The sequence below is a fragment of the Podarcis liolepis genome (assembly GCF_965112155.1).
Source record: "Podarcis liolepis genome assembly, chromosome: Z".
Taxonomy (NCBI): Eukaryota; Metazoa; Chordata; class Lepidosauria; order Squamata; family Lacertidae; genus Podarcis; species Podarcis liolepis.
The window spans coordinates 31370316-31442404 of NC_139570.1; the positions used below are offsets into that span (position 1 = coordinate 31370316).

The 72089-nt window shown below is 44.8% G+C and overlaps 1 protein-coding gene and 1 long non-coding RNA gene across 2 annotated transcripts; one reads left to right on the forward strand and one right to left on the reverse strand.

Moving 5' to 3' along the window:
* Nucleotides 1-2305: 2305 nt before the first annotated feature.
* Nucleotides 2306-3708, forward strand: LOC310697936 (ATP synthase F(0) complex subunit C3, mitochondrial-like; the record flags this gene model as incomplete). Its single annotated transcript, XM_083484534.1, has 3 exons — nucleotides 2306-2373; nucleotides 2900-3132; nucleotides 3506-3708. The coding sequence occupies 3 exons, from the start codon at nucleotides 2306-2308 to the stop codon at nucleotides 3646-3648; spliced, it is 444 nt and encodes a 147-aa protein (XP_083340660.1). The 3' UTR covers nucleotides 3649-3708.
* Nucleotides 3709-25516: 21808 nt separating this feature from the next.
* On the reverse strand, nucleotides 25517-33791 carry LOC310698406. The gene is made up of 3 exons (XR_014521507.1): nucleotides 30764-33791; nucleotides 28038-28253; nucleotides 25517-25620 (listed from the first exon to the last, which is right to left on the reverse strand). It is a non-coding gene; the product is annotated as an uncharacterized lncRNA (long non-coding RNA).
* Between the last annotated feature and the right edge of the window lie 38298 nt (nucleotides 33792-72089).

The following is a 72089-nucleotide window of genomic DNA, read 5'->3' on the forward strand; positions in this document are numbered from 1 at the left end:
TTTTGGATCCTGATTTCCACTGAAGTCTTAAAGAACCAAAAGGTATTTGCTCATCCCTAGTTAATGTCTGCAGAGCTGCACCACCTCCCCTTATAAATGAGAAATATCCGTTTCTGTGTCTCTGGAAAAACTATTAGGAGAGGCGTGGTTCAGATGCTTCCTTGGGATGTTTGGAGCCCTGGGTACATCATCAGTACCAGTTGCTGGGAACTGCAGCAGGGGAGGGTGATCTTGTGTTCCTGTTTGCGTTTTTCCCATTGAGGCATCTGGTGTGGATAGGATGCTGGGTAGGATGTGCCACTGGTCTCACCCAGCAGGGTTCTGCTTATGTTATGTTGTTCTGCTTGAATGCTTCCTGCTGGTTTCCTGCACGCATCTAGTGAATGCTGGTGTAGATGGGCCATTGACCTGATTCAGCAGGCTCTTCTTATGTTCTTACAGGTAGTGGCCAGGAGTCGTTCTATGGGTTCCTCTTCCCAGGAAGAATGTGAGAACAGACACCCTCCTCTTCTGCATTTAACAAGCTTAAAGGGGGTGGGGGGTGGGAAATGATATTTAAATATGCAATTCCACGTGCTAGGTTTGGGGGGTGGGCAATATGGTTGCTCATCACTTTGCAGTGGTATAGGAAAGATAAGAACATAAAATTTGCAGATGACACCAAACTGGGAGGGATAGCCAGTGCCACTGAAGACAGAATCAGGATTCAAGATGACCTTAAAGGATTGGAGAGCTGTGAGAAAACTGACAATGAATTTCAATAGGGACAAATGTCAGGTTCAACACTTCGGCAGGAAGAACCAGCTGCACAAATGCAAGATGGGGGACAGCTGGCTTGCCATTAGTAATTGTGAAAAGAATCTAAGGGTCCAAGTAGACCACAAGCTTCACATGAGTCAACAGTGTGATGCAGCAGCAAAAAAAGCTAATGCTGTTCTAAGTGCATCAACAGTAATTAGTGTCCTGATTAAGGAAAACAATAGTACCACTCTATTCTGCTTTGGTCAGACCCTACCTAGAGTCCTGACTCCAGTTCTGGGTGCTACAATTTAGGAAGCATATTGACAAGATGGAATGTGTGCAGATGAGGGCAACCAAGATGACCACAGGTCTGGAAACCAAGCCTTATGAGGGATAGTTGAGGGAGGTGGGGACATTTAGCCTGGAAAAGGAGAGGATATATGAAAGCCATCTTCAGATATGAAAAGGGCTGTGGCATGGAGGATGGAGCAAGTTTGTTTCTCCCTGCTCCAGAGGCTAGGACCTGAACCTATGGATTCAAATTTCAAGAAAAGAGGTTCTAACTAAACTTTTTTGGGGGGGGTAAGAGCTGTTCAACAATGGAACATCTCCCTAGGGAGGTGGTGGACTCTCCTTCCTTGGAGGTTTTAAAGAAGAGGTTGGATGACCACCTGTCATGGATGCTTTAGTGAAGATTCCTGCATTGCAAAGGGTTGGGGTATATGACTATCAGGGTCCTTTCAACTGCACAAAATTCTATGATTCTATATGTTAACTTCCTTCTCTCTCTCCCTGCTCCCCCCCCCCAAGAAGGTGACAGCTCTTGAAGCTTCTGAGTTTCTGCCAAGACCAAATACTTTTTCATAAGCTGGCATGTCTTGAGGAGGCTGAGCCAGTGGTTTCCAGAGTAAAGATGCCAAAAAGTCGAAGGGGTTCCGATTCTACTTAGCACAAAGCTAAGTTCAGATGAGGCAACATGAGAGCTCAGAGTCTAAATGTCATTGAAATGCAGACAGCAAGTGCATGAGCCAGTGCAAAGTGGCCTTCTGTGCCATCCAAGCATGTTTCACTGGAGGAGAAATTGCCCGCTATTCATCTAACTTCAGCTTGATTCCTTTACATTGTGCTGACAGGTGGGCAGAGATTCCCCAGTGAATCTCCTCCTGAAGAGAATCGCAGAATTGTAGAGTTGGAGGATACTCCAAAGGTCATCATGCCCAACACTCTGCAATGCAGCAACCACAGCTAAAGAAACTTTTTGCAAATGGCCATCTGAGCACTGCTTGAAAACTTCCAATGAAGGAGGGTCCGCCGCCTTCTGAGGGAGTTTGTTACACTGTCAAATGGCTTACCTCAGAAGTCCTTCTGAGGTAGATCCATCCACCCCCACCACTCCCACTGGCATCCATCTCCATTGGGCATCTCAGCCCTCCCACTCTGAGAGCACAGCTGGCCAGACTCCTAAAACTTTCCTTTCTCCTCCCCTGCTGCAAGTGAGATGGTGCAGCCCTGGGTCCTCCCAGACTATGCAGCCCCCTGTTGCTCTGCCCGCTTGCCCGAATTTATGTTTGCCTGTGTCAAGCTTGCCACTGGGTCCTTCTCTTTGATGTGTACTGGATCAAGAATTCTATTGTGTTGAACCAAAGGTGAACTGTTCCGGAAGCTTTGCTAACGCCATCTTGGTACTCAAGATAACCCCACAATTAATTGGTAGTTGTTATAGCAATGAGCTCATATATGTTTATACTCACTTGCTTTGATATACCCAGTAAGTTAATTGGCTTGCTTTGATGTTATCCTTATCTGCGGGGTTTGGGGTGCTGGGCTCCGAGCCCAGAAAGGGGAGCTATCTCTAAGCTTTGAGTATTTGCCACCTATGCTGTCATCTGGCCAGATGAAGTGATGGGAACTCATAGATAAAGTGATGTATGCAGCTTTGTGTATAAATAATGTATCCACATTAGCTTGGGCATCAACAAGCCTTGCTGCGGTGTCCATCGTACATGTGTAATGGCTAGGAGACCTGGCAGGCTATACTGTAAGTCTACACCTTTCTGTAGTAAAGCACTAGAACTGATCACTGGTGTTTGGGACATCCATCTTTGGTATACCTGCACTCAGTGACTCCCACAAGTCCTCCGTTGCGCCTATGGTTCAGAACATCTATACATCTATACAGACCGATTTCTTCAACGGTGTTGTCTAGGCCAGAAGCCAGGACTGAAGAGGGCAGCACAACTTTCCTTACTGGTGCAGACAGTCAACTAACACTAAGGGAGTTTCAAGCTAGTGCTTTCAGCAGAGACATTGACACGGCTGCCAAATTTATTGGTGCTGCCACAGTTGGAGTGATCGGTTCCAGTGCTGGTGTTGGAACAGTCTTCAGGACTGGCAAAACTAAAATACAAGCTATGGGACAAGGATAACTGTGACTTTAAAGATGAATGGGAACCCTTTACAAAGTATTTGAAGATGCAACAAAGCGAACTGGACTCCCTGGCTGGTTTTGAATAAACATTCACAAACTTTTTATTGATAATTATTACTTAAATAGTTTGAGGATCTATACAACTGTGTAACATGCAGAAAACAGCATTTTTAGAGAAATCAAAGACTGGAACTGAGGGAAGTCGGGGGTGGGGGTGGGTGGGTTTTGTGGGGGGAGAGAGGAAAAAAGGGGGAAAATAAGGATGATATGTTTCTGGATAATATGTTTTGTTTTAATTTTGAATAAAAAAGTAATTAAAAAAGGAACAATCTTCAGGAGTGTTAATTATTGGCTATGTCAGAAATGCTTTTCCGAAGCAGCAGCTATTTTCATATGCTATTGTGGGATTTGCCCTGTCTGAAACCATGGGTCTCTTCTGGATGATGATGATTGCTTTCTTGATTCTTTTTGGCATCTAAAGAGATCTGTTTCTAAGGCTGGCATTAATGCAATCTGATTCTGTGAATCTGGGTTTGGAAAATGTTTATTTTGGAATGTAAACTACTTCCAAAGCAATTTAATTAAAGATGTTAGCAAGTTTGAACTCGGGGTGGGGAGGTGGGAGAGTCCTTCCTTTCTGGCCATTTGAATCCATCAGTTCGGATCCTCCCCTCTTGAGCAGCCGACCATCTTCCATGCAATGGCTCTTCAGACATTTGGAAATAGCCAGCAGATCACCTCTCAGTCTCCTCTTCTCCATGCTAAACACCCCAAACTCCCTCAACCATTCCTCCTAAGGTTTGGTTTCCAGACCATCATCTTGGTCACTCTCCTCTGCACACCTCCCAGCTTGTCAATATCATTCTTAAATTGTGGTACCCAGAACTGGACACAGGACTCCAGGCAGGGTGTCACCAAAGCAGAACAGAGTGGTGCTATTCCTTCCCTTGATTTGGAGACTAGATTTCTGTTGATGCAGCCTAAAATTTCATTAGCTTTCCTCCTGATGCTTCACAGTGTTAATTCATGTTAAGCCTGTGGTCTCCTAAGATCCCTGGATCCTTTTCACATGTACAGCTGTCAAGCCAGGTGTCCCCCATCCTATATTTGTGCCACTGGCTATTCCTGCCTTACATATATCCCTGAAATTCATTTCCTTAGCTGCTTAACCGTTTCATCTCAGCCCTCAGTTATTTATTTAGTTAAACATGTGTATCCTCATGTCTCCCCTACTTTCTGAAGCAGTGAGTTGAGGCCAAAATATGGAAAAGAACTAAGAAGAAGAATCTCCCCCCAGGTGAATTATATAAAGCACATCCCACTTGGATCCAGACCAGCTGATTTGTTCCCACCTGCCATGGAGGGCGCGTGGTTAAGTCAATTAATGAAAAGTTTGATCTTGATCTGCTTTGTAGTTAATGGCAAACACCACCGGGGAGCTTTAATATTCATCCCTGGCTTTGAAGATGAAGAGCATCCTCTGTAATGAGAAAGTCTCATTACAAGATGTTCCACCTTGGATATGAGGCCCTTAGTTGTGATTATTGCATTGCATGGGGTTGGGCTAGATGACATTTTAGCGTCCCTTCCAACTCTACAGTTCTATGATTCCTCCCAGCTTCAAGACTCGCCATCCTTCTACTGCCTTCCTAAGGTGTGTCCTCAACCTGTCCCCTTTATTTATTTGAATTTATTCAACAAGATGGTGACACAATAGTTACCCCCCTTTGCCTCCTTTTGGAAATGAAGGCAGTCCAGGAAATGAAGGCATTAGCTGGAGAGCTTTTTAATTAAAATCATCTTGTTTCCTGATCAAGATTAAAGGAAGGAGGAGATTCTGCACAGCAGGAGTAAACATATTCCCTTCTTGTGATGAGCATTGTCCTTTTGAAAGCATGCTTTTATTGTTCTCTTACTGCTTCAGCACCTCACAATCTGCTCTTGGGCAGCCTCTAGGCCCTAGAGTCTGGTGGGGAGAGTCCCTGTAGGCAGCATGGAGACAGCTCTGTAGGATGACCCTGAGTCCTAGCTCCCATCTGATGCATTGTTGGAGGTTGAGCTAGATGATCCATAGGGACACACTTCCAACTCTACAATCCTGTGAGTCTATGATGCTGGAAGGCAGTGGCCTTTCCTTCACTGGGCCAGTGGCCCACCTAGTCCAACACCCTGTTCTCACAATGGTCAACCAGATACCGGTGGGAAACCCAAAAGCAGGATTAGAGTACCAGAGCACTCAGCCCTCCTGTTGTTTCCAGAAACTGATATTCAGAAGCATGGCTAGCTCCAGATATGGAGGGTAGAACATAACCATTGTGGCTTGTAGCCATCAATAGTCCTCTCCTCCATGAATTACCGGTAGTCTATCCTTTTTTTAAAGCTGTTCAGGCTGGTGGCTGTCACTGCCTCTTTCAGGAGCAAGTTCCAGAGCTGAACTATGAGCTGTGTGAAGGACTTAACTTTTCCCTGTCCTGAATCTTTCAACTTTCAGATTTCTAGGATGTCCATGAGTCTATCTTATGACAGAGGGAGAAAAGTGTTTCTTTATCTACCTTCTGCATGCCATTCATGATTTTATAAACTTCTACCATGTCACCTCTTCCCCACCTTTTCTCCAGACTAAAAGGTCCCAAATGTTGCAACCTTTCCTCCCAAAGGGAATTACTCCATCCCTTTCATCATTTTGGTTGCCCTTTTCTGAACCTTTTCCAACTCTACAATATCCTTTTTGAGGTGATGTGACCAGAATTGTACACAGTATTCCAAATGCATCCTAGGTTTGTATAACAGCATTATGACACTGGCAGTTATATTTTCAGTTTCTTTCCTCTTAATCCCTAGCACTGAACCAGCCTCTTTCATGGCAGTCACACACACTGGATCAACGTCTTCAGTGAACAGTCCACTATCCCCCTCAAGGTCTCGTTCCTGGCCAGTCACTGGCAGTTCAGACCCCATCAGTGTATACGTGAAATCAATAATTCTTTTTTCAGAATCCTGCCTTTTTTGAGTGGTCCTGTTTTGTGAATGAATGATTTTGCTGCTGCAGAACAACTTGCTTTTTTTAAAAAAAAAGTTTTGTTATTTGATTTTATAATGTACATTTATAAAACAGACGAGACAGTTATAACAATGCATACAAATTAAAAGATAAAAAACCAGAACTATAAAATACATATTATGAAGTGCAAGTACAAAACCATAGAATCATAGAGATGGAAAGAACGCAAAGGGTCATCTAGCCCAACTCCTTGCTATACAGGAAGGAGATTTCCAGATTTGTCAGGATTGTGATGAGGCTTGTCTTGGAAATGATGCGTGCACTGTGTATGTAATAAAGGAATGCCAAATCCTATAGAAAGCATCTGAAGGTTCTAGTAGTCCTTGTTGAAACCTGAAATTATGCATACGGTATATATTATCATAATCATTATCAATATCCTGCCTTTCCCCAAGAACTGGGACTCAAGACAGCTTGCAAAAGTTAAAAGAAACACAAATAAAACACATACAGTCTTACTTTAGTTTTGGAAGAGCTTACTTCCCGAACATTTTGGCTCCCGAATGCCACAACCCCAGAAGTGACTGTTCTGGTTTGCAAACTATTTTTGGAAGCTGAACATCCGATGGGGCTTCCGCGGCTTCCAATTGGCTGCAGGAGGTTCCTGCAGCCAATCGGAAGCCGCGCTTTGGCTTCTGAATGTTTTGGAAGTCAAACAGACTTCTGGAACAGATTCCATTCGACTTCCAAGGTATGACTGTAAAGCTAAAAACACATAACACTAATAGTTCAAATCTAATTGAGTTCTAATATAATTTAACAATAAATATATTAAAATACTGATAATAAAAACAGAACAGCACTATTTTAAAGCCTTCCCCTTAAAATAAATAAATAAAGTGAGTTCCCAAAGGCCTGTCAGAACAAAATGATCTTCACCTGCCAGCAGAAGGACAGCAAGGAGGGAACCAGTGTAGCTTCTCTGTGGAGTTCTAAAGGTTGGAAGCAGCCACCAGTGACATGGCTCTCTCCAAGAACCCCATCTAGTGTGCCTGTGAAGGTGCTATGAAAAAGAGGAGAGTCTCCCTTGAAGATCTCAGAGCCTGGTTCATATAGGAGGATATGGTCCTTGAGATAGTCATCCAGGGCTTTAAAACTGGGAATTTGAATTGTGCATGGAAACAGACTGATGGCCAGTGAGTGGAGCAGTTGTAACACAGGAGAGTTGGCATCTGAAAGCCTCTACTTCTCATGTTCAACAAAGGGGGCAGCTGCTGTCATTTTTTGCCTAACTGCAGGAGGGGAGAGTGCTCTTGTGCTCAAATCCTGCTTGTGGGTTTCCCATTGGGCCATCCAGTTGGCCACTGTAAGAACAGGATGCTGAACCCAATGCCCCATTGGCCTGATCCAGCAGGCTCTTCTTGTGTTCTTATGAAGGAAAGCTTTCACAGCTTCACAGAACGGCTTGCAGGTGACTAATACTCAAAGCAATGTCCAAGCGTTTGAAGGAAAGGAGGAAAGAAGGGAGGGGAAAAAAACCTGACCTTGATGCATTTCTCTGGCTCTCGTCCATGATGTGATGATGCCAAAAGAGCTCAAAGTCCCTTCTGGCTGCATTGAGCTCCTTGTCTTTGGCAGATCACATCTAAATTTCTGGAACGTTACATGTTCACAGTTGCAAAGCTAACAGTAATTAGGGAAAAAACCACTCTGTGACCAGAATAAGGCAATGGGGGGAGATATAATGAATCACACATGAAAGGGGCATCACTCCGCTGGAAGAAAGTCAAGCACTGCAGATTTCCAAAGGTAAAAGCTGGAATTCCTGCCACTTTTCTTGCTTGAGGGGCCTGCATTGTTCTGTTTCAAAGGAAGGACTGAGGATGTCTTCCTGCATGAAAGGAACAGAGGATGCCGAATGACACAGGGCAGTCCCAGCAGCATGGATGCCCACTTAGCTGTAGCCTTAGACGGCCAGTACAGGAAGTGCCATAGCTGATTGGTAGAGCATCTGCTTTGCATGCAGAAGGGACCAGGTACACTCTCTGCTAATGTCATCTCTAAGCAAGGTTTGAAGGCACTCCTGCTGGAAACCCTGGGAAGCTGGCTACCAGAGCTAGATGAACCAAAGGCCTGACTCAGTAGAAGGCAGCTTCCTTTGTTCCTAAGTGACATTTAACCCAGTGGGTGGGTGTCGCTAAGAGTGTCTAAGTTCCGGGATAATGAACGTGAAGAGATTTGAATCAGGCAAGGTTTTAGGGAGTTGAGGAATACATTTCATCAAGTGCCTGAGGGCAGAATACTGGGGCAAGCAGGGTGAAAACCTCAAATAGGTCCCAGGAGCTTTTCTTTTTGCTTTGCAGCTGTGCCTTGTGAAAATCCAACCTTGTCTGCAAAACCAGATAAGGACACTTGGGTCTCTAACAATGAATATGTGTTTAGGAGTACCTCCAAGCTAGGCACCTCAGAGGAAGGGCAGCCCCACCCAGAACAGGCAATTCGCCAATTTCCTAAACATGCTTAGTTTATTCAAGTTGCAGTTAGCTTATTTTTTAGTTCCTATCTTGCTAATATTGTTTTATAGATTGTAAACATACGATGTGACGTGCTTTTAGTTTCTGATTTGTTATAAGTGCTATATAGGTCTTATTGATTAATTGTTAATTATATTATATGATTAACTGTGGACAGTTCTGGTGGCCTCACCTCAAAAAATAATTTTGCAGAGTTGGAAAAGTTTCAGAAAAGGACAGTCAAAATGATCAAGTGGGTGGAGCAACTCCCCTATGAGGAATAGTTGCTGCCTTTGGGACTTGTACGCCTAAGGGCCAAGGTCCTTTTAGACCCCCCCTAAAATATTTGGGGGACACAGGTGGCACTGTGGGTTAAACCACAGAGCCTAGGACTTGCCAATCAGAAGGTCGGCGGTTCAAATCCCCGCGACGGGGTGAGCTCCCGTTGCTCGGTCCCTGCTCCTGCCAACCTAGCAGTTTGAAAGCATGTCAAAGTGCAAGTAGATAAATAGGTACTGCTCCGGCGGGAAGGTAAACAGCGTTTCCGTGAGCTGCTCTGGTTTTCCAGAAGTGGCTTAGTCATGCTGGCCACATGACCCAGAAGCTGTATGCCAGCTCCCTCAGCCAGTAAAGCGAGATGAGCGCCACAACCCCAGAGTCGGCCACGACTGGACCTAACGGTCACCTTTACCTTATAAAATATTTGAAGGGGCTGGGGGGCCCTAATGTTGATGGACATTGCCATCCAAATGGTGTGTGGGTGCCACATCTTGTGATCAGTTATGTGGGGTGAGGCTTACCTGAGCCCCCCAATATTTAATTCAAGTTGGCACCCCTGTACTTTCTACTTTAGGGAAAAGGCAATTAAGAGGCAACATGATAGAAAGCTGTTTGAGAACTTTTTTTCTCCCTCTCTCATAACAACAGAACTCATGGACATCCAATGAAGTTTCAGGACAAATAAAAGGATGCCTTTCTTCATGCACTGTGTAGTTAACCTATGAAACTTGCTCCCACAGGAGGCTGTGGTGGCTACAAACCTGGATGGCTTTACAAGATGATTAAACAAATTCAGGGAGAAGGCTGCTGATGGTTATTTACTAGTATGATTGTGCTCTGCCTCCACGGTTAGAAGCAGCAATGCTTTGGAATACTAGTTGCTGCAAACCATGGGGGATGCGGGTGGCGCTGTGGCCTAAACCACTGAGCCTCTTGGGCTTGCTGATTGGAAGGTTGGCAGTTCGAATGCCCGTGGCAGAGTGAGCCCCCATTGCTCTGTCCCAGCTCCTGCCAACCTAGCAGTTTGAAAGTATGCCAGTGGAAGTAGATCCCCCCCCTCTTTATTTATACTTCTGCACCAACAAAATACACAAAAAGAAAGTATTTACGCCATTTGTTACAAATTACAGCATTGACCAAAAAGGATAAATTTCTATAATTGACAATAAATCTTCTTGTAGTTCATTGGCCTCCCCTCTTTTCCATACTTCATTTCTACTTTACTAACTTTTTGCATAAACCTATCTATTCATTTTACATTTCTCCTGTATCTTTATTTCTTACTTGGTACAACTACAGAGGTTATTCAAAAGCCAGTGGAAGTAGATAAATAGGTACCACTATGGCGGGAAAGTAAATGACATTTCCATGTGCTCTGGCTTCCTTCACAGTGTTCTGTTGCACCAGAAGCGATTTAGTCATGCTGGCCACATGACCTGCAAAGCTGTCTGTGGACAAATGCCGGCTCCCTCGGCCTAAAGTGAGATGAGTGCCGGAACCCCATGGCTGCCTTTGACTGGACCTAACCATCCAGGGGTCCTTTCCTTTTACCTTTTTATGTGCTAGAAACCACATGAGGGTAGAGGGCTCTTGTGCTCAAATCCTGTTTGTGATTTTCCCAATAAATGCATCTGGTTGGCCACTGTGAGAAGAGGATGCTGGACTAGATGGGCCATTGGCCTGATCCTGCAGGCTCTTTAAATGTTCCTATGCTGTACTTGTGATGCTCTGTTCTGTTATTGTTATTAAGTGTTTGTAAGCCGCTTTGAGATTCATTTGAATGGAAAGAGGAATTAGAAATCAAATCAATGTTAACGTGGGGAAATGATGGCATTGCAGCCAATGGAGCTTTGAGATTTGCATTGAGCCTCCTGTGTGGTTTCAGCATCCCTAAACCTCCGTAGCTATTTATGGTTTTCTTAACATCACTGCCATGGCAATTTCCACCTGGAGTGAATGAGACCCTGTGCTGGTAGACACAGCTTGCTGAGTCAATGCCCGCCCCCATCCCCACCCCCTACACTTCTTGAATATTCAGGGGACCTGGGAGCAGATGTCAGCTTAGCTCTCCCCTTGTGACAAGTCCAAATGCTGCAATTCCTGCACTGGACTGTATGACCTTTTGGGTCCCCTCCAACCCTCCAGTTCTATGATTCTAGTATTCTATGACTTGCATAGAGACAGAGCCCATTGCTGGATTACAATGGTCATCGCCCTGCCTGATCCTCCTGAAAGGAACTAAAATGAACCATTAACAAATGACGGATCTGTGTTCCTCTTAGCCAGCAGACACTGTTATGTCTAATGCTAACCTGGAACAGCTGATAACATGAGCAGCTTTTGCTGCTGTGTGCATAGAGGGGGCGGGTCCTAGGACCAATCACACAATAACTTCCCTATCTGAACATTTCTGGGTCATGCCTTGATTGGCATTAATTTCTCCTACCTGTGATGTGGGGTGAATATTCTTTGGTTGGTTGGTTTTGCTCCCAGGATGGGGGAGGAGGAGGCGGCATCTACAAGCCTCACTTTCTGATTCCAGCAAAATTTGGCTGAATGATCCCTCCTTTCCTCAGAGAATCATAGGACTGTAGAATTGGAAGGGATCCCCAAGGTCCCTATGGGCCAGCCCCCTCCAATGCAGGAATCACAACTAACACATCCTTCAAAGATGGCCAACCCCCCTCTGTTGAAAAATCTCCAAGGAGGTCCACTACCTTCTGAGGTCATCTGTTCCACTGTTGCTAAGCTCCAGTTCACTAGAGTGCTCTGGAAGACCAAAGCTGCCTGTGGCCTCTTTCTTGATAATTTCACTGCCCACTCCTTCCAAATTGGTGCAGCTACAATGGTCTCAGATTGTGATCTCCCACCTAACATGGATAAGTCTTTGGGCACATGGTGCTCCACCACCTATAAAAACTATGTGTGCATAGTGGCCTCTGAATTCACAACATCTTATTGATTGGTGCGAGGTATGGTGCCAGGAGAATCTGGATTTGTGGCCACAGCATCAATCACTGAGCATGTGCACATGCAAATTCAACATCATGGAGCAAGACGCTGGGCCTTGGTCTGGGAATCCAGAGGGATGCACTGGCATGAGCTCATGCCATGGTATCTGCCAGGATAGTGGCCACTGGCCCTCCTGTTGCCTTAATTGTCCAGTTGGGAGAGAATGATTTAGGATCAAGAAAGGACATTGAACTGATCTGGGCTATACATGCTAACCTGGGTTTTCTCCATGTCAGGGGAAAAAGGCAGGGAATAAATAAATAAACAAATAAAACATGCCAGAGGACCACAGGAATGCTTTTATTGGAATTCTAACTTAATTTGTCCAAGAGTCCCTTGCACAGAGACACAACGAGAGATTTTTCCCGCTGCCAAAAAATCCCAAGAAGCTGGGTTGCCTCTCCCAAATTATTCTGGGAATGGGAGCATCTTGAGAGCAGATGCCTGAGCATGGGGCTGTGGAAGGTTCTAGAAGCCTAGGACCTAGCCTGATCCAAACGTGGTGCAGTCAAAGCCTGCAGTGGGTGGCCTTTCCTGGAACTACATCCTTCTGTGTGTTCAGCTGGTGAAACAAACATTAGGAGGTCTTCCTTTGAACTCCTGGGTCTTGGCCAAGAGGACACATGCGAGGTCACACCCATTTTAAAGAAAAATCAACCCACCCTTCTGCTAGCTCTTGCCTCTGCATTTAAGAAAGCTGGTGACTGAAGGGAATACTGGTGAAGCGCTAAGGTTGCCATCTGACCATCACTAACTCCCCTACCCTGTGGTCTGGAAGACATGCTGTCTAGTGTTGGATGTGGGAGTGGGACAGGAGATGGAAGCAGAACAGATAGTCTCAGCTGGTTCTGACTTTATCCCTGGGTATCAAGCTGTGCTCCAGCTTACAAAACTATGGAATTGTAGAGCTGGAAGGGAGCCCATCATCTAGTTCAACCTGCTGCAGTGCAAGAACAGCATCTAAGGCTCAATGCCTTTCTTCTCTCTAAAACTTGTCCCAGAGCTGCATCAACAGAGGTCCAGAGTCCTGATCAAGTCATAGTCCCATTCTATTATGCCTTGGTCAGACCCCACCTGGAGTCCTGTGTTCATTTTTGGGCATCCTAGTTAATGGAGGGTAGTCACAAGCTGGAAGGTGTGTAGAGAAGAGTGGCAAAGATTATCAAGAACCTGGAAACCAAACCTTATGAAGAATGGTTGAGGGAGTTGGGCATGTTTCACCAGGAGAAGACTGAAAGGTGATTAAAAGGCCACCTTCTAATATCTGAAGGGATGTCCCATGGAAGATGGAGCAAGATTGTTTTCTGCTGTTCCAGAGGGCAGGACTCAAACCAATGGCTACATTATCTCCCAAGAGAGATGGATGCTAACCAACCAAACTGCTGCTTTTGTGATGCACATTGTGTGGTGAGACCAAAGTAAGCACTCTATGGTTTTCTCCTTGCACACTTTGCAAAGACTTTGCCCCTGCAAGTTGTGCAGGCTAGTAGGTAGAGACGAGTTCAATCATCTGCATTACTGATGGAAGGCAAATATTAGGCCTGTACTTCTTACATGCCTTTTGGAAAAGTGCACATTAAAATTTAGATTCCAGTATAATTCATTCAAGTCATTCAGCATTAGTGAGCTGATTCAACCACAGTTGCTGTAAACCAGGGGTTGGCAACCTAAGGTCCATGGGCCAAAAGCGGCCCATGGGGGTCCTTTAACCGACCCATGGACCCCCACCGCCTGCTTGGTCGGCTCCTGTGTGCCACGCTAAACTAGCGCAGAGCAGAGTGGGGACTGCCTTCCACAACGCTGGCCGGTTTCCCATTGGCTGCAGGAAGCTCCTACAGCCAATGGGAAGCTGCGCACACCTCCTCCATGCCGGAAGGAGCGTTGGAAATAGCGTTCGCACATGTGTGCTTGCACATGCACACACACACTCCCGCCTACTGCGGCATCTGCAGGACCGTGAACCGGCCCAAGCCACAAAAACTTTGCCAACCCCTGCTGTAAACTGTAGAATGGAAGACAGCTCTTGTGCTCTGGTTCCGTTTGTTGGACAAAATGGGTCATTGGCCTGATCATGTTCTTGTGCATGGATTGGCCATTGTGAGAACAGGATGCTGGACTAGATGAGCCTGATTCAGCAGGCTCTTCTTATATTCCTATGCATGATGAACCAGTGCCGCCATGCACCCTCTGCAACTGGGCATACCACAAACTGAGCATTTCAAAAACCAGCCACCTGGAGTTCAGCAATATTTCAAAAGTGTTATCGGATCCCAGAGAAATCCTAGATAATCCCGAAGTCCCAGTTGACTTTGTTGATTAAATTATTCTTGGCCCATCTCTCGACGCCTCCTCTCCGTGCCAAATTACACACAGCTGGGTGTCCGCCAGAACCTCTTTGCTGTCCTTTGCTGAAATCAACAAGCCTGGAGTGTGTAATAGTGCATTTATCTCCCAGTGATTGCAACAGGACTTTGGCACAACTCAATTTCCCTTGGATTGCAGTTGTTGGGCAGTGGCGATCATAGATGATCATGGGGATTCACTTGGCTAACCATTTATTTCTCTGTTCTGTACTGCATGATTTGTGAATGAATCCTGGGAATACAGGGGCTTTTTGGGTGGGGGGTTCCTACATCCAAGAGATAGGCAAGTCATGTGGAATTACAAATATATGAACATAAAATCAGCCCAATGGCATCCTATTCTCACAGTGGCCATCCAGATGCCTTTGTCTGGAAACCTGCAAGCATGATTTGTATTAGAGCACTCTGGTCTCTTGTGGTTTCCAGCAACTAGTGTTCAGGAGCATAACCGCCTCTGACTGTGGAGGCAGAACATAACCATCCTGGCTAGTAGCCTTTGATAGCCCTCTCCTCTATGAATTTGTATAATTCTATTTTAAAGCCATTTAAATTGGTGGCCATCACTCCTTCCTGTGGCAGAGAGTTCCATAGCTTAACTATGCACTGCCTGAAGAAGTGCTATATTTATCTGCTCTGAATCTTCCCACATTCAGCTTCATTTGATGTCCCCAATGTCTAGTGTTATAACTCCACCCCTGCACTTTTTCCATGCCAGGCACCATTTTATAAACTTCCATCATGCCATCTCTTACTTGCTTTTTCTCTAAACAAGAAAAGCTTCAAACTCTGAAACCTTAGTTCATAGGGAAATCATGCCTTCATCATTTTCCAGCTCTACAATGTCCTGTGTTCTCTTTCAATGTGTGGGTTGCTTCCTCTAAATCTTGCACTGTGCAGAAAGAGAAAACCTCCCCAAATTCTGCCTAAATGCTTTATCTCTGAGATCACAAATCAGGGTAGAGATTACAGCAGTACCCAAATCTTTGCTTTCCAGTCATTGAGCAAATCCCACCAAACCTCCCTGATCAAATTAAGTCATGAATGATTTCACCACCACCAATAATGATGTACCGTATTTTTCGCTCTATAACACGCAGATTTTTTCTCCTAAAAAGGAAGGGGAAATGTCTGTGCGTGTTATGCAGCGAATGTGTGGTCCCTGTAGCCGAAAAATAAGGCAAAAATCAAACCGCGCTTCAGGGAGAAGGGAAGCCTGAAGAGAGGAAGTGGCAGCTTCCCTGCATTCTGCCTCAGGGTCTTACTGCCCACCCTGCTCTGTTTCGTTGCTGTGTTTGCTCAAACGGAACAAAGAGCAGGGAAAGCCCCTCCCCTCCAGGCAAGAAGAGAGGAGAGCAGAGCGTCTTTCTAATTCCTCTCCCTGCTCCGGAGGGAACAATGTTTGTGAAGGGAAGAGAGATTACAGGTTCGGCTTAAAATTCTGATTTGACTTCCTGCTTTTTGTTTTTGGAGACACACAGCATTCAAATATGCTTTCTTCCATTTAAAAGGATGAAATCCTTAAACAGTGGCTGGCTTGTGTGGGTGGGTGGGGGAAAACTTTTGCCTTCCTTTCCTCACGTTATAGCCCTCTCCTGCATTCTTAGCCTTCTGTGTTTTTCCTTCCCTCCCCACTTAAAATGTGGTTACAAAGCATGGATCCACATGGATCCTCAGGATCTTTGCATTGGGTCACCCCAAATTCACCATCAGAGCACACAGCATGTCCATGGCTACAGCCTGTCCCCCCCAAAAAAAATCACGCACCCACTGTTGCCTGGGGCTGCAATGGTGCAAAAACGTGGTTACAAAGCATGGATCCACAGGGATTCTCAGGATTTTTGCATTGGGTCACCCCAAATTCACCATCAGATCACATGTCTGTGGCCACAGCATGAATCACAAAAATGATACGTCCACTGTTTCATTCAGAATATTTTTTCCCTTGTTTTCCTCCTCTAAAAACGATGTGCGTGTTATGGTCAGGTGCGTGTTATAGAGCGAAAAATACGGTAGTATGGATGGGGACTTGGAAAGGAGCAAGCCAGAATGTGGAGAGGAAAAGGCTTTCAGAGCACCATACGCAACATATTCAAAGCTTTGATGTACAGTGGTACTTCAGGTTAAGAATTTAATTCGTTCCGTTGGTCCATTCTTAACCTGAAACTGTTCTTAACCTGAAGCACTGCTTTAGCTAATGGGGCTTCCTGCTGCCGCCACGCCGCCAGAACACGATTTCTGTTCTCACCCTGAAGCAAAGTTCTTAACCCGAGGTACTATTTCTGGGTTAGCGGAGTCTGTAACCTGAAGCATATGTAACCTGAAGTGTCTGTAACCTGAGGTACCACTGTACTTCAGGGGCGGATTCACAACATCTCAATTGCTTCGTTCTCAGAGGCTCACTGTCACAAGGGCCAGAGGAAAAACAGGAGAAGAACCTGTCTGCTGGATCAGGCCAAAGACTCATACAATCCAACATCCTGTTCTGGAATCATAGAATCATAGAACTGTAGAGTTAGAAGGTACCCCAGGGGTCGTCCAGTCCAGTCCCCAGCAATGAAGGAATCACATTCCTAATGATCCCTCAGATGTAACTATTCCAAATGCGGTTGCACCACAGATTCTAATTTGATCATTACCTTCAAACTACAAGAAAAGCAAACTGATCTGCAGAAAACGTAACTTGAAAAAAGAAACATTGAACATATTTTTGTAAACAAAGAAATCTTTAATAAAAATATATTTTTTAAAAAACTAGAAGAAAAGCGATTCCGACTAAACTTTAGGACAAACTTAGAGAGGGTAAGAGATGTTAGACAGTGGAACAGAATCCCACGAGAGGTTTTTAAGCAGAGGTTGGATGGCCATCTGTCATGCATGCTTTAGTGGAGATTCCTGCATTGCAGGGGATTGGACTAGATGCCCACTGTTGTCCCTTCCATCTCTACAATTCTATGATTCCATGATTCAAGATCTTTGTGGGGAGAGAGCGGGACATAACCAAAAAGATATTGTTGCTGTATAATGAAAATGTTCTATATTTTTAAATCGGCTGATAGTCAAGTTAAATGTCACATGTGGTTTGTTTTGATTATCAGATTGCAAGTCAGGGAGCTCTCAGCCGTGAACTTTCACCATGGGCTAACCATGGCAGGCATGATTCATCACCTGACGGCAAACAATGCTATCAGCCTAAGATGCTTGAGTGATGCCTGTGAGCTTCTGTTCAACTTCCTTCCTCATCTTCCTCTTCAACAAAGCTGCTATCGCATCACAGATCTTTCCTCTTGGCACAGAGCAAGGGTCTGCCTGCCTTGACCCTCTGATGCTCCATCCTAGCATGCACAAACTCTTAGCGGCACAAAAGGTTTTGTCCTTTACTTTAAATAGCTTATCTGCAAGATGAGAAGATGCCACTAGGTTGCATTCTTGGAACATTTTTTGGTGTGGGTGGGGAAAGAAGGTGGACTCCTGTTCCTTGGAGGTTTTTAAGCAGAAGTTGGATGGTCATCTGTTCAAGATTGTTGATCTGTGATTCTTGCATTGCAGGGTTTGGACTAGATCAGGGGTCAGCAAACTTACTGCGCCTCGGGTCAGTGTCTCCAGCGCCGATTGTGCAGTGGGCCGGAGGGCGGGGGAGCTCGTGCCCATACGCGTGCAGACACGCTATTTCTGGCGCACATCCGGGTCAGAGCAGCACCAGAAATAGCTTGTGGGCATGTGCACGGGCCTCCTCCAACCCGGATGTGCACTGGAAATAATGCTTGCGCATGCGCAAATAACGTTTGTGCATGTGCACAAGCTATTTCCAGTGCTCCTCCAACCCGGAAGTGGGCAGCCATGCAGCGCAGTGCCAGTGAGAGCGGGTGGCGGCAGTGGGGGTCGCTGCGGCAGGGGTTGCCGCAGGCTGGATAAACAAGTCCCTCAGGCCTTATCCAGCCCACGGCCTTAGTCTGGGGACCCCTGGACTAGATGACCCTTGAGATTCCTTTACAAACCTACAATTTGATGAGTCCCTGATTCCATTTAAGGACCTTAAATTAAATGTATTGGTTTCGATAACAATCCATTTACCAATTGTACTATTTGGATATGGAAAACCCGACAACCTAAACCTGCACCAGTTATTTCTCCAGTAATCCCCACATCACATCTCCCAGATTTTTCCCAGCAAGGGAAACAAACTACAGTGGTGCCTCGCAAGATGAAATTAATTCGTTCTGCGAGTTTTTTCGTCTTGCGAATTTTTCATCTTACGAAGCACGGTCAAGTCGCAACTGCACCTCTTCAAGCGGTTTTAAGAAAAAGGAAACAAACTTGCAAGACATTTTCATCTTGCGAAGCAAGCCCATAGGGAAATTCGTCTTGCGAAGCAACTCAAAAAACGAAAAACTCTTTCGTCTTGCGAGTTTTTCGTCTTCCGAGGCATTCGTCATGTGAGGTACCACTGTAGTTTGAACACTGGGAATACAAAGCCTATATACATACAGTATGAGATTTCTATACTAAAAATTGACCAATATATATTAACCAAATAAAAGTAGTTTTGTGAAACCTTAACACAAACTGGATATTTTTTAATCCAATTAATAGTTTTATTATAAAATAACATGTAAAAACACAAGCATAATTTGAGATTTCAACAAGAACTAGAACTCCCAGGTGCTTTTTAGATGATTTGGAATTCCTTTATCACATATGTAACGGAAGCAACATTTTCAAGACAACCCTCCTCAGAATCCTGGCAAATTCAGCACTAGTCATCAGACAACTCTGATTTTCCAGCATTGCAGGGGGTTGGACTAGATGCCCCTTTAGGTTACCTTCCAATTCTACAATTCTGTGATTCATTACTTGTACTTTCATCTTTTAACCCTTGTGCAACTGTACTCATGACATGTCCCTCTTCATAATTTTCTTTTTCACCTTTTGATTTCCATCAGTTGTTATAACCATTCTCTCTGGTTTTATAGGCATTGTAAAATGATTTTAAAAACAAAAACAAACCTTCAACAATATAAAGAAATAAATGCAATAATAATAAGTAAATATTCAACCCACTAACCCTTTCTACCTGTAGCGAGTTGCTTGTGGTCTGAGTCCAGAATTAATTTTTGGGTTAAACCAGAGTCAAAAAAAAAGAGTGGTTTGCAGCACCCAGTGAAACCTTGCAGTCATATTGAAGCAGAGGTTGGTGGTGGAAAAGCCGAGAAGGAGATCTGTTCATCCCTTGGTGGAAGTCTGTGGGCCTGCCATTAACTACATCTGCGATTCCGATCTCTCAATTATTGTTGTTTTTTTTTAAGTGGCTGAGACTGTGGCTCAGAATCAGAGCCATTTCCAAACAGGATGCTCTTAAACCCTTGTTCTGCTTTCTTAATCCCCATCAGTTCATTTAAACCTAGTAATGTTTTTATGGCTGAGCCTATCAGGACACAGCTGGGACAGGAGGTAGCAGGAGGAGAAGGAGGAAAGGGATTTTTTGTGGGGCGGGAGGTGAGAGGACCCCAGGACAGGGGAGTGGATGGTGTGTTAATTCTCTAGGAATTTCAGAACAGAATAAAAAAGTCTCCAGCATGTTCAGGAATCTTGGTAAAGAGAACACTGAGAGGCCAGGCTAGGGAACCACCACCAAATCCACCCTGAGCCATTTCATAAAATCATGGAATGGTTAAGTTGGAAGGGACCCCAAGGGCCATCTAGCCCAACCCCCTGCAATGCAGACCTAGTCTGAGGATGCCACCAGAAAGCTTGAAAGCATTACTCCTGAAAGACAGTGGAAGACATCTGCTGGGACATTGATGCCACCCAGGGCCGGATTTTAGTTTGATGAGGCCCTAAGCCATGGGTAGGCAAACTAAGGCCTGGGGGCTAGATGTGGCCCAACCGCCTTCTAAATCTAGCCCTCAGATGGTCTGGGAATCAGCGTGTTTTTACATGAGCCGAATGTGTCCTTTTATTTAAAATGCATCTCTGGGTTATTTGTGGGGCCTGCCTGGTGTTTTTACATGAGTAGAATGTGTGCTTTTATTAAAAATGCATCTCTAGGTTATTTGTCAGGCATAGGAATTCGTTCATTTTTCCCCCAAGATATAGTCTGGCCCATCACATAGTCTGAGGGACGGTGGACCGGACCACGGCTGAAAAAGGTTGCTGACCCCTGGTGCCCTTTATATCTCCAGCTGTCCTTTGTCAACAACAAATTGCCACTTTTTTGTTGTTGAATATATGGTAATTTATGGACCTAATAGGCATCTAAAGCCATTTGCACATAACAAAATATGTATTGTATCAAAGTAATTGATATAGAAATGAGCAAACCAGTGATGTTTTAGAGAGCAGGCTAGCAGGCGTGGCCCATTACTTACATCATAGGAGCCTACACAACACAAAATACTGTTGCTGTATGGAGGTTTTATTTCATTTGTTTTTTATCTTATATTTTGGAAATGTACATCCAGTGTTTTTTCCCTTTATTTTTTTTTGGGGGGGGCCAAGAGAGTGGGGCCCTAAGCTATAGCTTGTTTAGCTTATAGGTAAATCCGGCACTGGTGGCACCTTGCTCACAGCTGATAGCAGTGCAAGAAAAGGCCAGGAGCAGCCAAGCAGCTAATTTGAAATAAGGACTCTGCTCTGTACCAATGTCATATGCAAACTGACTATGCAACTCTGCGTGGAGCAGGTATCAGGACAAGGAAAACCCTCTATTGTCTGTGCAATTTGTCTAGCGCATCTGGAAAGTGAGGTGTCCGAAAACATATTCTTGGACTGACATCTGACCAAGTAAAATCTATTTTAAAAGCCTTTAGACAAGAGCCATGATAAAGCAGTGTCAATTAGAAGGCAAGAGCTAGAGGCACTTGCAATAAACCACAAGCCAGTGCCTTTTCTTAAACAAAGAATATGTTGTTAACAATGATAAGAATGATGATGATGATAATTAATAATTTCATTTATGTACCACTTATCTTCAAGCAAAGCAATTTACCATACAATCAAAGCATACAGAGAGCAATTAAGGTTACTTGGAGGGTCATTCTGCAGGGATTCTTAAGCTGTGATTCCTGTATTGCAGGAGTTTGGACTAGATGACCTCTGGGAGAGGGGTCCCTTCTAACCCTACAGTTCTCTTTTCCTTTGATTCATTGCAGCTTTATCAACAGAGGTTGGCTACCTGTCAGGGATTCCTTAGCTGTGATTTGTGCATTGCAGGGGCTGGTTTATATAATCTTAGGGGTACTTTCCATATCTGAAATTTTATGACTCTTTTGCTGTGGGTGATTTTGCGGGGCCCTTCCAACTCTTTAGCTGGTATTCCTGCATTGCAGGGGGATGAACTAGACGACCCTTTGGAGTCCCTTTAGTTATTTGATTTTCAGATTCTTAATTACATTTATATCCCACCCTCCCTCAGAGGAGCTACTTGTGGCACACACACTAATATCTAATGGGAAACACAGCTCTGTAGCCCGGAGAGGGGTGATTTTTTTATTTTTTATTTTTGGCATGGAAAATAGAGCCATCTCTGAGCAGCTGTCAATCCCTGTGACCTTAGCTCCTCCTGTGCATATTGCATGAGGTTTTTTCCCTTCCTCCTCGTCCTCCAGTTCCCCCCCTTTTTTTCTTTTTGCACACCCCCTCCTCACATGGATCCCCCCTCCCTTCCATCTGAGTTACTGTTCCTCTGCGCTCCACCGGGACCTCAATGAGATTTGAGTTCCTGGTAGATGACACGGAATAATTGAAATGTCCTTCTGATGACCTTCAGACTCCGGCAGCCTGACGGTAATCAGGGAGGGCTGACAGATGACTGGCACGCAGCCCCCCTTCCGTGAAGCCGCACACGCACTCACATACCCTGTTGCACATCCACACACAGGGACAGAGGCCACCTTTATGACGAGAGATGAAAAGCCCACACTCGGGTCCTCAGACAGAACAAAGGGACTCAAAGCTGTGCTTTGCAGGCATGAAGAAGGTGAGGACTGAGCATCATACATATTCAGGCCTTCCCAGTAGAGTCTCTCTGGAGCTCACTAACTTCTCTGATCGCCTCAGATTATTGTGTCTTTTTTGTGTGTGCGGAAAGTTTTATTTAAAAATTCATTTTGTAACAGGCAAAACAGTTACAACAACCGATGAAAAGCAAAATTATAGAAGAAGCATGCAGAATGAGTGTGAGTTAAAATATGCAAGCTGAAAATCAATCAGAAGGCAGAAACATTTTTAAAAATATCCTATGCTTTGCAAGTACTTAAATTTAAATTTGATTAAGGCGTTTTTTTAGTTCCAGTGGAGAACTGTGTTGGTTAAGATTATAGAATCGCAGAGATGGACCACAAGGGTTCATCTAGTCTAACCCCCTACAATGCAGAAATTACAAGTAATTTCCACACCCCCCCTTTGGTCAAGATTTTTGTTTAAAATTCCTTTTATAATGTAAATACAGACATATTGACTGTGAATCCTGGAAGCCCTGCTCCCTGCCTTGCAGGCCTTTTCCCACCTGGTCTGAGAGGGAGGGCCTCTTACTGACCCCAGATACAAAAGCTGAGGCTGCTGAACAGAACCTTGGACTGGAAAGGGTTGGTTGTTGCTGTTATCAATACTCCTTTTTCGTATATTTGTTTTTAGATGTTATTATGATCTACGTGGAAATGTTCAATTTGGTTTTGTGCTTTTGGGTGTGTTTTATTTATTGTTTATGGCTACTTTTGTTATTTTTGAAATTATGTATTCTTTTATGCTGAAAGCTGCCTGGAAGTTCTCAGCACCCCTAAAAAAACTACAGTTCCCAGGCAGCTTTGTGGGAAGCCGCCTGCTTTCAATGCACGGCAGGGTCAGCAGCTGTTTAAGAAGAATGCAAAAGCAATGGTGAAGTGTTTAATGTTACATTTCTTGGGGGCCCCAGACTTTCCATCCATTTCTGTCTTCCCCTCTTGCCAAGAAGTGTTATTTTGCAGGAACAAACGTCAGTTATTGACTATAGATAAAGGAGGTCGAAAAACATTCTGCCAAAGCGTTATCCAATCCCCATTAATCTCCATAAAACAGCTTTATTGTAGGAAGACATGTTAGCTGTACCCTTCATTTTGATCTCGGTCAGTGATTAAGGCATTTTTACTAAACTTATGCCCCTTATAAATGCAGCTTGTGAGTTGAATGGTTAAAAGCTTGTAATGTGAGCGGTTCCTCTCTGCTATTCATTAAATAAAGATTTTAATTTTTTGGCTTGAAACCTGAGGTCCCTGACCAAAACCACAAACATTACTATGCTATTCTGCCTTGCTCAGGCCCCACTGGGCGTCCTGTGTCCAGTTCTGCATGCCCCAATGTAAGGGGGACATTGACCTGCTGGAAAGTGTGCAAGGGAAGGCAATGACAATGGTGAAGTCTCTGGAAACCAAGCCTTATGAGGAAGGGTGGAAGGAGTTGGGTATGTTTAGCCTGGTAAAAAGGAGACTGAGAGGAGATATGCTAACCATCTTCAAATATCTAAAGGGCTGTCACATGGAGGACAGGCTAGGACCTGAACCAATGGATTCAAATAACAAGAAAAGAAATTCTGACTCAACATTATTAAGAACCTTGTGGTGGCAAGCGTTGTTCTACAGTAGGACAAGCGCCAGTCCACCTGTGAGACAAGGTGAGGCAACTGCCTCAGGCGGCAGGATCCACAGGGGCAGTAGATCCAGCCTCGAAGGAAGACATTGTCCTCTGCTGCTGCTGCTGCTGCAGGGGTGGCACCGATGACTGTGGCATTCTCCTCAGCAGTCCCTCAACACAGCCTGTACAGAGGCCTCTCAGTGAACAGGAGGCACTGCTGGTCTCCTTCCACCTCTAGGAAGGAAATGGCAGGGGCTGTCTTTCAGGGTCTCCTGGGGTCCTCACTTGCCCAGCGTGAATCAACTCCCCAAACCCAATGACCTTTGATTTCCACTTCCACTATTGGGTAAGGTTTATTTGATTCCTCCATTGTTCCTACTGTAGATCTTCACTCACCCCTTCTTCCCTAGTGGGAGCAGGGGGAAAGTTCACCTCAGGTGCCAAAATGTTTTGGGCCAGCCCTGACTGGAATGGACTCCTTTGGAAGGGGGTGGGCTCTCCTTCATTGGAGGTTTTTAAGCCACCTGTCGTGGATTCTTCAGCTGGGATTCCTGCACTAGGTGACCTTTGGAGATCCCTTCCGATCCCACAATTATATGATTTTATAATTATCAACTTTACAAAGTTGAGGGTGCCTTTCCCTTCACAAGTTCTTGGGAGAAACTTAACCAGCGAACAGCAATTTATAAAAGCAATCAGCTCAGAGCTGAACTCACATTCTTTTGCACGGCGGAATGTGGGTCCCGCCTCGGATATTTAAACTTATCTCAAGGCAAACAGCTGAACGTGAAATTAGGGAGCTGCATGAAACAAAACTGATTTTAAATAGTCAGTTGTAACATTTCCTTATTCTTTTGAAGTCTTGCAAATGGACTCGACTAAATTTAGCGGGCTTGGTGCTAGAACACCAGACACTGTTTTGCTTCAAAGCCGTTGTGCAGTACTAAGCATTCACTTTAACAGATAAAAACTCCAATGCACCAATGCAAATGGCCCCTATCAGAGGCACTCTCTAGTTCCTGCATCCATAACTTATTCTGTTGTAAAGATTTACTAAATTACAAATGTGAAAAACATTTTCTTTTTTCTCACCTAATTGTTGGAAGGGTAGCAATAAGCTTGGTACATATTATCACTGATGGCAGGAATGTAAATTGGTGATTTTTGGGATTTAATTTTGACAGAGATGATAAATATTACTATTTGTGGTGTAAAATTAATGTGACTGGATATGTCTGGTGAGACCAATGTAGATATATAGTCCAAAGAATTGGTCTTATATATCACCTAGCAGCTCAATGGAAAATCTTACATTGGACGCTTCGTACCACTCAGTCTTGAACAGAGCTATAGTAGAGAAAATAACACATAATTTGAAATTTTGGCAAGGACTAGAACTCCAGACACTTTTTAGAAGAACTGACATTCCTTTATTACAGGTTCTGCTTTTTGACCTACGAAGCTGCCTTGTTCTGAAGGAGGCCTTCGATAGCCCAAACCTGTCCATTTTTTCTTGCAACGGAAGTGAAAGTTGATCAGATCCCTAAAGATTGATTGAATGACAGATGCCAGGGACTGAATTCACAAAGTTCCCTGGGAAAAGAGTATTCCTCATTGCTGAACTCTGTGCCTTCTCCCCATCTTTGGATTCATGCTGCTTTAGGGGTATTTCGCAGGAAGCTAATACAGCGGAAGACAGAAATGGGATTCAAGATGACCTTAACAGATTGGAGAACTGGGCCCAAACTAACAAAAATAAAATTCAGTTGGGACAAATGTCAGGATCGCCACTAAGGCAGATATAATCAGATGCAGAAATATAGGATGGGGAACAAATGAAAAGGAGTTTTGGTACAGCACAAGTTTCAGAGCATTAATCCTGCTTTTTGGTCTTTTTGCCAGCATTTGATACCACTGACCATGGTATCCTCCTGAACCAGCTCTGGTGAATGGGATTTGGGGGCAGTGTATTACAGTGGTTTCTATCCTACCTTCATGGTTGAGGGCAGAGAGTAGCATTGGGAGAGGGCCTTTCAACCCCCTGGCAGCTATACTGTGCAGTGCAGCCCGGGACTACCTTATCTTCAGTGCTATATCTACATGAAGCCTAGGGAGTGGTCATTCGGAGTTTCAGGGTGAGGAACCACCAGTATGCTAATGACACTCTGTTTCTCAACAACATCTGAATCAGAAGAGACTGTGCAGTCCCTGGGCCACTGCCTAGTCCTACACACAGTGGTGAAATGGATGGTGTGTAGGGGAACAAGCTGAGCTTGAATCCTGCAAAACAGAGGCACTGTGGGTGAGTAGCTCCCATGTCTGGGAAATTGGTCTGTTGCCTCTGCTGGGTGGGGTTGTGCTCCTCCTGAAGGAGCAGGTTCAGAGTCTGGGGGTACTTGTGCATCCAGCTCTGTCACTGGAGGCTCTGGTAGCCTCAGTGGCTAGAAGTGCCTTTTAACAACTGTGACTGGCTTGACAGCTATGGCCACTTCCTGGACTGGGAAAGCCTTGCTCATGGTAGTTCGTATGTTGGTTACTTCGAGACTGGATTAATGCAATGAGCTCTATGTGGGGCTTCCCTCGCTCCTGCTCTGGAAGCTTCAGTTTGTGCAGAATGCTGCAACACAATCGCTGCAACACTTATCAGCATATAACACATGCACTCAGATATCTGCTATTGGGTCAAGTTCAATGTGTTATTATTAGTATATAAAGCCCTTAACATATTGGGACAAGTTTGCCTTCAAGATCACCTTCCCTCACATGTGCCCACTCTACCAATTTGATCAGCAGAATTGGCATTGCTACAGGTGCCACATAATACCTGTTCCACATTTGTAAAAACTCGGATCATTTAGTGCAGCAGCACCTACAGACTTTAGAACTCCCTGTATATTGAGATCAAGAAGGTGCCTTTTTGGTGCCTGCTAAAAACATTCCTGTTTAGACAAGCCTACCCAGATGTTTACGATTTTAATCTGTTTTAGTCTTTTAACTTTTTTATGTTTTAAAGTAGGTTTGTGAATTCTTCCTGATTTTATTGTTTTATCTTTGAGAAGTTTTGTTTTGTTTTTACAATCAAGCAGTGTACAATTTTTCTGAAATAAATAAATAGTGTTAAGCTTCACAGTTTAACGGTCTTCATATATCACAAACTTAACAGTCACCAGTGTGATGTGGCAGCAGAAACGGCTAATGCTATCCTAGACTGCATCAACAGAAGTCCAGTGTCCAGGTCAAGGGAAGTCATAGTATCACTTTGATTCTGCCTTGGTCAGGCCAAACATGGAGTCCTCTATCCGGTTCTGGGCACCACAGTTTAAGGAAGATATGGACAAGCTGGAAGGGGGGCAGAGGGAGGAGACCAAGACTATAAAGGGTGGGGAAACCAAATCTTACAAGGAATGGTTGAGGGTGCTGGGTATGTTTACCCTAGAGGAAACTGAGAGGTGACATGACAGCCATTTCAAATACAGTACAGTGGTACCTCAGGTTACATACGCTTCAGGTTACATACGCTTCAGGTTACAGACTCTGCTAACCCAGAAATATTACCTTGGGTTAAAAACTTTGCTTCAGGATGAGAACAGAAATTGTGCTCCAGTGGCACAGCAGCAGCAGGAGGCCCCATAGGCTAAAGTGGTGCTTCAGGTTAAGAACAGTTTCAGGTACGGACCTCCGGAACGAATTAAGTACTTAACCCGAGGTACCACTGTATCTGAAGGGCTGTCACATGAAAGAAGGAGCAAGCTTGATTTCTGCTGTTCTGGAGAGGAGGGGGGAAAAAAGGATTCAAATGACAAGAACAGAGATTCTGACTAACATCAGGAATAAATTTCTGGCAGTAAAATCCATTTGGCCCCTGGAAAAGACCCTGATGTTGGGAAAGATTGAGGGCACAAGAAGAAGGGGACGACAGAGGACAAGATGGTTAGACAGTGTTCTCGAAGCTACAAACATGAGTCTGACCAAACTGTGGGAGGCAGTGGAAGATAGGAGTGCCTGGCGTGTCCTGGTCCATGGGGGTCACGAAGAGTCGGACACGACTAAACAACTAAACAACAACACAAAAGCCATTTGGCAGTGGAACAGACTACCTTTCAAGGGGATTATTCCTATTCTGTTGGTTTTTAAGCAGAGATTGGGTGCACTCCATCCAGCACGGATTCTTTCACTGTGATTCCTGCATTGGAGGAGGTTGTACTAGATGACCCTTGGAGTTCCTTCCAACTCTGCCGTTCTTTGATTCTACATCTCCACTTATTTGAAGACAGTGTGGAATGAGAGCTCAGGCTGTAGCCATGCTGGCCTTTCTGTAGTGAAGAAACATTATTTTTTTTAGCGGAAGGCAAGATGGATTGTTTCAATTTTGCTAGAAACAGAAACCCATCCCCAGTTACCTAGCAATCGGGAAATTGTACACAGAGGGAAAATGCTATATAGTTCTGGCCCAGCCTGACCACTCAGCTGCAAGACATGCACAACCAACTCTGCATTTTACTGTCTCCTGAAAATTTGCTTGTCGCTTTCCTACATTACAAGACTTTTCCACATTTTACATTTTGTTAACTTTCAAGAGATCAAAGGCTGCTTAGATTAAAAAAAAAATGCTCTCTCCACCTTGCTGCTAGAAATATTTTCTAGAATTTCCTGCATGGATTCTCTGTGTTATTCTTTCTCCTCCTTTTGTAAAAAAACAAGAAATGAGTTTTGTGATTAATTATTCTGGGAAAATAACCTCCAAAGGCACATCTGCTCCCCGTTTGTTTGCACATTCAAGGGGTAAATCAGCTTTTGAAGCTGAAGTGAGCTAAAAGTTGTGAAATGTTGGAAGTGTTGTGATTCTTGCAATGCAGGGGGTTGAACTAGATGACCCTGGGGGGCCCTTTAAGCTGTACAATTCTATGAACTTCATGAGAGATTGCAGACAAACAGAAAGGCTGCAAATGCTCTTAATTTTGCAGCAATGTTGCAACCATTAAAATGGCTGTGTTGGCTAGTGGGTGGAGCACATTGTTCCCTAGACATGTTGGGATGGAATTGGACAAAAATATTGTCCACATGACGTGGCCTTATCTCCTGGTCCTTTGAAGAATTCATCCTTTGGTATTAAGCCTTTTTATCCTCTGAGACCAAGGCGGGCAACAGGTATTCCATGGTGAAACAATTAAGACCATAAGAATGTCATAATGGGAGCACTGTTGGATCAGGCCAGTGGCCTGAAGTCCAGCACCCTTTTCTCACAGTGGCCACTCAGATGCCTATGGGAAACCTGCAAACAGAGCCATTTTCCCTCCAGCATCTTCCGGCAACTGGCATTCAGAAGCATGAACACCTTCAGCTGTGGAGAGCAGAACAGAGCCATCATGGCTAGTAGCCATCAATAGCCTTCTCCTCCTCCAGGAATTTGTCCAATCTTATTTTAAACCATCCAAGTTGGAAGTCACAACCACCTCCTATGTGGGTGAGTTCCATAGTTTAACTATGCGGGATGCTTGTTTTGTCTGGTATGAACAGAATCTTAACTTTTGTATGTTTGAAAGTACTGCTGTAATTTTTTCTTGATTTTCCTCTTTTATCCTTTTATAAACTGATTTGAGGGTGGTGGTTGTTTTTTGTCTTTCTCTTTTTTTACAATCAAGTGGTGTATACATTTCAGGAAACAAGCAAGCAAACAAACAAACTGAATAGTAATCCAGCAGGCTTTTCTTATGTTCTTACGTTCCCACTGGGCTACATCGCTGCACAGCCTGTTTATTGTATTTTGAGAGTCTTCCTTTGCTGCCAGCCAAATCTAGACATAATGAGTGATGCTCAGGGCTGGTGCGCAGGATTGTCACGTTGATAGACATAATAAGTCCCAAAGAGTCAGCAAGGAGGCATGGCTGAAACACTCCAGAATTTCACATAAAATGCAAAGTGGTTTTCTCCCCAGGGCACTTCTGAAAGGGAAATTCAAAGGTTGTCTGTCAGCAGGCTTTTGGAGCGGGGGTGGGTTCCATCTGAAATTCCTTGTTTGTTTGTCTGTATGGACAGCCCTCAGAATGGCAACACTGCGATCATAGAATTATACAATTATAGGGTTGGAAGGTACACCAAAGGCCATCTAGTCCAGCCCCCTGCAATGCAGGAAGCACAGCTAAAGTGTTCTTGACAGATGACCATCCAACCTCTACTTAAAAACCTCCAGAGCAGCAGAGCCCTTCAAATGACAGCCACTTAAATTTGCTGATGTTCAGAAGCTTTTAGCAGGAAGGAGGCATAGCTTTTCATGCTGTTCGGCTGGTTCCGCCCCACCCTCCCCACTCAGTCTCCCTCACCTTATGGGACTCATTAGCAGTTAAACATTCCCCTAGCTAGCACCCCCACCCCACCCCATCCCCGGAGGCTGTAGGCCTACTTGGCTCCCAGAAAGAAAAATCAGAAAACATCCATACACAGACAACCCCCCCCCCCCCCGCTTTCTACCATGCTGAGCCTTTATCAGCACTTAATTAAAACTTGACAAGAAGATTAACACAGAGAGGGCAGTTTTTAATTAAATTAATATCACATTCAATTTTCCAATCCACTGTTGCGCACCAGACACCTGCAGATCTTAATACAAAACCAAACAAATCGAGAATGGAGGGGAAAGGCAGAGGTAAATGAAACAGGAGTTATTTTGAACTCCCCTTCCCCATTGGCCCTTCCTATTCGCCTGTGATTTTCCATTCTGAGCTGGAGGATCAATAAAGACATAAGGGGAGCCCACAAGCAGGTCCCAAGCACAAGAGCAACTCTCCTGTGACTTCCAGCAACTGATGTTCAGAAGCATTTCTACCTCTGACCATGATGGAGCCATCCAGGATGGTAGCCATCAAGAACCTTGTCCTCCATGAATTTGTTCTTTCAAAGCTATCCAAGTTGGTGACCACTGCTTCCTCCTGTGGCAGCAAGTTCCATAGTTTAACACCACGCTGTATGAAGAAGCACTTTCTTTTTTATCTGTACCAAATCTTTCAACATTCAGCTTTGTTAGATGTCTATGAGTTCTACTGGGTGCCTTTGAGATTTGGGGTCTAAAATACATATTTTTTTATTGCTTGACATTTCACCTGGTAGTGCTAGACCTTCATTGCCATGACACAACCAGCCTTCACTGGGTACCACGCTCTGGATGGGAGAATGAGCTGCTAAGTCGCGTGGTCCATATCAGTAGCCCACAGGAGAAAGAGCTTGGGGTTGGGTCACCATACAACACTGCCTTCCAAGGTTCTGTGAGCAGCAAGGCTCTTTCTTTGAGGAGGGTGGACTGGTCAGACCCAAGGGGAATGATGCCTGCAGTGAGAAGTAAAGGAACTTGGTCAACACCCCACTGTCAACGGATCTGTCAGGCATGCTTCTTTGTGGGTCATATACTTTTATGGCTCCACAGCTGTGAGGATTTCATGATACTCAGGATCACCCCTTTGGAGTGTGACTAAGCTGTTGCTGCCTTCTGCTTTCCATCCTTGACATATCTCTTTGAGTACACCTAGAGGGAGAATCATAGGGTCCTCCAAGGGTCATCTAGTCCAACCTCCTTGCAATGTAGGAATCACAGCTAAAGCATCCCTGATGGATGGCCCCCTAACCTCTGATTGAAAATTACCAAGGAAGAAGAGCCCACTACCTTCCAAGTGAGTCCATTCCACCGTTGACCAGCTCTTGCCCTCGGAGCTCTTACCCTGCCTAGGGTTTAAATGGAATCTCCTTTCTTGACAACTGGTTTTCTCCTTCTTTCGCTCTCTGTTTTTTAGAATATTTATTGAAATTGACAATGATGAGATCCCCAGATACTTCCACCATCCTAGCCCTTAGTTGCTGATTTTTCTTCATTTACAAGCAGCGCTCTGGGCTCTGGCGGAGAGACGGTTCATGTAAACATTGACCTGAAGGAACTTGAAATCTGCTGTCTGCTGAGCTTGCATTTCCATCCACAAGACCCAGAGCAGAGGCTGCCGCCACCACAATTAAGAGTTTGACGTTTCCTGCAAAGATTGGGAAATAGCCTGCAATGGAGTAAAGTTTAGGTTTTGCAAACAAAAGCACCACTCCCTCCATTATAAGAAATTAGAAGAGATCTGCTGGATCCGGCCAAGGGCCTATCTAGCCCAGCATCCTCTTCTCAAAGTGGCCACGCAGATGCTTCAAGTGGAAGCCTGCAAGCAGCATTCAAGAACAAGAGACCTCTCCCTTATTATGTTTTCCAGCAACTGGTATTCAGAAACATTGCTGCCATTAATTGTGGAGGCAAAGCATAACCATTCTGGCTAGAAGCCATCAATTGCCCTCTCCTCCATGGATTTGTCTAATCCTGTTTAATGCCATCCAAGTTGGTGGCCCTCACTGCTTCCTGCAAGAGGGAGTTCCTCGGTTTGACTATGCACTGCATGAAGGACTTTCTTTTATCTGTCCTGAACCTTCCAACATTCAGCTTCATCAAATGTCCAGTGATTTAATAACGTTTTAAATGCTGTAACCCACCATGGGAATTTAGAGGGGAGGATGGAAAATACATACATACATACATACATACATGCATGCATACATACATACATACATACAGTAAAGATAATGATAGTGCCATGAGTATCATGAGATAGAAAGAAAAAATCTTTTATCTATCCATTTTTTCCAGGCCATGAATAATTTTATAAACTTCTAGCATATTGCTTCTTCCTCCCCCTTTCTCTGAACTGTCCAAAATGCTGCAACCTTTCTTTATAGGGGAGTTGCTTGTCCTTGAGCATTTAGGAATTATTATTGCAATGCAGACAGCTTTAACCAATTTAACACTGTTCTATCAAAAAGCTCAGGTCCTATTTGTGTCTTTCTCTTTGGGGCATCTGGTTTGACGCCTGTGAGAAGAGAATGCTGTTCTTTGGTTCCTACAAGTGGTTTGCCTAATGCTACCAAGGGAACCCCAGAAATACTTGTACTGTATTTTCCACAGCCAGAAACATCATAATCCAGGCTCTGAGACGCTCCACCAGACCAGCTCCTGTTTTTGTGCATTTCCATCCCCAAGATGGTGGGTGGAGGCATATTCCAAAGACCCCTCTGTGTGCCACAGCTCTCCCTGTCTTTGGCCAAGTGACCCTAAAGGCTGCCAAGAGATCCTGTTGCAGCCCACTCGGCGTTTTGATTTTCCACAGGAAGCAGGACTGCCCCGTGGCTGATTTCCGAGGGTTGCTGCCTCCTGCCTTTCCCCTCCGTAAACGATATCGGCCCCCTTTAGCTTCCGACAGGAACCAGAAAGGGAGGGACGTAGGCCGAAGCCTGCAGAGAAGTAGCCTGCAGGAGGCCCTTGACAGAGGGGCAGGGCAGCTTTTAGCAGGGGGCTTCCCAGCCCCTATAAGCTGTCAGAAGGAAAGTGAGCCCCCTCCCCCCTGCCACGGCCTTCCCTTCAGCAGTGCAGTCTGATGTTTAAAAGAGGGCACCCTATAGAGAGCGTCTTCAAAGGCTCCCACTGGGGTGTCCTCCAGGTTCAGTTCCACCCTGCCCGTTGACAGGCCTTTCATCCTCTGTCTCCGTCCTCCTCATTATGGCCTTCTCGCCCCCTCCTCCAGCTTCCCCCTCCCCAAATCTCTCCGACCTCTTGCAATGGCAAACTGCCCGATAGGAACCAGCTGTTGATTCCAAGGGAAAAAATACCTCTCACAAAAGAGCTTCTCTCTGTAATTTCTCGGAAGCAGTCTCAATGAAGGTGGTGGGGGAATCACCACTGGTCACTTGTACTTCATGACCTATTCAGATTTTTTATTTTTATTTTACATAATCACATCTTTTCTCCAATGAACTACATGGTTCTCCTTCCCATTTTATCTCCCAACCCTTTTTATCTCCCAACCCACAAGAGTAGGTTTGGCTGAGAGAGACTGCAACTGGCCCAAGGTCATCTAGTGAGCTTCCTGGACGAGTTGGGGTTTGAACCCTGGTCTCCCAGATTTTAGTCCAGAACTGATACAGCCACTCCAGAAACAAAACCTGAGTCACTCCTACATACCACGCAACATTCCTCAAATGAAAATAGGGACACTTCTCAGTCCCCTGCCACAGACCCTCCTTGAGCCCACATTTTAATCCTCTCCCCCCACAGAGCATTTTCTATTGGAAGGAGGGCAAGTGCCACCCCCACTGCACCAATGGAGCACAGCACCCACGCCCTCCACCATCCTGAAAAAACAACAACCCTCAATCCTGATTTTATTTAATCTATTATTTGGTAGATTTACAAAAAGAAAAACGCACACAAATAAATAAATCACAAATGAATAAACTTTAGAAAAGGAGCCAAGATTAGATGCATTATTAATATTTAAATCAAGACTCCTTGTGCTCCACATTCATTCCACTCCCCCTTTCTTCCTGCCCAGGGAGCCCTGCCCTCTGCCTGCCCCTCAGAGCTGGCACATCACATGGGGCTGGACCCTGGCGGCTGCATCCTCTCCTCCTCCTCTTCACCCCTCTCCAGCAGCCACTACAAGCAGCCCATAGGAAGTAGTGGCCATGGAAAGGACATGGAGATGCAGTGGCAATGCAAGAGGATGCGCCCTTGCAGCTGCCGCCACCACGACTGCTGTCGCTCAAGGTAAGTGCTGGCTTATCCTCCTGCTCGAGCTAGGCAGCAGCAGCACTGGTGGAGGAAACAAGGACATTCCTGGATGGCTTTTGAAATGTCCCTGGAAAATCAGGACACTTGGAGGGTATGCCCCCATGCCCTGAAACTTTTCTTGAGACAAAGGCCTAGGGCTCCTTCAGTATGGCACTAGCCTTATGGACTAGTCTCTGTTTCAGCCTCTCCATCTTCTTCCAGCCTAAGTCATACAACCATGTCCCAGAGGCATCAGAGCAAGAAGCATATTCATTACAGTGGTACCTCGGGTTACATACGCTTCAGGTTACACACTCCGCTAACCCAGAAATAGTGCTTCAGGTTAAGAACTTTGCTTCAGGATAAGAACAAAAATCGGGCTCCGCCAGCACGGCAGCAGCAGGAGGCCCCATTAGCTAAAGTGGTGCTTCGGGTTAAGAACAGTTTCAGGTTAAGAAAGGACCTCCGGAACGAATTAAGTACTTAACGTGAGGTACAAGTCATGTCTGCACAACTAACTCAGTACCGGGCCTCCTTTGCATAGTAGTAGCCCCATCCCCTTGATCACTCTGGTTGCCCTTTTCTGAACAGCTTCAAACTATACAATGTCCTTTTTGAGGCAAAGTGCCTCCCATCAGGAATTCCATGGTAATCCAAAGGATTTAATTTCCATTGAGGGCATCATATTTCTGCTGGTGGATAATCAGGCCCCAACTCTCTTTGGCATATTCTTCTCCCTGTTGCTCTCATATGCTTTCAGCTCAACAGAAGAAGGTATGTATATCCAGTCAAGGAGTGACGGAAGTCTGCCCAGCAATTCAGCAGAGAGGATACACTGTGTCACCACAAGACCCACAGGGAGGTTTGGAAAACTGCTGATTTTGGAATTTCTATGGAGGAGGGAAGGTTGAAGGGCAAAGGATGAAAAATGAGATGGTCTGAGTTGTTTTTGTCATGACATCCAGAATGAAATATATTCCCAGCTGAAGGCAAAGAACTGGTGCAGGTCCCTCCACCTTTATCCTCACCATGTGCAGGGATGCTGGGAGGCTAGGTGTGGGGAGCTGGTATAAATACCCAGGACCCATTGGTCCAGAGGCGGGCCTGGGACCCAAACATCTTCCTTATTTTTTGTAGTCTCATTAATTGTCAATTGTTTTTGACATCCATTGTAGAATCAGTGAATTTCAAAGAAAATAATGTTATGGAAAAGAGGATACAAAGAGGTGGTATGAGAGCCACCTTCAAATATCAGAAGGGCTGTCACATGGGAGATGGAGCAACCCTGTTTTCTGCTGCCGCAGAGGGCAGGACCCATGGCTTCAAGTTACAAGAAAGAAGATTCTGACTACATACCAGAAAGAAGTTTCTGAGGGTAAGAGCTGTTCGGCAGTAGAACGGACTCCCCTAGAAGCTGGTGGACTCGCCTTTGTTGGAGGTTTTAAAGCAGAGGTTGGGTGGTCCTCTTTCAGATCCCTCAGCTATGATTCCTGCATTGCATTGTGTTGTGCTACATGACTCTTGGGATCCTTCCCACATCTACAATTTAATGGTTTTAAGTTCTGAAAATAAGCAGAACAGCAGCACAGAGGCACCAATAGTGGCATTTCATTCAGCAGCAGAAGTCCTGTTGTTTTTTTTAAGCATAGATTGGATGCCTACCTGTAAATGACTCTTTGGTTTCATTGCAGGGAAAGGACTAGATCAGGCATAGGCAAACTCCGGCCTCCAGATGTTTGGGACTACAATTCCCATCATCCCTAGCTAACAGGACCAGCGGTCAGGGATGATGGGAATTGTAATCCCAAACATCTGGAGGGCTGGAGTTTTCCTGTGCCTGGACTAGATAACCATTGGGGGTACCTTCCACTTCTATGATTCAAAGCTGTTCTTACTGCCATTGTGTGTGTCCCTCTGAGGCTGCATTTCAAAGAGTTGACAGCCACCCTCTAAAACAGAGGCCAGCTTGTCCAATGGCACAGAGAGACACGCTCCCTGTGTCGGTGAAGACTCTCTGAGCCAGGAGCAGTTGCCCTTTCCTTCCCCCTGAAATGGGCTGACTACAAATCCGAAACCATGCTAACATGCTAAGGAACAGCAGTCTTGACCTAGCACTGAATAAACATGAGCTCACTTTGGCTGGTGACCTGTATGCAGCCAAATGCATGCGCATATATATATATATATATATATTTGCTTTCGTAGATTTTCACGGGTACAGGAATGCAGGTTTTATATATATATATATGAAAGTGTGTGTGTATGGAGACAGGATGAATGCATGGGAGAGACAAAGATTCGGAATCGGAGGGTTGCTATGGAGACAGGTCAGATGCCTTTTGTTCTTCCATTCCAACGCAGCTTAGGGAGATTTGAAAAGAAACACCCGTTTGCTTTCAGGGGCTCAAAGAAGTGTATTCTCTTTCTTCTCCAGAAATCTGAGATAAAGAAAAGGGAACAACGAAGTATTTGGGAGCTTGAGCTCCAACATTTAGCTACAATCTCCTCTGAAGCCAGAGGCAAATGAGAGTGTTTTCCATGAGGTCTTTGCAGGGGAACCTGCAAAACCTGTTTGACTGGAGTCATACCCCCTAAATGCCACACAGTGGCTTGTTCTCCTCTTCATTTTATGTTCTCAATGACCCTGCAAGGTAGAACAAAAAAATTCCTTCCAGTAGCACCTTAAAGACCAACTAAGTTAGTTCTTGGTATGAGCTTTCGTGTGCAAGCACACTTCTTCAGATACCTGCAAGGTAGGTTAGGCTCCTGGAGAAACAGTTCTTTAGCACTGCGAATGGCCATTCAGGTTTTCTCCATATTGACATTTGCTCAGATTTAGCAGGAAAGTTGGGATTTTCCCAGGGAAAGGAGCAAGGCGTGGGGGAAACTCTTGGACACCTAGAAATCACGGGTCAAGTGGAAAACCTCTCAGACCCAGGTTTTCTAGGCATGGGACAAAGCGAAGTGTGAACAAGCCCTGAGAGAAAGTGACTGAGCTCAAGGTCACCCAGTGAGCTTCATGACTGACTGCACATTAAAACTCTGATCTTCTGGGTCTTTGTCTAATGCTCTAACAACTATGTGACACATCCCTGTAAATAATATTGCTTTTATTTTTCTATTTATTTCGTAAAATTTATATACCACTTGTTTGCAATAGCAGAACAAAACAAAAAAACCTCTCAAAGCAGTTTACTAAAAAATAAAACAATCAAATTATCAAGAAAAATGTACAACAATAGTTTAAAACATATAAAACATATTTTGGATGCAGCAGGGACCAATTCACTCCCCTGGATCCAAGAGCTTTTCCTCCACCACTTAATTGAAGTTCAGTTGAGCAAAAACCCCTCTTCGGATTTTCCGTGTTTCCAGTAAGCAGCACCAGATTTAAGGCAGCATGGATTGTTTCCCTAAACAGGGTGCCAAGCTGAGGGGGTGTAAAATTGATACAATTCATATTTGAGAAGATCGGGGGGGGGGCAAATTTGGGCCTCGCACAGGGCACCATTTTATGAAAGATCACCCAAGTCCACCCCTGCCATAAGATCTGATTTGGTGGGTGGGATCGGGTTTTCACAAGGCACAGCTGTGGAATGACTTGGAAAGCTCTCAGACCCTGGAGGAATTGGTTGGGGTGTGATGCAATTGATATACAGGCCAAGTGAAAGTGCAGGTGACCTCTTACAACATGGGTTTCTACTGTTGAAGACTTCAATGCTTACAATAGGGACAGATGTAAGATTCTCTACTTAGGCAGGAATAACCAGATGGACAAATATTGGATGGGGACACTGAGCTTGCCAGCAGGACGCATGAAAGAGCCTAGTGGTCTTAGTAGCTTAACAGGAGTCAGCAGTGTGATGCAGTAGCAAAAAAAGCAAATACTATTCTAGGCTGTATCAACTGCAGTCTAGTGTCGAGAATAAAGGGAAGTAATAGTACCGCTGTCTTGTGCCTTGGTCACACTACACCTGGAATACTGTGTTCATTTCTGAGCACCACAGTTTAAGAAGGATGTTGACAAGCTGATCATGTGCAGAGGAGGACAACCAAGATGATCAAAGTTCTGGAAGCCAAGCCTTATGAGGAATGGTTGAGGGAGCTGGGTGTGATTAGCCTGGACAAAAGGAAACTGAGGTGATATGATAGCTGGAGGGCTGTCCCATGGAAGATGCCTCCTAATTGTTTTCTGCTGTTCCAGAGGGGAGAATCTCCGAAAGGAGATTCAGATTGAACAACAGGAAGAACTTTTTGATGATAAGACCTGTTTGATGGTTGAATGGACATCCTCAGAAGTTGTTGGACTCTCCTTCCTTGGAGGTTTTAAATGGAAGTTGGATGGCGATCTATCAGAGATGCTTTATCTGGGAGTCCAGCACTGCAGGGAGTTGGACTAGATAACCCTTTGGGTCCCTTCCAACTCTTCAGTTCTATCTCTAATTAACCAGGATGGTGTTCTGCAGAGACACACAGTCTCTTGGCCAAAAAGTAACACACCACATCTATAATTGGATTAATGTTTGCAAGTGCCTCTGTGTGTGTGTGTAAGAGAGGGAGTGAAGGGGAGAGGTTTTTCACATTGCCCATCTGAAGCCCCTTCACATGCTCCCAGACACATTTGATTCTGAGCTGCAGAGGTTTCCAGCAGGGATCCATATGGGGCCTGTCAGCTGCGACTGGATCCATTTTAAGGCTCTCTTTAAGTCCAACAAAAGAGGCACAGATTAGAGCTGATATCTGGGCATCCTTCCAAGCACTGATCCTCCAAAGGCTGCCTCTTCCCTCCCTCTGTCACTCCTCATTCTTCCAATTACTGCCCTTCCTTAGCCTTATCCTTAGTAGAGAGTTTCAATGATGGATGGTGACAACCATGGAGGCATTTGCTTCTTCCAGCATTCCCGTCCCCCAAGCCAGGGCCTTGACCACTTATGGCTAACTCTTGGCTCCAGAGTAATGCTTTAAAACTGACCCTAACCTAGCAGACATTGGTGGCAGAAAAAAACACCCATATGTGAACGAGCATTACAGGTTGCTAAACATTTTTTTTTGGGGGGGGGAGTTTTCAGATCACCTCCTCCGTCTCTGGGATCTGGCCCTGAAATGCAGGAATCACTGCTAAACAAGTCCTGACAGGTCCAACCTCTGCTTAAAAAACACATTGTATATTGATTCCTAAACTTCAGAAATCCAGGGAAGTGTGCCCACCCTATCCAAAGGTCGATCTAGGGGAATGTGACTGGTCTGGTCACACCGGGAGGTGAGCAGGCACCACAACTAAGAAGTCCAACAGAAGGTGAGAGCGGGTCGGCTTGGCACAATTGGCATTGCACAGGGCTCCACTGGAATTTGAGACAGCAAGGTCTGCCACTGCCTTTTCTTTCTTGGCAAAAGGTGCCATGAACATGGGGTAATAATAAGCAGCCTACTTCATAATGCTGTTGTGAGGACTGTTGCAATAATTAAATGAAGCTGTTTGAGCACCCGAGGGGAAAACGCAAGAAACAGTACATGTTATCATTTGTTGATATTTTTATTTTTATTAAACATTGCTATGAATTATCTATCTTCACCATCATTTTATTTGTATGCTGCTTTTCCATATAGTTCACAGCATGCTCAAGCAGCTTACAGCACGAACATATTTATATAATTACAAATATAAGAAAAGGAGTCATAAACAATAAAGAAAGCGTATCAGAGAGTACACAAGTGGAACAATTTCTTCATAAATAATAAATCATAATAATATCTAAAACAAAAAATTATTACCAATAACAGCAACAAAAGACCCCACCAAACCCTTCAAACAATGCTCTAACCCAAGTTAAACAATGCTCTAACTATTAAAAACATACCGAAAATCACAATTAAAAACAGCACAGCACCAGTCCTTTCCTTGAAAGCAGTCAGTTCCCACAAGCCTGTTGGAACAAGAAGGTTTTCACCTGCTGGCAGAAGGAGAGCAAGGAGGGAGCCAGTCTGGCTTCAATAGGGAGGGAGTTCCTAAGCTATCTGAGAGGAGCCACCACTGAGAAGGCCCTCTCCTGCGCCACACCAAGCATGTCTGGGAGAGTGACGTGACCAAGAGAACAGCCTCCCCATAAGATCTCACAGCCCAGGCAGGTTTGTATGAAGGAATACAATCTTTCAGATATCTTGGACCTAAGCATTTAGTGTTTTAGGTCATAACCAGCCCTTTGAATTGTTCCTGGAAACAGACTGGTAGCCACTGGAGCTGCTACACAAGAGAGTCATCTGCTCCCAGCCAAAGTCAACAGTCTGACTGCAGCTCTTTGAGCCAGTTTGAGTGTCTGAACACTTTTCAAAGGCAGCCCCATGTAGAGCTTGTTACAGTAGTCCAGAAGGGATGTAACCAGTGCTTTTTACCTAGAAAAAGAGGTGTCAGAATTTATCATGAATGCCTCCCTTAAAATGGCAATGATATCTGCCTGAGAGGTGCTGGAACTGAGTTCCTGTGAGTTCTGGCTGAAAAAAAGCCCAGGATGTAACTATGATATGTGTCACTGTGGCCAAATCAGACTTCTCCAGGATTGGGTGCAGCTGGTGCACTAGTGCAAATGCACTCCTGTCCATCCCGGAGACCTGAGCAGCCATGCTCAGGGCTGAGTCCTGGAGCACACCCAAAGTGCAAGCCTGCATCTTCAGGGGAAGTGTGACCCCATCCAGGACAAGCTGAACCCCTCTTCCCTGTTCTGCCTTCTGACTGACCGAGAGCACCTCTGTCCTGTCTGGATTGAGTTTCAATTTGTTCACCCTCAAAATATCCATTAGCACTGGACAAGCAGGGACCAAAGTTCCATTTACCGGACCTGTATCAACTCTAAAGTCCAAGTCAGAATGGATCCAAGCAATTTTGTCAGTGATGTGCTGAGCAAATTGTTCACAGCGGGCTATTGTTCATAATAGCTATGCTCTGCCTCCACAGCTGGAGGCAGCAGTGCTTCTGAATGGCAGTTCTTATGCATTTATGACAGTAATACTTCTGATTACCAGCTGCTAGAAACCACAGGAGGGGGGAGTGCTCTTGAGCTCAAATCCTGCTTGAAGGTTTCCTATTGGGGCATCTCACTGGCCACTGTGACAATATGATTCTGGACTCGATGGGCCACTGTCCTGATCCAGCAGGGATCTTTTTATGTTCTTCTAAGCATGGGGGCCTGGGGATTGACCCAGACTCAAATAAGTGGGCCCTGTCACTTCTCTGTGAAATGTTTCTTGGCTGTCCTGCATGAAAAGGGGTTAATGAAATGCACACCATGGGCAGGAAAGGCTTAAAGGGGAGGGCACCTTGTTTCAATTACCATCTCTCCAGGTGTGGAGAAACACCTCATGAATACTCAGCCCCCTCAGACTCCTGGGTCAGGCTTGGGCTCTCCCTTTGCAATCTGCGGTGTGAATTCCAGCACTGATGTGAGTTATGATGTGAAGCTGAGGGCTGAGGGCACCTTGGGGGAGACAGCAGGATTGTGAGGAGGTGTGCAAAGCCGCTCCCTCCCCTCTCTCTACATGGTTCTGTCAATCTACCATCCATTTCCCTTTCCAGCTCTTCACTCACAATGCTCTAGCCAATGATGGCTGCATTCAGACGTCGAATTGTCAAGTTGGAAGGTACCCCCAAGGGCCATCTAGTCCAACCCCCTGCAATGCAGGAATCACAGCTAAAGGAATCCCTGGCAGAGAGCCATCTGACCTCTGCTTAGAAACGTCCAGTGAAGAAGATTTCCCCCACCTTCTGAGGGAGTTTGTTCCACTGTTGAATGGCTCTCTCCATTAGAAAGTCCTTCCTAATGTTCGGGTCCTTCCTTCTGGAGCAGCAGAAGACAAGCTTTCTCCATCTTCCATGGGATAGCCCTTCAGATATTTGAAGATGGCTATCATATATCCTGTTGCCTTTGTCCATGGAGTTTTCTTGGCAGGGATATTGGAGTGGCTTGCCGGTTCCTGCTCCAGGTGGATCACGTTTGGTCAAAACTCTCCACTATGACCTGTCCATCTTGGGTGGCCCTGCACGGCATAGCTCATAGCTTCTCTGAGTTATTCAAGCCCCTTCGCCACGGCAAGGCAGTGATCCATGAAGGGGGGAGGCAGTGGAAGACAGGAGTGCCTGGTGTGCTCTGGTCCATGGGGTCACGAAGAGTTGGACACGACTAAACGACTAAACAACAATAAAATCATATATCCTCTCAGTCTCCTCTTCTCTAGGCTAAACATACCAAACTCCCTCAACCGTTCCTCATAAGGCTTGGTTTCCAGAGCCTTCGTCATCTTGGCTGTCGTCCTATGCACACCTTCCAGCTTCAGCCGTGTTGTCCAGAACTGGACCCAGCACTCAGTGTGAGATCTGACCCAAGCAGAAAAGAAAGTTTTAAGCAAGTCCTATCCCGGATCTCTCTCCTTTTGAGGGGCTGAAGCTGCCTCCGTATCAAGCATGTTTTCCTCAAGACGTCTGGTTTTGATCTTCCCTGTGGTTTTCGGGGGAGTGAGCCAGGCGGCTTTGATGGAGATGGCCCTCAAAAGCTGTGAAGGGTTTTTTGTGTGTGTATGTTAAGAGCAGCGGAGGGAATGACCCCAAGCTCAGGCACATTAATCAGCAGAAATGAATATGGTCCTAATTCAGAGCCCTCTCAGGCACCTGGGAAAAAACTTGACCTTGACAGAGGAGGACAGAATGGAGAAAAAGATGCCTAGGAGACTCTGCCCACCCCCTCTCCACTACTGTATAGAGACAAAATACTTTGAGACCACAAAGAGATAGTGATGGTTGTTTTCACTGAGGGAGGCCCTGCAGGGAACTGGGAAATTCCCTCCCTTCAGAGATAAGGTAAGAGCTGTTCAGCAGTGGTTTGAACTCCCTCAAAAGGTGGTAGACTCTCCTTTGTTAGAGATTTTAAAGCAGAGGTCAGATAGCCATCCATCAGGGATTCATTAACTGTGATTCTTACATTGTGGGGGGGGGGGTTGGACTACATGATCCCTGGGGTGACACCCAAGTCTACAGTTCTATGATTCTATGATTCAATTGTAGACTCTCCTTCATTGGCAATTTTCGGCAGCGGCTGGATATCCATCTGCCTCTTGAGCTGTGATCCAAACACAACAGCACCTTCTCCTCCTGTAGGTTCTGTGGGATTTCCAGTCAAATTCACAAATGCATGGTTGCCAGACAGGCACATGAGGGGCTGACACTCATAGAGGTCCTGAATCAATATAGTAAGGACTGAATGAGGTCACTTCCTTAATGCGTTGGCAGGAATTTCTTACAAAGGAGATAATCCCATGTACTTCTTTCCTACCTGAGCTCCCTCTCTCCTTTCAAATCAGGGAAGTAGAGTACCTGCCTGGGCTCTACGTATAGCCTAGACTCCATTTTGGAAACTAATTTTGTATTTTGTAACCAAGAAGTATTTTGTAACTAAGCATTTTTAACCTGAATATTACTTAAAAGCACTAGCTGCCTGCACTGAATGTAAGTAAACCTTTTTATTTTTACTAAAGCATGTGGTTTATTTTTAGCAACAGGGACAAACAGGGTTTAAAAGGTGTGATTGTCTAATTCCTAGCTTCTAGTAAGCTGCAAACATGCACAAGTGCTTTTACTCTGCTAAAAAGGGGGGCTTCACAGCCTGTTTTCTCTCATATTTATCCCACACATGTGGACAGGAGGTTTAAGATTTAATTTTCTGATTTAATCCCCAATACATACTCATCATTTTCCAGCAACTGGTGTCCAGATGCATTGATCCCTCAACTGTGGAGGCAGAACATAGCCATCATGGCTAGTAGCCACTGATAGCCCTTTCCACTATGAATTTGCCTATTCCTCTTTTTAAAGCCATCCAAGTTGGTGGCCATCACTGCCTCCTGTGGGAAGTTCCATAGTTTAACTATGCACAGCATAAATAAGTTATTTATTTTATCTGAATCTTTTTTTAAAAAAGACCAACAGAAAGAATATTACATGCCACCTCGATATTTGAGCAGTGGGAGACTCCATGGTTCCAGAGTTTGGTCCGCAGAAACAGTGGTGTCCTAAGGATATACAGTTATATTTGCACATATATACAGTCTGAGCATAGGATTGCTTGTAGAAGTACTTTCTGCATGTAGAAAGACATCCTTTTGTCTGTCCTGAATCTTCCATCACTCTGTTTCATGGGATGCCCATGAGTTCTAGTGTTACGAGAGAGGAAGGAAAACTTTTCTCTCTCCACTTCCTCCATGCCATGCCTAATTTTATAAACTTCTATCACGTTGCCTCTTGCGTGTCTTTTCTCTAAACTAAATAGCCCCAAACAGTGCAACCTTTCTTTATACGTGAGTCACTCCATCCCTGCAGTCATTTTGGTTACCCTTTTCTGAACCTTTTCCAACTCTACAATATTGTTTTGGAGTTGGGTGAGCAGAACTGTACAGAGTTTTCCGGACTTCCGGGTTAGCGCCACCGGCAATGGCGGGCTTCCTCTGATCTGGAGGAAAATCAGGGTCTGGACTGCCACGGCGAGGCGGAGACCCATCAAAAGCCACAGGCGGGAGAAGCCTGTGGACCTGGGATTCGGCTGGCACCTTTAGCGCCTCCCCTACTCGCGGGGAAACCCAGCTACGGGGATCCGGAGCGACGTGGGGTGAGCGGCGCGGTGCTTTGAATTGATTGCTCTTTTCACGGAGTGAAGCCGCATTGCTGTTGTCGGAGAGCGCTGACTTTTTTCCTGTGGACCATTGGACTCTAAACAAGTACCCTTGAGTAGAACGGAAAATTGGATTACTAAATTTCGTAATTTGGCACCGGAGCGGGAAGGTCTAAACAGGAAGTCCGCCTTCCACTTTTGTAAACAGCTGAAGCAAAGACATCGCAAGCTAAAGTCTGGAAAGTCATCTGTAAAGGACTAAATTTCCATAGGTTAAAACTACAAACCCCCCTTGGAAGCAGGAGAAGAGGGGGGAAATCTTAAATTGTTCAAGCCTGCAGGAGAGGGAGTAAAGAAAGATAAATTTCTATCGTCTTGAACCTGGGAACGGGCTGTCAAAGATAGACGTTTGGGGAAAGTTCATTGACTTGAATAATAACGCATGTTGACAGATAGTTAAATAAGAGAAACATATTGACTCCAATGTTTCCTTTTGCACTAAAAAGGAACAAAGATTTGAAAAACGAAAGCAATTTTGTTGCTGGATCTGCTTGTAAAAGGATGGATACAAATAGAAATTGTTTCCTCTAGAGGGAGCTTTTGAACTGTTGTTGGAGTGGACCTGGGGAACTCTACAGCTGTAGAGATTAGAGAGTGTGAGAAACAGGCTCTGACCTTGGATAAGAATGTTGACACAGGAAACCTTAGTGTCTGCTTTGTGCAGGACAAGTGCTTTGTTGGAGCAGCTTCATGTGAAGATGGATTTGATGACTACTGCAATTGATAATTTTGGTCAAACAGTGACCACTGATATAGAACCTGCTCAACAACTGACCCAGGAATCTGCCCTGACAGGGCAAGTTGCGGAGAAGGCAAAGGAGGAGGTTGTTGTTGAACCTCAAGTAATACAAGTTGAGAGAGATGTGGCCCTGCAGGAGCATAAGCTGTCGTTTCTGAGGACTGAATCTGGAGTGAGGCAGACTTGGAGAGACAGAGTCCTGTCGGGACTGGAGATGGCAAGTTGGTCAGATCCTCCTATGCAGGGATGCTCTGACCTTTGGGATTTGGTTTTGGGCCAGGAGGAGATTGGAGTGGTCGAGGCACTCAACTTTGGAGGGGCATTGAAGTATGTTTTGGAATATTTTTTGGATTTTAGTGCTAACCATGGAGAACGGGCTGACCGGCCGAGAAGGGATAAAGACACTCTTAGGTTGTTCCCCCGAGATCTACTCCTCAGAGACAAAGGAAGGAAATTAAGAACAAGACCAGCAGAAGACAAAGTAAAGTGCAGGTACAATTATGAAGAAGATCTGCAAAAGGGACATGGAAAAGAGTTAAGAGCCTCGGACATAAGATCACCAGGTTGATGGACTAGATGGAACAGATAGAAAGGACTGACAGAACCCGAGACCGGGAAGAAGAGACGGTGGATGAAGATTGGCAGAAAGTTTAAAAATTCATTTAGAGAAATATTGCAAAATTAACGACTGTTAGGAATTCTTGGAATGAAACTATTAGGCTTTAGTAGAAATGTTATAAGGAGTTATTTATACATAACTTTTTATGTTTTTATGTTCTAGGGTTTTTTATGGTAAGATAAGGCTAAAATAAATTAAGACAACTAAAGGACAGAATACAGTGAAAGATGGAAAGAATTTGCTGAGATAATTAATAATTAGAATACAAAAAAGGGAGGTGTGAGGAGGTCGAGGAAACAAGTTAATGAAGATAAGGGTATGGGAATATTGGATTTGTTTTTAAATTTATTTTTTTGTTCTTGTTTTTGATTTTGGTGTATTGTATGTTTGGTACTTTTTATTTTCTTTTTATTGATTTGTATTGTTTAATCTCTTTTTTTCTGTGCTTTTCCTTCTTCTCTTTTTTTTGTAACTTTAAATTCCCAATAAATATCATTATTTTTTTTTTAAAAAAAGAACTGTACAGAGTTTTCCAATTGTGGTCGCACCATTGATTTGTATATGGGCAGTTTTTTTTCTGAATTCTTTTCTTAATGGCCCCTAGCATGGAGTTTGCCTTTATTCACAACTGCCACACACTGGGTCTACTCTTCACTTCTTAACTATCTGCTATGACCTCAAGGTCCTGCTCCTGGTCATTCACCAGTCGTCTCTCCCTGCTCTCTCCCATCCTATGGCACCTGGTTTGCTGTTTGGGCTCAGTGGAGCACTTAACACATTTGGCACCAGACTCCTGCAATTCCAGAGGATTTTATTTTTTCTTGGCTGAACTCTCTCTCTCTCCATCCTTTCCTTCCCCTCTTTTCTCAGTAGGTTTAAAGCTTGGGTGTGTGAAGCCTTGCATGCAGGTGAGCCATAAAACATTGTGCACACATGCATACACATACAAATGTGTGTAAGTTTAGTGGGGAAGTATGTAGCTCTGCAGCTCCAGGAGTTTTGTGTATGGGAGACATGTCATAAGAACATCAGAAGAGTCCTGCTGGATCAGGCCTGTGGCCCATCCAGCATCCTATTCTGACAGTTGCCAGCCAGATGCCTGTAGGAAACCAGCAAGCAGGATCTGAGCACAAGAGCCCTCTCAGATCCTGGTAATCAGAAGCATTGCTGCCACTGACCATGGAGTCAAAGCATAGCCATGAGGGCTAGTAACCATCTATAGCCTTAGTCTACTCCATTAATTTCTCCAGTCATCTTTGAAAGCCATCCAAATTGGTGGCCATCATTGCTTCCTATGGAGGGGAACTCTACATTGCATGAAGAAGGGCTTCCTTTTATCTGCCTCGAATTTTTCAACATTCAATTTCATTGAGATCTTGTGAGATTTCAGCAAGTTATGGCCAGAAACTACTGCACTTCTTGAGGCTGCTTCTCTGCTGGTGGTGGAAGCTGCAAGGCAGACAGCTGAGGCAAGGTGGTTGCTGCCTCTGGGACAGGTGCCTCACCTTGCCTCCCCGGTAGTCTGGGCTTGAGTTCTAATGTTATGAGAAAGGGAGAAAAACTCTTCTGTACCTTTCTCCATTCTGTGTATCATTTTATACTTCCATGATGTTGCCTCTTACTCGCCTTTAAACTAAAAATCTCAAATGCTTCAAACTTTCTTCACCTTTCTTCAGTTGCCCTTTTCTGCATCTTTTCGAACTCTACAGTATCCTTTTGGCGTGAAGCAACCAGGACTGCACAGCCCTGTAGTGTTCTCCAAAGAGATGTTCAGGTGCACAACAAGAGAAGCTTGCCAAGGTTTCAGCATCTGAGTGGTGTGGCAAATTCTGTGGGATGTATTGCTAGAGCAGTCAAGTACAACACTTTCCTGTTGCCACACAGGGGGATGTGGCTCCAGACAGAGAGGAAGACTTCTTGTCATACCTGCTGTGGAGCCTTCTCCCCCCTGTATGTGACTAGGTAGATGGGGATGGCCATAGCTGACCAAGTAAAAGGGTTAGCCATGCAGCCATCTTCCTCTGTTGGGCTGTCTCTTTTGGACTTCCTTTTCTGGATTTCTACAGCTCCTGGCTCTTAGCCAGCACTTGGCCCATCCTTTACAGAAGATGGAGGCCACAACGAGCAAGTCTGAGATTTAGCTCAGACTTCTTTTCTCTACAAATGTAACTGTAACCACAAGATAAAGACTGCCTTCAGATTACTGCTGTGAACTGAATGTAAGTAAAACTTTATTGTTATTTTCAAGAAGACTGTGCTGTGTGATTCTTATTTTAGAGGGAAATACAGTGGTGCCCCGCAAGACGAATGCCTCGCAAGACGGAAAACTCGCTAGATGAAAGAGTTTTCCGTTTTGGAGGTGCTTCGCAAAACGAATCTCCTATGGGCTTGCTTCGCAAGACGAAAATGTCTTGCGAGTTCCTGCGGGGTTTTTTCCCTTCCCCCCCTTTTTCTAAGCCGCTAAGCCGCTTATCAGCTGATCCGATCAGCAGATAAGCCGCTAAAAGCCGCTAATAGCACTAATAGCGCTAATCCGCTAATCCGTCAATGGGCTTGCTTCGCAAGACGAAAAAACCGCTAGACGAATCACAGAACGGATTCTTTTCATCTTGCGAGGCACCACTGTAAAGGGAAAATTTACCAGGAAGAATCCAGCCTGGACAAGCCATTGGTGACTTTAATTAAAAGACTCCAGTGATTCATCAACTTGCTTCCAATAAGTTTCAAAGGGAATGTGCTCTGCTGTTTGCTCACTAGCATGAGTGAGGAGGGATAATAGCAAAACAAAATATCCTCGGCTACCTTCCTAATCATTCCCACAAATTCCAGCCTCTGCTGTTCCCAGCTAGGTCGAGGAGTCCACTACTTGTGCTGGGCTACAGGCAGAGAAGGATGCAGGTGAGGTCACAACAAGATCATGACCCTTCTTGGTAGAAAACACAAGAATGGCAAAAAAAAAAAAAATACCCAGTGGAGCTCTCAGGGCAAAAGTCCATGCCTTCTAGAGCATAAGGACATAATAAGAGCTTTCTCAATAAGGCCAAAGGGGCTCATCTCATATAGCCCTATCCTCTATGAATTATAAGAACATTAGGTAAAAGGTAAAGGACCCCTGGACGGTTAAGTCCAGTCAAAGGCAACTATGGGATTGCGGTGCTCATCTCGCTGTCAGGCCGAGGGAGCCGGTGTTTGTCCACAGACAGCTTTCTGGGTCATGTGGCCAGCATGACTTAACTGCTTCTGGCACAACGGAACACCGTGACGGAAACCAGAGCATATGGAAACACCATTTACCTTTCCGCCACAGCGGTACCTATTTGCACTGGTGTGCTTTCAAAATGCTAGGTTGGCAGGAGCTGGGACAGAGCAACAAGAGCTCACTCCAACTTTCCAATTGGCAAGCCCAAGAGGCTCAGTTGTTTAGACCAAAACGCCACCCGCATTCCTTTTATAAGAACATTAGTGGAGCCTGCTTGATCAAGCCAATGGTTCCTCTAGTTCAGCATCATTCAGCATCATCACAGGGATCCAAATGTCAGCTAGTGCAACCGCCTGCAATGTATAAATAACAGCTCAGGATTGGGCTGCCACGTTTTCCCAGGTAATAGAGCGATGCGATGCAGAACAACCTGGAGGACCTGCTTCTCCTGAGAGGGGGGTGGAGTCAGTGCCTAGAGGATGCTGCTCCTTGCGTTTCCATGATGAACTTGACTCTACCAAACACAGCCTTGCTGCACCATTTGAGACAGAATTGGAGTCACCAGGATTTATTCCCCAGTCATTTATTCACGTATAATTGCCTGTCTGCCTGTCTTGAAGTTAATGACTGGATGTGAAGATTGCCAGCTAGGTTTGGCGGAGAGGTAATTATGTGGCAATTTCCCCAAGCGATTATCTCCTCAAACACGGGGGGGGGGGGGTGTCTGCATGGTCAGGAATGGGCTACGGAGCTAAGGGACAATTCAGGAGCTGGGATTTTAAATTATATTATTTTTTTGGAGCGGATAGCCCTTTAAAAGCTTTTTACAAAAGCACAAGCTGGGCACCCACCAACCAAGTTTAAATTCCTGGCTCAGGAGTGTTTCCTTTAACCCCCAGGTTGGTGACTCTCCTTCACTGAAGGTTTTTGCGCAGAGGTTGGATGGCCATCTGTCACGGATTCTTTAGCTGAAATTCCTTTAGCATTTCAGGGGGCTGGACTAGATGACCCTTGAGGGGGTGCCTTCCAACACCATGATACTGTGATTCATTGGAGGATTTTAAACAGGTTGGATTGCCATCTGTCAGGGATTCTTCAGCTGTAATTGCTGCATTGCAGGACGTTGGACTAGATGACTCTTCGGTGCACCTTCCAATTCTACATTTCTATGATTTTAAGTTATCACATAAATTAAAACTGGCAAGATGTTGTAGCAAAAAAGGTCACCTCGATGCAATTTGGTAAAACTTTATTTCCTTTTTTGAATATATACACGCACCCCACCCTGCTTGCTAGATTTAAGCAGTGCAATCCACTTATGGAAGTAACAATTTATTGCTACAGTAATTACATAATTACGTTATTGCTTGCCACCAGTAGGGAAAAAATATTCTAGAAAAATCATTTATGTCAAAACCTGAAGCAGCCAGGAGAGAATTATTGAGAGCAGTAAATACATTGAACATGTAAATTATGTATTCATATGAATGCACAAGGTTCCACAAGGTTCTTCTTTTTTAAAAAAGAAATACTGTCAGCTTAAGGATCTCCTTGGAACTGTTGGTCACTTTAGAATCCAGAATGAAAAAGTTTTCCTGCAGGATACAATGGGGTGTGGGGTGATTTATTTATTTTTTATTTTATTTTTTGAAAGCTGAGGAAGAAAAGGAAAGAAGAAGCAGAGGACTTCCTCCCCTGGGTGTGACAAGTGACAGAGTGGGGGGAAATTCATATAATATGTATGCTCTGGGATAGGAGGGCTCAAACCAATGGCTTCAAATGATAGGAAAGCAGATTCCAACTAAACATCAGGAGGAACTTTCTGATGGTAAGAGCTGTTTGAAAGTGGAAAGGACTCCCTCAGAAGATGACTCTCCTTCACTGGAGGTTTCTAGGCAGAGGTCGAGTGGCCATGTCAGGGATGTGTTAGATGGGATTCCTGTATTGTGGGGAGTTACACTAGATGACCTTCCAAATCTACATTTCTATGAGGAGAAGCAGAAGAAAAAGAGGAAGAAGAAATTCTCAAATAGAGATGTACATTTCCCCACCCCCTCCACCTCAGGGAATTTTACTACTGATATTTAGAGGCAATGCCCTGGTCTTAAAAGAGATTGCAGTGCTCTTTGACTGCCTTTGAATGCAGGTTGTTGCGTTGCTCCTTATTAAAACTGGAGTGTGAAAGCAGGCTGACTTGAAGCCAGGAATCTGCAACGTGGTAACGTTTTGGATTTCAGAAAGGGTCAGGAACACAAAATTCCTTCTGCACCCAAATGCTAAATATTTACTATTTCTGCTTACCCCCTGCACCATTAGGTAATTATTTTGTTGCTGTTGCTTAGTTTTTAATGCTTTAGGGTCTAAATAAAAGGCCAAAGTTTCCCTAAGCGAGTAAAATTATAGAACTGTAGAGTTGTGAGGGATGTCCATATGTTATCTAGTTCAATGCCCTGCCGTACAGGAATCACTGATAAAGAATGCCTGACAGCATAGTATAACCATCATGGCGAGGAGCCTTGGATAGTCCTCTCCTCCATGAATGTGTCTAATCTGTCAGGGTTACTTTAGCTGTGATTCCTGCATGGCAGGGGGTTGGACTAGATGACACCTGGGCACGCCTCCCAATTCTGCCCTCTACCAAGAATGCCACTGCAAGCAAGAGGCTAGAACTTGGACACAGATGGGGGGGGGAGGAAGTCCCCACTAGAAATGGGAATGAAACATGTGGGGAACTAGCAGCTAAACTGTATATTCTTGCTAGTTGGCATGAAAAGGGGTTAAATCCACAAAGCTGTACTGCTGATAGGCAAATCCTCTGACCATAGAAATACAATTGGTAGAGAGGGCTCTGTGTGGTCTCATTTCCCCTCCTATCCTTGAGAGGACAGAGGACTAGCAGTGTAGCTAGCCACTGGAGCACCCAGAGCAGAGAACATGCCGTGCACCCAGGAGTGGGCCACCCACAGGGTGGGGCAGGGCGGGGCGGTGCTGGGCAGAGCGGGCTGCCCAGTGGGGAGATTGGCATGGCGATCCCTGCCCAGTGGGGAGATTGGCATGGCGATCCCTGCCCAGTGGGGAAATCAGCGCAATGATCCCTTCCCAGGGAAGAGATTGGGTCGACGATCTGCAGCGATCCCCGCCCAAGGGGGATTTTGTCACCCCCCTCAGAGATGGCACCCACTACATACCCCTTCCTACACCTCTGCATAGTACTTTGTAATTCTTTGTAAAGCGGGGTAAGAAGGGGGAATCGAGCTTACTTCATAGCTGGGCTTGCTCCAAACAAGTTTTCACAGCCTAATTCCTATGCTTTGAATTTGGCTATGAAGGGTGGGTTTTTGGAACTCTATTCAACCTAAATGCATGGGTGCTTGGAGGAATAAATTGCAATTAACATATCCTTTCCTACCTATTAAAACCCATCCCACAAAATGGATGTTATTATAGAGAGAGACCCTGAATGGCAAAGGGTGGTCTCTGGGATGACAAGACTTCTCTAGCAGTGACGTGACCTCATCAAGCTGTCCTCCTTCCTCCAACACATACTTGACGTCTTCATTTGGTACGTCCTCTGGAGAAACCAGGGAGAAAATTGCAGATGAAAGGGGGAACTGACATTAAATACATCTTTGGATGGTGAAGAAAGCACCTCAGTGTGAATCCCGTGGGAGGCTTCGTGTTACAGGCAGTGTAGCAGAAATGGAGACTCTAATTGAATAAATGATGAGGGGGGATGTATGTGTGTATATTCCTATACATAAGTAGTGTATACATGTGTGTATGAAAATTCAGGAAAATGAAGCTTTTTTTGGATCATGTCAATTTCAATAAGAGTTATTTCTTGGTTGAGAAATGGTGTTACAATTGCTGCTAAGGTAAAAATTGGGGGTGTGTGGAAATCTTTTACCAAATCTGAATGGATTGAGCAAAATCTGTAGTAACTACGATTCACCTAAGTTATTACAAAAGAATACATATCAAGAGGCAGTGTGGTGCAATGTTTATAGTGTTAAGCTAGGACCTGCGAAAGACTAGGGCTTGAATCCCCACTCAGCCATGAAATTTCACTGGGTGACAGGGCGGCCAACTTCGATCCCAGGTTATGGGTGCCCAATGGCACCTGTGACATAACGTGATGTGACGTCATGACATCATGACGTCACATCAGTCAGCATGCTGCAGTGGTGTTTCTGAGGTCAGTGTGATCTCCGAGGCTTCGTGAGACCTCTGACACAACTTCCGGTTTGTACTGCAAGTCATGTCATAAGACCTGGCAGGGCTTTCGACATGATCTCTGAGGTCTTGCGGGGCCTTGGAGATATCATGCAACCTCCAACACGACTTCTGGTACAAACTGGAAGTTGTGCTGGAGGCCTGGCAGGGTCTCCAGTGTCGCCTTGGAGGTCATGTGGGGCCTCCGACACAACTTTCAGTAGAAACCAGACATTGCAGCGGAGCCCGCAGTGTGGATGATGAGCACCCCCAAGGCCCCCTATACTTGGCACCTATGTTGGGTGACCTAGGAATGGTCACTGCCTCTCAGCCTAACCTGCCTCACAGGGTTGTTGTGGCAATTAAATGAGGAGGGAGAGAGCCACAACCTTGAGCTCATTGGAGAAAAAGGTAGAGTATAAATGCAACCCATCAATCAGTCTAATGATAATCTTTGAACCAATCCCAATCCCAAACTTCAGCTTGTTTTTTAAAGTTCCTGTTTGTATTTTATGGATTGTAACTGTATTATGATGACTTGTAAATTATATTATATGACTTATGTTGTATGTGAGGTTTTCTATTTTGTTGTTGTTATTTATTATTTGGAGGCTACTTTGGGATTCGTTTGAATGGAAATTGGTGCTGAAATACAGTCAATCAGAATCAAATGTCATTGTGTGTGTATTTGCCTCTCTTGGAGTCATCGATATTTTCCCCATATGTTCCCTCTTCACTGAGCAGAATCCCAGCCACAGAAAAGGCATCCTGGCACCGTATTGGGTTACTAAAGGATTCCAGGCACATTCTCCAAAGAGACCAGGCTCCTTTAAAAAAATTAAAACCACTTTCCTCCCCTGGTTCTTTCCTCCCCCATCGGGCGGCGAGGGGGGGTGTGTGGCGGCGGCAGGGTGGAGGGCCTAGCTGCTGGGACATTTGGGCTTACAATATTTCTGCAGATTTTTCTCACCCAGCTAATGACACAAGAGGCAAAATTGCAATGAATTGGAATTGATGGCCGTGGTGAGCTCCAAAGCTGTCAGGCTCGCCAGACTCTGCTTGTCATCAGGGCAATGTAACATGGCTATGACCTGTGGCCCTCGGAGGGCAACCTTGTGGCCCCTGACATCACTCATCAGGCGCTTAACAGCCTCGGAAAAGCTAATTCCGTTTATTCTTCAGCCGTCTTTCACACCATTCCACACTAACATGCCTGAATTATTATGATTTTTTTTTTCTGGTTTGCCGGGGGTGGAGAGCGGGGAGGGAAGAAGGGAGAGGAACCCAGCAGTTTTCACCACCGGACAACCGCAGTCTGCATTCTCGTTCATCTCCCTGTGGATCCCATTAGCCAAAGAATCTGCCCCTTTCTCCAGAACACCCTTGTACTCACAGGTTTTTTAAAAAACGTTATTCTATTGGTAAATGAAGTAAACCAGAGATAAAAGCATCAAGAAATAAAATCATATAATGTTAAAACGGGTTGTTAGCAGCATAAAATTGAATATGATCATTAAACTTATTGTTCCAAAACATGTCTTTGTTTCACTATAAACACACAAACATATATATTGTCCATAAATCTTTTAGGCTACTTTATATTATTTATTGTTTACTTAATGCATTTCCACCCCACCTTTTCCTCCCAAGGTTCACAAGGTGGCAGAAAACAACAACCCAGTGAGGTATATTAGGCGGAGCGGAAGTGAGTGCCCCCCTTTTGACTCTACACTTCTTTGATTCCATGATTTTAATTTCACTTTACAAACTTTCAGAAGTGTACGTTTGCAAAGTATTCATACCATCTCTAGCCGGCGATCCTATTCACTGGAAAGTATTGAACCCGGCAAGTAAACACTTAGGATTGTTTTTAAAATAATAATAATAACCAAGATGTGAACTTTCAGGGTTTTATTTTATCTTCAATTTAAAAAAGAGACATTAAAAAAAGCACAGCCACTTATGATTTGCATTGTTTGTAGCACCTGGAATCTTATTGTGTATTTTTTGAGAGGGGAAGGAAGTTGTGTTAGTCACTGAGGTATGACAGGCAAATTACAAGATTTTAATCAGAGAAAAACACCCACTGTTAGTCCAAAGGCCTTCACATTTTTTGTTCCCTACTTCCAAAACATACCTTGTTATTCCATCTGAATGGCAAAGGGGAAGCTACTCAGCCTATAACTGTAGCCTTTTAGCAATGGGCGAGATGTTTTGTCTGTCTGTCTGTCTGTCTGTCTCTCTCTCTCTCTCTCTCTCTCTCTCTCTCTATCATCTATCTATATCTATCTATCTATCATATCTATCTATCTATCTATCTATCTATCATCTATCTATATCTATCTATATCTATCTATCATCTATCTATATCTATCTATCATCTATCTATCATCTATCTATCTATCTATCTATCTATCTATCTATCTATCTATCTATCATCTATCATCTATTCCCCTTTGATGTGGGTTTATGTTGTTGTTGTTAGTTTGGTTGTAAACAGGGCTTTTTTCCCCCCTGCTGGAACAAAACAGAACTCAGTTCTGGCACCAGTTAGGTGAGCATCATTGCTATTCTAAGAGGGAGGCACTCATGGTGAATTCTGGCACCGCTTTTTCTAGAAAAATAGCACTGGTTGTAAGTCACTTGGGGTTGCCTTGACCAATATAAACAACTAATTTGTAATAAAAATAATAATTGGGCATCTGGTTAGCCATTGAAAGATCAGGATGCTGAACTAGATGGGCTGTTGGCCTGATCCAGCAGGGATCTATGCTCTTATCCACACTGTTGCATGAGGACTGCACATGAAGCCCGACTCCGTACCTGCTGCCTCACCTGCATCTTGAAGACAGCAGGTCTCAATGGCTTTTATTTCCCTCCTCAACCGGGCTAATTCACCCAGACACCTGATAAACTTTTGATAAGTTTGAAAGGAAAAACGATAGGAAGAAGATGGTTTTTTTAAAAAAAACAACAACAACAACAACTCAGAAGGACGGCTAGTAATCTCCTGTTGTACAGAATAAATGAAGCGCTATCCACCTCCCCCCCCCCACTCAACTCATCTGCCACCCTCCACTGAGCCTGTCATGGACTCATCTGTGTATAAATTACCTTTTCACAGTAATGCCGTGTAAAATTATTTCTGTCAGTCTTTCATCTGACCAGTTTATCTCATCAGCTCGTCAGTCTTAATTCCGGAACTCTTTTCACTTCCTCCCTCCCAAGTGCAAACAGATAATCAGAGTGGGAGAGAATTGTAGAGTGGGGAAGGGATCCCTGAGGGCCATCTAGTCCAACCCGCTGCGGTGCAGGAATCGCAGCTCAAGAATCCCTGGCAAGAAAACATCTCATCTGCTCAGGCTTGTGATGGTAAAATATCTAAGCATTCTGGTTTCAGGGTTGGGTTTCGAAGGGTAAAGGTTGGGAAAGCTCGAGGGGATGAGATGGCATTTGGCCAGTGAGAGCCATGAACAGGTTCCTGTGCTTCCTGCTTTGGACTAGATTTCTGGGTTGGACTAGATGACCGTTGGGGTCCCTTCCCCCTCTACAATTACATTATTCTCTGATTCATTGGAGGTTTTTTACACAGAGGTTGGATGACCATCTGCCAGGGATTTTTTTTAGCCTTGAAGCCTACATTGCTGGTTGACTGGAATAGATAACTCTCGTGGGTCCCTGCCAACCCCACAATTTTATGATTCTAAAAATCCATTCCCTTGATCAAGTTGCTTTCCATTTTCAGAACCATACTCACCAGGGGAATACTGAGGATCCCATCTCTGAAGGCCCCCACACTCAAAAGTGGGGGAGCACTTAAGCGGGGAGCACCATCTAAAAAACCTCTAAACGCCTATTTTTACCCCACTGCGCTGCCCTCCCTCCCCCGGCCTCTTCAGCACTGGATAAATCCAGCAACTTTACATGTGCATAAGGTTTTTACATTTTTATCTCAAACAGCTTTTCCCTTGCTTTGGATTTTCCCTTTGCTTTTGGGGAGGCGGGTTCTTGGTGGGTTATCCGGCTTTGTTTCCTGTCTTTAGTTGATTTTTGTACCTTGGCTGAAGGGCTAAGTTCCCTTACATGGTTCCTTTTGTAGCTTTACTTCAATCCTCAACGTACCCTGCTCCACCCCGCCTTTGCCAGATTGTTAGAACAGGGAACTGGCTACTAGGGAGATTTAAGAGGCATCAGAAATACCCTTTTCTTTTATACCTTTGCTTCCAGGTCGCCAGAAAGGGCAGGGAATAGTGTGTCCAAGCCGGCTGTAACACAGCTTCCCACCCAACAGCTGTTGAGTGGGGTAGCACAGCAGCAGTGAGAGCTCCCATGCGCCATTTTGGAGCCCGTAAGTTCTTATTAAAAAGTCTTTTAAACCTTTGTATCTGGACTTTCGGCTCACTGACGTCTTCTATGGGCTTTGGGGGAGGTCTCCTCATGAGCCATAAGGACTTTGCTGCTCTCTCCTTCCATTTCCAGGTTTGAATCGAATCATTTAATTATTACTCAGTACCACATGTACATGTGGGACGTGGGTGGCGCTGCAGTCTAAACCACTGAGCCTAGGGCTTGTCGATCGGAAGGTCGGCGGTTCAAATCCCTGCGACGGGGTGAGCTCCCATTGTTCAGTCCCAGCTCTTGCCCACTTAGCAGTTTGAAAACACATCAAAGTGCAAGTCGATAAATAGGTACCACTCCGGTGGGAAGGTAGACAGTGTTTCCATACGCTGCTCTGGTTCACCAGAAGCGGCTTAGTCATGCTGGCCCCATGACCCGGAAGCTGTCTGCAGACAAACGCCTGCTCCCTCAGCTTATAGAGCGAGATGAGCGCCGCAACCCCAGAGTCGTCCACGACTGGGCCTAACGGTCAGAGGTACCTTTACCTTTACCTTACCACATGTATACAGGGTCACACACAACTTGATTGTGCATAAGTGCGGGGGTGGGGGGTGGGAATGCCTGTAAAGGGGTTCCTCCCAAAGATACATTTAAAGTCATCAGTTTGAGTTATGTGGCTCCCCACCTTTAACTTTGGCCGTGTAGCATCGTGGTTATAACATCAAACCAAGAACCGTCAAAGACCAGAGTTCAAACTCCTACTCAGCTATGGAGTTCACTGGGTGACCTGGGGGGGGGGATGGTGATGTTTGCTTTTTAGTCTAACCTACCTCATGGGGTTTTGTGAGAGGTGAAGTGCCAGGGCTTAGTCTATCTCACATGATTGTTATGAGGATTGAATGGGTGGTGGGAGAAAACCATGTATGCCACCATGAGCTTCTTGGAGAAAAAAGGGTGGGTATACATGCAATAGATGAATAAATTATTCCAAATGGGTTCTTGACCTTTTGCTATCATTTAGCTAAACTGTGCGCTATAAAGCAGTCTCTGAATAATCTGCTCAACAAGTTGGCTGGACCTCCCCAGGGTTCTGATGCCAATACTCTTTGAAACATCCCCATTTTAGCAATCTGTTTGGCAATCTGCGGTCTCCATTCTGGGCTCTGATTTTGCATACTAATGTGGTTCATCACACACTGAATTGCAAACACCTCTGGGAAGAATCTCTCAGGGATACTGAACTGCATACACCAGGGGAGAATCAATGTTTCTACTCATATGAAAGGCTAAAGGGGAGTGGAGAGAGAGAGAGAGAGAGAGAGAGAGAGAGAGAGAGAGAAGGAAGGAAGGAAGGAAGGAAGGAAGGAAGGAAGGAAGGAAGGAAGGAAGGAAGGAAGGAAGGAGAATCAGGTAACACACTTTCAGAACCAAGGAATGGTAGCATTACAGGGGACCTCTATGGGCCATCTAATCCAACCCCCTGCAGTGCAGGAATCACAGCTTAATAATCCCTAACACTTGGCCATCCAACCTCTGCTAAAATACTTAGAATCATAGAATTGTACAGCTGGAAGGAACCCAAGGGTCATCTAGTCCAACCCTCTGCAATGCAGGAATATCAGCTAAAGCATCCATCAGTTGGCCATCCAACCTCTCTTGAAAAACCTCCAGTGGAGAGCCTATGACCTCCTGAGGGAGGCTGTTCCACTGTATAACAGTTCTTACCTTCAGAAAGTTATTTCTGATCTTTAGTCAGAATCTCCTTTGATGCCACTGGTTCAGGTACTCCCTTCTGGAGCAGGAGGATAAAACAGCCCTGTTCCATCTTCCATCTAACACCCCTTAAAGATATCTAAAGATGGCTATCATATCTCCTCTCAATCTCCTCTTTTCCAGGCTCAACATACCCAACTCCCTCAACCATACATCATAAGGCTTGGCTTCCAGACACTGGGTCATATTGGTTGCCGAAGGAAAATCCACTACTTGTTGAGGGAGTCCCTTCCACTGTCAAACAGCTCTCCTGTTTTGACAGTCTCCTTTTCTCCAGCTTAGTACTGTATTGTGGAGTTGGAAGGGACCCCACGGATCATCCAGTTCAACCCTTTGCAATACGAGAATCACAGCTAAAGAATCCCTGACAAATGGCCACCTATCCTTTCTTTTAAAACTTCCAATGAATAAGAGTTGACCACCTTCTTATTCTGCTACCCAGTCCAGCATTCTTTTCTCATGGCAGTGAACCAGGTGCCTCAATGGGAAGCCCACAAGCAGGACCTGAGCACAAGAGCACTCTCCCCTCCTGTGGTTTCCAGCAACTGGTATTCAGAAATGTTACAGCTTCCTTCTGTGGAGCTAGAACATAGCAATCAATAGGCTTTTCCTCCTCTATGTATTTGTTCAATCTTCTTTTAAAGCCATCCAAGTTGGTGGCCATCACTATGTCTAGTGGGAGGGAGTTCCACAGATTAACAGCTTTCAACGTCATTTGATATCCACAAGTTCTGGTTTTCTTTTGTTCTTTTTCTCTCTTCTTTGTTTTCTTCTCTTCCTTCTTTAGCATCCTCTGCTCAGGGCCTTTATTAGGGGTCCAGCAATTGTACACTCATGGGGGTGCTAGATGGTTGATGGAGAGACCCTGGGTGGGAGGCAGGGAAGAGTTGGTCTCCCAGGGTGAGAGACTGGGAGGAGAAAGGAAAAGATCCCAGGTGAGAACTACTACCTTCTGTGGTTAAGAACTTACCCTTTAGGAGAGGACTCCATTTTCTGTTTGTACTTTTTGTAGCTGTCTTTGTTCTTTTGTTTTTTATTTACATTAGTTTTCTATATCTTGCTGTATTATGAAAAAAAAAACTTTAATAAAAATCTTAACACGAGTTCTAGTTTTTATGAGAGAGGGAGAAAATTTATGCCTATCCACTGTGGGGATGATAAATTGCCTTCCTGCCTCTCTTGCAAACTTCACAGAAGCGTCTGTCTGGCTAATGCTGGGAATTGAAAGCTGGACTTCATGGCTTGATTCAGCAAGGCCCGTGTTGGATTCTTATGTTTTTATGATTCAGATTTGTAGGAAGAGAGACGTAAGGATTGAATGTAACACATTGACTGGGAAATCCCTCCAAAGAGCCATTACACGAAATGTTCTGTTCTAATAAGTGCTTTTCACACTTTAGTGGAGGTGAGTGAACACTGAGGAAAAACCCCATAAGAGCAAATTACAACAAATTTATTTTCAATAAAGGGGGTACTAAGCTCACCATTCAAATGGTGTGTGTGTGTGTGTGTGTGTGTGTGTGTGTGTGTGTGTGTGTGTGATTTAATAATCCATCAAGGCAACTGCATTTTATATTCATGTTGCACTGTGAATGTGAAGTCAGATGGATTTTCCTCATGGCCTGAATAAGCTGAGCTGAGCCCAATAATTCAAAAAAAGAAGAAGCATGGAGCTGTAAAACTGGAATGTACCCCAAAGGGTCATCTAGTCCAAGTCCCTTCAATGCAGGAATCACAGCTAAAGATGCTATGACAGGTGGCAATTCAACTTCTGAATAAAACCCCCCAAAGAAGAAGTGTCTTTCACCATCCAAGGGAGTCTGTTCCACTGTTGAACAGCTCTCACCTCAGAAAGTCCTTCCTCAGGTTTAGTTAAAATCCTCTTTCTTGTCCTTTGAATCCATTGGTTTGAGTCCCAGACTCTGGAGCAGGAGAGTGGGAGAAGCTTTGCTGCATCTTTCATGGGGTGATATATTTGAAGAGGACTATAGTGTCACCTCTCCTCCTTTTATTCCCCAACTCCCTCAGCTGTTATTCATAATACTTAGTTCTAGACCCTTCAACATCCTGGTCACCATCCTCTGCAGGTGGTCCAGCTAATCAATCTCCTTCTTCAACTGTGCTGCCCAGAACTGGACACAGGACTCGAAAACTGGACACAGGACTAACCAAGGAAACAAACTTTCTCCATCTTCCACATCTGAAGACAGCAATCATCCTATTACCTTCTCATCTTCTTCTGACACGTAAAAAGCTTTGCATTAATGCCCTCCATTGTGACATACGGGATTTTGCCCCATTCATTGTGGGCAAAGGCTCCAGAGGGATGCTGTCCTTCTGCAATGGCTGAGCTGTTGTGCCTTGTAAACATTTCTTAGTCAGAAATTCTGACCCCAAATATTTAGCAACCCTGTGAACTGAGGTTGGAAATTGCATGTTGATTATTTTACTTATTTGTAGATTACTAAGGGAGCTGGGCATGTTTAGCCTGGAGAAGAGGAGGTTAAGGGGTGATATGATAGCCATGTTCAAATATATAAAAAGATGTCATATAGAGGAGGGAGAAAGGTTGTTTTCTGCTGCTCCAGAGAAGCGGACACGGAGCAATGGATCCAAACTACAAGAAAGAAGATTCCACCTAAACATTAGGAAGAACTTCCTGACAGTAAGAGCTGTTTGACAGTGGAATTTGCTGCCAAGGAGTGTGGTGGAGTCTCCTTCTTTGGAGGTCTTTAAGCAGAGGCTTGACAACCATATGTCAGGAGTGCTCTGATGGTGTTTCCTGCTTGGCAGGGGGTTGGACTCGATGGCCCTTGTGGTCTTTTCCAACTCTATGATTCTATGATTCTAATTTAATTTAATTTTTGCATCACTGATTGCTTTAAAAAAGAAGGCTCAAAACAGGTTACAAAGAGAATTAAACAGTAGAATTACCAAATAAAACAACTCTCAAAAAAATCTGTGAGAAACTAAAAACTGCTTAAAACACACGGCAACATTTTGGGTGTCTGAGAGGTCTAAACAAAACGTTTTTAGCAGGCACCAAAAAGTATATGGGGTAGACGGCTGCCATATGTCAAGAGGCAGGGAGTTCCAAAGTGCAGGTGCTGCCACAATAAAAGACTGAGTTCTTACAAATGTGGAATTGGGGATTATGTGGTACCTGTAAAAGTGTCATCCCTGCAGATCGAGGATAAGAGTTCATATGTGGGGTAAGGTGATCTTGCCAGAAAACTGGTTCTAAGTTGTTAAGGGCTTTATATGTTAATAGTAACACACCCTTGAACCTGGTCTGATGGCAAATAGACAACAGTGCAGACTTCTGAGCATACATGCTACTTGCTGACAATGCTTTATTCCTGTCAACAACTATGCTGAAGCATTCTGCACTAACTGCTGCAGAAGCGTAAAACTACACAGAGCGTAAAGAGCATTTGAAGTTACCAGCTCATGAAACAGTGGGACAGACTCCCTCAGAAGGTGGTGGCCTCTCCTTCACTTGAGGTTTCTAAGCAGAGTTTGGAGGATCACTTGCCAGGGATTCTTCAGCAAGGATTCTTGCATCAAAAGGGCTGGCCTTGGTAGTTCTCCCTTCCAGCCTTACAATTCTATGATTCTTAAATTGTAATCTCCCAATTCTCAGCCTCTGAAATACCAAGGGGACTTGACCTGCAGCAGTTATACCCTACATAGGCAAAGCCATTATGTGCTCCTGCATACCTGGACATCTGAACAACCTTCTCCCATAAGAGGAAGGGTGTTAGCCCAGTTGCGGAGCTGGCCCATGGCCAACCCGCCAAGCAATAACGAAAAAGCTGGAAAGTGAAACCAGAGCAGAGCGCGGGGTCTCTAATTTTCTTTTGCATGTGTGTGTGTGATTTGAAACTCAGCCAGTTTCGCTGGGTTTGGGGCACATGGGAGTAATATATTGAATTACATGTATGTCTAGAGATACATTTCTTTTCCACATGTTCAAGCAGCTGTGTGACCCCAAGGAACCCAGTGGTGGGATCTTCTTTGGGAGATGGACAGGGGGTGATTTTATTTCCCTCTTGCCATTTTTTATTTTTTTTATTCACAAGAGAAGGTGATTTTCCCGCAATGCACTTCCATATGTTTCTGGCCAAGATCTTTGCAAATCTATGGTGCAATCGCATCTGGAATCTGCTATGAGCCATAGTGGTCACCTCATCTCCAAAAGGATATTGTAGAGTTGGAAAATGTTCAGGAAAGGCAGCCCAAATTATTAAGGTGATGGAGCAACTCCCCTCTGAATAAAAGTTGCAGGAGAAGAGAGACAATTTTACAGACCACAGGGGAACACCTGGTACTGGGGATAATAGCTTCATTGATACACAGGAAACTGAGGTGGTGCTCCAGAAACCTGCTAAAGAGTAGGGAACTACAAGAAGGAAGCAGCTGGAGGGAATGACTCATGGTTTCAGCTTTCTCTATACTAATGCACTGAGTATGGGAAACAAACAAGGTAAATTGGAGCTCTTAATACAGGATGGAAAATATGACTTCATAGGCATTACTGAAACTTGGTAGGGTGAGACTCCAAACAGGAAGGGAGGAGTAGCAGATTACACTAAGACCCAGCATGGGTTTCTCAAAAACAAATTATGACACATTATTATTATTTTTATAAGCGTTACAAGCATGCTAGATAAGGGCAGTGCTGTGTACATGGTGTATCTTGATTTCTATAAGGCTTTTGACAAAGTTCCCCATAATACAGTATACTTGTGGAGAAGCTGGTAAAATGTGGGCTGGATGAGGTTACTGTTAGGTGATTTGTATCTGATTGATTGACTGACCAAACCCAAAGCATGCTCACTAATGGTTCCTCATCATCCTTGAAAAAAGTGACAAGTGGGGTGCCACAGGGTTCTGTCCTGGGTTCATTGTTGTTCAACATCTTTATAAACTACTTGGATGAATGAATTGAGGGGATGCTCATCCAATTTGCAGATGACAACAAACTATGTGTGGTAGCTAGTGCTGCAGAATGCAGAATCTGGATTCAAGATGAGCTTAACAGATAGGAAAACTAGGCCAAAACTAACAAATTGGATTTCAATAGGGAGAAAGGTAAGATTCTATACTTAGGCAGGAACAACCAGCTGCAAAAATATAAGCTGGGGAAACACCTGGCTTATCCGTAGAGCATGTGAAAAGCATCTAGGGGTATGAAGCAGCAGAAAGGAGCTAATGCTATTTTAGGCTGCATTGGAAGAAGTCTAGTGTCCAGTACTATTCTGTTCTGGAATACTGGGTCCAGTTCTGGGCACCACAAATTAAAAAGGATATTGACAAGCTGGAATGTGTGCAGAGGAGAACAGCGAAAATGGTCAAGTGTCTGGAAACTTAGCCTTATGAGCAATGGTTGAGGGAGATGGGTATATTTAGTCTGGAAAAGAGGAGACTGAGAGGAGATATTATAGCCATCTTCAATATTTAAAGTGCTGTCACATGGAACATAGAGCAAATTTGTTTTCTCCTGCTCTGGAGGGGAGGTCCCAAACCAATGGCTTCAAGCTGCAAGAAAGGAGATTCCAACTAAACATCAAGAAGAACCTTCTGTGCTGTTTGACAGTAAAGTGGACTCCCTTGGAAGGTGATGGACTTTTCCTTCATTGGGGTTTTTTAAGCAGAGGTCGGATAGCCATCTGTCATGGATCTTTAGTTGAGATTCCTGCATTGCAGGGGGTTGGACTAGAGAGCCCTTGAAGGTACTTGAAACTCTACAATTGTATGATTATAAGTGAAGAAAGGTTGCCATGTCTGGGACTTTTTCAGAGAATGATGATCAAGAGGATGGAGTGAATTCCCTATGAATAAATGTTGCCATGTTTGGAGCTTTTTAGCTTGGAGAAAAGGTGAGGAAGAGGCAACATGACAGACATTTATAAATTTATGCACAGCATGGAGAAAGTGGAAAGAGTAAATACTTTTTCCCTTTCTGTCCTAACACTAGAACTCTTGATTCAGGTAAGTAGCCGTGTTGGTCTGGCGCAGTTGAAATAAATTAAAAAATTGTCCAGTAGCATCTTAGAGACCGACTAAGTTTGTTCTGGGTATAAGCTTTCGTGTGCATGCACACTTCTTCAGATACTAGAACTCTTGGACATCTAATGTTGGACAATTCAGGACTGGCAAAATAAAGCATTTCTTTACACAATCCAAACTGTGGAACTCACTCCAGCAGGAGGCAATGATGGCCACTGACTTGGATGGTGTTAAAGAACTTAAGACAAATTCATGGAGAAGAAGGCTTTCAAAGGCTACCAGCCACAATGGCTATGGTCTGTCTCTGAAGCTGGAGGCAGCAATGCTTCTGAATAACAGTTGCTGGCAACCACAGGAGAAAAGAAGATTCTTGTGCTCCAGTCCTGCTTGCTGGTTTCCCTTTGGGGCATCTGGTTGGCCACTGTGAGAACAGGATACTGGAACTAGATGGGCCACTGACCTAATCCAACAGAGCTCTTCTCATCTTCTTACGTTCATACGTTAAGCGGCTAATGCTTGTGAAGACCTGGCTTGTGTCCTCCTGCTTCAGAACCCCCAACGAAAGCAACATGGATCTTGGAGCAAGCAGGTTCTTACCCGTTCAAGGCAAGAAGCACAAAACCCTTAAGCTGAGAGAGAGTTGATTAGGCAAAGGGATAATATTGAGCCTGTGATTTATGAGTCCCAGTTTAATTAGAAGCTATATGCCAAATACATTAAGGAGCTAATGGCCGTATTACACTTACCTTGAGGGATTACAGAGAAGGCAAGGAGCCAAGAGCATTGCTGGATTTCAAGGAGGTGGCAAATAATTGTAGGCAGGTTTCCAGAAGGCTGAGTGGCGAAGCTGAAGAAGCAATCCTCTCTCACTTGGGTTCTTGGGCCAGGTTACAGCACATCAACCAAAAGGAGGGTTTTGCATCCACAGTCCTTATGACAGAATGGTGTGGGGTTTTTTTTTCTTCCCTTCCTAATTAGGTATGGCAGAAAATCAAGGCTACAGTGGACACACTGGTCTTTTCATATCCTCAACTTAGAATCACAGAACTATAAAGCTCAACAGCAGAATGGACCACCCTAAAGGGGTGGACTGTTTTTCATTGGAGGTTCTAAAGCAAAGGTTGGATGGTCATCTGTCTGGGGTTCTTGTGGTTTCTGCACTGCAAGGGGGTTTGGCTACATGATCCTTGAGGGGTCCCTTTCAACTCTACAATTCTATGATTCTGTAATTCCCCGAGTTTATATCTGCAAATGGCAAATGATGCTTTTGCCTCAAATCTCGCCTTTCTTTGGTCACAATGACCCACCCTGCAAAGAGCATCCGGCTTCATGCTGCCAGTGGGAGTGGGGGGTGTCCCCTCCCTGCCCCTCCCCTTGCTTTAATTGAAGCCTACCATCAGCTGCCGGAGTGTACTAAACATGCAAATTATGCCACAGAGCTCGGCAAAGTGCTCTTTCTGAAGGCTCTAATGGAAAACAACAGAGGAACTAGAGAGGCTGTTAATGTCACGGCATTGTCTAAAATTGCTTAGGAAACATTATCATTTTGCAGACATGCGAGAGGAGAGGCAGGCAGATTCACCTCTCAGCAGGCTGATTGCATGCAAAAGCAAGCAGGGTCAGAGACTGAGTAGAATTGTAGAGTTGGAAGGGACCCCAAGGGTCATGTAGCCCAACCCCCTTGCAATGCAAGAATCACGACTAAGGAATCCCTGACAGATGGCCATCCAACCTCTGCTTCAAAACTGCTCATGAACTATACACTTGTGGAATTGTAGTTGGAAGGGATGGTCCATCTGGTCCAAAACTCTGCTTGCTTGCTTGAGGTTCCATTGGAAGCTGATCCCACCATCTCTATACTCTCTAAAATGACTGCAATCTTACCGCCCATTCATAGAATCATAGAATTGTAGAGCTGCTGTGCTGTGTGCCTCTTACCCAGCCTGCCCCACCCCTCACCCTTCCCTGAAGCACTACGTGATTGCCCCCCCCCCCCCGTTCTCCCCAGCTCCTCTCTTACGAGGCATATCCTACACCATTGGTGCAGGCAGGACTTCTGTTTGGGGGGGCAGAACCAACGTGATTGGTCAGTTAGTTATGTATTTCTATTGTTTCACTTGCCCGCCCCTTTGGCTACGCCCTTGTCCTGCACCCTTTTATTTAAAACAAAGGCAAAACAAAAACCATAATTATAAAACTCACAGATTAAAAGCCATTTAAAAACAATTTCAAACAGTTGCAGCAGTAAAACAACAAAGCTCCCAAGAGGAGCCCTTATACACTGCCCCAATCCAAGGGTTTGTTCCAGCTTTTAGTAACTGGAGTGAGTCCAGGCCCCATCCTCCCAGGTCAGATGGAAGAGGTCTTTAAGAAGGGAGCAAGTCTTGCAGCACTCACAGCAGAGTAGCCAGCTAGTAGCCATCAACAGCCCTCTCCTATCTGTGAATTCATCCAATTCTCTTTTAAAGCCATTCAGGTTGGTGACCATCACTGCCTCTTGTGGGAGGGAGTGCCACAGTTTAACTAATAATGCAGCTACACATACAAGAACTGGGTGCATATTCTTTAGAATATGCAATGCTTCATGTTGTCTGTTAGAATCATGATGTTGGAAGGGACCCCAAATATTATCTTGTCCAAATCCCTGCAATGCAGGGATCCTGGCTGAATAATATGCTACAGATAGTCATCAAATTATATTTTTATACTGCATCTTTTCCCCTGACAGTGATTCATGGTGTCTCACAGATAAACTAAGAAAAACTAAAAATGGGAAAAAACAATTATAAAAAATTTATGTTAATAGAATTAAATCTCTCTCTCTCAGATCTATTAAAGACATACAATCACAACAGAAACAGCACAGCACCGGTCCTTTCCTTGAAAGCAGTCAGTTCCCACAAGCCTATTGGAACAAGAAGGTCTTCACCTGCTGGCAGAAGGAGAGCAAGGAGGGAGCCAGTCAGGCTTCTCTAGGGAGAGAAATCCTAAGTTGTCTGGGAGCAGCCATCACCAAGAAGGCCTTTCCTGCATCCCCACCAAGCACAACTGGGAGGGTGGTAGAACCAAGAGAAAGACCTCTCCTCAGAACCCAGGCAGGTTTGTATGAGGGAATGCAGATAGCCTGGACCAAAGCTATGTAGGGCTTCATAGGTCATAACAATCCCTTTGAATTGTGCCTGGAAACAGACTGGTAGCCATTGGAGCTGCAGCAGGAGAGTCGCCTGCTCCCTATAACAAGCCAAAGTCAACAATCTGGCTGCAGCTCTTTGAGCCAACTGGAGTTTCTGAGCACTTTTCAAATGAGATTTCGTTGCTGCCCGCACTGCCACAGAACAGGTCTTCGAATAGCCAGTGTTCAGTTGCAGCCATTCTGAGTTTTCCATCAACATTGCTCTAGTCTCTGTGTCACATATTTCCTCATCCCCAGATCCCTAGAAAACCAGGGGCCTGGTTTGGCTCCTCTCCGTGAGAGGGGACGTTCGAGAGCAGTTTGGTCCACCACCCAGGTCATTTCTCCATCCCAAGGCTTCAAAACAATTGCCTGCCAAGGCAACAGGAAACTCCCCATGAATGCTGGCGTCCCACAGCACAACAAGTCGGGGGTACTCCAGCACCAACCCTGAGACCACCCCAGCAATGGCAGACCTTGGTGTCTCAAATTTCTGTGGTGCTCTGTGCCATGCCAAAAACTGGTGCCCACTTCTCCTCACCCTCCGCCTCTTACCTTCTGTTGCAGTAATAGTGACAGGGCCCCCCCCCAGCACTCCAGAAGCTCTGCACCTGGTGTGACCACGCCAGAAGGGAGACTGTGGGGCAGCAGGATCCCTTTTCTGTCTCAACACACTGGACACACACACTGGAACCCAGCAGACTGCTGGAGAGGGCAGGTGGATGTTGCCATATTTTTATATTATGAAGTGCCCTGAGATCTACGGATGAAGGGCAGTATACAAATTTAATTAATTAATTAATTAATTAATAGATGGCACAATTCAGCTTGGGCAGAGGGGCAGGTGTTGCTGGAATCTACTGAGCTAGGGCTTCAGCAAAGCTCCTCTTCAGGTATTCCTGGGATCCCCCCTCCCATGGGGGTGCTCTCCAATGAAGGAAAGTTGTTGTTGCTATTATTATTAGAAAGCGCACCTAAGGGTCATCTACTCCAACCCACGGCAATGCAGGATCAATATATAAATGAACATTAGGAAACCTAATACAGAGACAGAGAGAGAGAGAGAGCGCAAGTATTGTCTTCCTTCCTTTCCTAGAAAGCACAGGCAACCAGCCTCCCCTCCCAGCAACCACTTAAATAATGTGGACCCAGCCGGGGAGACGTCAACTGTGGTCACTGCCGTGATATGGATGGGGTGCGAAAGTCATTGCCTGCCTTCAGTTTCACTGTGGGAACTGCAGTATCTTTCTCGCTAGGAAGGGTCGGACGACTGGGGACTCTTTGGCCCAGGGAGGCGGGGGGGGGGGAGGTTAACAGAGACAGAAAGGAGCCATTAAAATGAAATTGAGGGAGGGGAATGGCTCCTCCTCCCTTCCCCACATAGACTAAGGGAGCCCGCAATGAATCGTCTGTATCCAGCCAGAGTGCATTAGGCGGCGTAATCGATTGAGCATGCCGTGTGCTCCTGGTTTTATAGCCCTGCGACAGGACCCAAGAGTGAAAGAGATGGGAAAGTTTTATTTTTATGCTTTAGGAAACTACAGGACTCTCCCTGTCCTTTCTTTCTGCAACAGCGGATATCTCCCTTTGGGGCTCTCGCTCTGTCTCTCTCCTTTCCCCCTTCTCTTTCCCTTCCCTCACTCATTCTCTTGCTCCCTCCAATCTCTCTCTCTCTCGCCCCCCCCCCTCTGTGGATGCAGCCTAGTCAGGGGATGTGAAAATCGGAGACCGCGTCAACCTATCTCCCTCCGTTGGTGTTGATCCATAATTAAAATTTCTAAGAGAAAATAAATCTCATTCCCCAGTGAACATTATGGAGGAGCATGGTTAACTTATGGCTCTGTTTATCAAATGATGGCCCAATGCAGTTCCTTCTTTAATAACTTATCGTAAAATATGCGACAACATGATTTGGGAATTAATGCTGATGGGGTGATGTAGTGACGAGCAGTCTTAATATGCTTCCTAAGTTTTATTTCGGTATTTTTATGACGAATTAGCTCTTCCAGAAAGTGAGAAACATTGCTAATGTGGACTTGAAGATGGCAAAGAAAGCTGCTCAGTATGCTTGTGGAATATCCATCCTTGGAGAGGATTGAATCTGGAGCCTTCTGCATGCAAGACGCATGCTCTACCACTGAGGGATTGTCTTTCCCCAAAAGATAAAGCAAGATTCTAGTCCTCTTGGTTGCAACTAAAATACTGATTTAATAGAAACATAGGAAGTTGCCTTATACCATTGGTCCACCTAGCTCAGTATTGTCTACACTGACTGGCAAGCAAGGGCTCCCAAGGATTCCAGGCAGGAGTTTCCCCCAACCCTCCTTACAGATCCCAGTGGAATTTGAACCTGGAACCTTCTGCTTGCAAGGCAAATACTTTGCTACTGAGCTATGACCCTCTTGATACTTCCTAAACCCTCATAAGTTTGGGGGGTGCTCAAAAGGGAAGGACCTTCTTTGTTGTGGCCCTAGAGTTGTGGAACTCCCTCCCCACAGAGGTGCCTCTGACACTTTTGTTGCACAACTTTCAGAGGATCTTGAAGATGGAGCTCTTGACTCTGGCCTTTGGTACCTGAGATGTGTGTTTTTGGGACCCACCCAGTTCCTATGACTGTAAAGTGTTTTTAATTCTGAATTTTAAATTGATGTAACCCACCCGGGGCAGGGAGAGGAGGAGGAAGGAGAAAGAAAGAGGAGGATTTTCTGCGACTCCTAGCACACTTGCTTTGCAATATAATTACCACCAGTATATTTCA